We start from the raw sequence: 72,089 nt of genomic DNA, 5'->3' as shown, positions 1-72,089 counted from the left end.
TTGTCCGTCCAGAGCGGCGGCGCACACAGACACAGTTTTTTCGGAATCGTTCAATAGACGTATTTGCGTGGACATTGACCGGAGTCAATTGCCTGTCAAATGCTATGCGCGATTAGGCAACGGTGACCACAGCGAGGCTAATACGGGGAGCCCCCCATAGAGCCGGACAGAGGGCCTCTCGCTCACATACACGCTGCTTTCATCTCGGCGCACAGTTCAATGTTAACGTCCAGCGGTGTCCAGCCCGGCACAAGCCCCGCCCCCTTTTCTCACCCTCATCTCCTCTTGTGCTGTCCAGCTGGTTGTGACCCCTGACCTTTAGACCCTCACTCCTGACCCCTGCACCCGTTCCCACGCCACGCCCTTTTGTGTGGACCTCACCATGGCAACGCCTCGACCACTGCTGCCACGGTAACAGATGGACAGAGCCCTGGAAATAACTTCATTCAGCCGAGCCGCGGACAATCTGCCCCCCAGGACCCCCCTCAGTAACACTCACTCCAACTCACGCTCACTCGCGCTCATTCCAGAGCAGCCTGATAAAGTCATTACCATCACGCTCCCAAATTCACCTTGACATAGACATAACCATAAACCTGAATGCTGCAAAGGCAGGTTATAACCACACTGGGATGAATGTGTCACCAAAATCCACCTTCAGTGCTGTGGCTGTAGACAGATTTCTAAACTGAACAAGCACAAAATTCTGAGCAGATACTGTTTTCAAAATAAAGAATAAAATACAAAACACAAAAACATGTTTGTATCAGCCAACAGCTCCAAAATAGTATAATAAAAAACTTCTTAAATTGTAATAGAAGTTAATGGAACAAGATATTTCAAGTAATTTTTGGACCATGTCTGTTGGTCCATTTGTCATTAATTTTTTACACAGTGTAAAGGGTAACTGGAGGTCTCAAACTATGCAAAAGTGTAAAGACAAAAATGGAAATAAACGTTTTGCCGCAACAGCAAAAATATTCGTCACTGCCTTGCAGAGAATTTTGGATGAAAAATGTTCTCAATATTTAAATAAATAAATATATAAATAAATAAAAAGTATGAAAAAAAGTGCGTACACAAAAACATCAATACGTTCCGACAATCGCAGTTGTCGGAAGAAAACCTCATATCTCTAAAATGGTAACTTTACAAGAGAAGGAAAAATGTACTTTACTTTTAATGTAAGTCAATGGAACCAGACCTTTTTCCGAGTAATTTTGGGCTGTTTCTTTTGGTCAATTCATCAAGGAATTTAAATACAACGTAAAGGAAAACAGGCATTTTCAAATCATACCAAAAACTGAAAAACAACAAAAAATTTTGTTCCGACAGCAGCATATTTTTTAAATATTGTCTGGATCAAAATCTATATCAGGAGTAGAAATTTAATATATCTGTAATTACCTTGCAGAGAATTTTGGGCCTCATTCACCTACCGATCTTTAGAAGAAATTTTTCTTAAAACCCATTCACACAGTTTTGACGAAGACTCCATTCACCAGTGTTTTCTTATGTGGTTGTTCTTAGGTAAGAACAGAATCTACACACTCAAGAGCACAGAGGTGAGAACAGTTCTGTGATTTAAGAACACATCATGAATCTGACATAGACATTTCCTTAGAACCTTTCTCAAGAACACACTTAAGAACCTAGGAAGATATTGATAAACGAGGCCCAATTTTTAATATTTAAATAAATACATCCCAATGATTGAAAAGTTCTGTCTGTTTTGTCTATATAAAATTCAGCATCTGGAGATTTTGAGCAGGTCATGTCTTAAGTATGGAAAAAGAAATGATCTCTATATAAAAAAAATAATTTCCAGACCTGTTGTGTTAGTTTATATCAAAACCGGGCGCATCCCTAATTGACTTGCATGGAATTTTGCACACGTAATGTTTTTAAAATCATATTAAAAACACAAAAACTTTAAGAAACTGTTGATTACAGGTCATAAACCTGTTCCTATTGAAGTGAAACAGAGTGTCGGTGTAACTGAAGAGTAGAACAAACAGAGCTGATTGTTTCTTTATTGCTGACACTCAGAGTTTACGGCTGTGAGGAGGGTGAAGTAGAGACACTTCCTCTCCACAGAGAACCACTCTGGCCTCTGACCCTTACAGTGAATAAACATGTAAACACACACACGCTGTAACACAAACACTCTCTCTGTTTAGTCTGAGGCCTGGACTCTCTCTCTACTGTGTGTGTGTGTGTGTGTGTGTGTGTGTGTGTGTGTGTAGTACAACTCAGGCCAACCACTGAACTTCAGGCTCCTCTGAGAGCACCAGCACTGTTCTTAGTTTTTAACTGATTGTGCAGCATTAATTGATTTTTCCCTGTTGTTTACCTGTTTAGATCTGCATCACCAATTCAGTTCAGAGAAATGTTCAGATTGGGTTCCCACACATTTTCTGTAAGATATCCTGGAAGCTTATCATCGTTAGTGAGTATTTAAGTAAGTAAGTGAGTAAATAAGTAAATAAATATACACTGAAAACATCTGACACATTAATTCGAAGAATTAAACATGTCTGTCATTTTCACATGAACCGAAAAACAAAGTTTTGACTTTCAGTTTATTTACTTTTGGAAAAAACTGTGTTCATGTAATGCAGTTGATGTATACAAAAGTTTGGGCACCCCTGGTAAATTATATTAAAAAACGGATAGTTCCGGTTCTAAAATCTGATTGGCTGAGCCGCGTTTGAAGCTGTTGTAAAATTCACAATATAGTCACACCTATGACCACTTCACAACAACTGAACTCTGTATCACTGCTATTTAACTCTAATGCTGATTGCATGGAGTACTGAATGTACTGATGAAGTAAGAACCATTTTTTGTTTAAACTGAGAGGCTGACAGCTTATGTTCTTAACTAGAACCAGGCTGGTCAGCTAGCTAAAATGCTAAAAGATAGCAAACATTATAAAAACGACATCTTTAATGTCACAGGCTTGAATTAAAGAACTCAAGATATGATTCGCTGTAAAATGGTAATAAAGAGTGACACTTGAATGACTTACACACTTCAAATATTAGAATTGCTCCACTTTGCGTTGTGCCTAAGAACACCCTTCCTGTGAAAAAAGTGCAGTATTCACAACCTCGAGTGGCGTATTGCTTAATTATGGCATCCTGCCATTGGCCACACTGCCGTAGAAGCGCAGGAGCGCATAGTGCATTCAGTGTTAAAGTACAGAGAAATAAATACATCCATTGAAAGACGTGAAAGTATTTGTAACATCTTTGTGATTAAACATATTGAAAATCTCCATCACTGACCTGCAGGGGATTCAAACACATAATGTTTTCAATGTTTAAAATAAAAAAAAAACTTTAAAAGAATGTATAAATGCAAAAAATGTATAAATAAAAAAAACGAGTAATAGTTTTTATTAGTTTTGTTAGTTTTTTTATTTCCTTTTTTGTTTTGTTCTTTCACTACAGTTTAACCTTGATTTAAAGAGGCCATTAATAGTTTTAGTTTAATTTTACTCACTTTTAAATATAGTATTGATTCTTAGTATTATTGTACTTTGTCGTACTTTGCCAAAAACTGGGGTGTAATTCCAAATTGTGCAGTGTTGTTTCCTTATGATGAGTTTAGTCAAGCTAAATTAGCATAAGAGTAGACTGTTCTCAGCTAAGTTGCTCAGATACAACTGTATAGTTTAGTCATATTAACCCCTTAAAATCTCAGGCTTATTACATACTAAGGCTTATTATTCAGAAACTATAGAGACTTCAATGCAAACTGGATGAGCTATTCTTAGGTTAAAGAAGTGTATAACAAAACTTTGCCCAATTGAGGGGTCAATGCAGCACATTTTCCCAGTGCATTCTTGCTTCTTACACTTATACTTCGTATTGCCTTCATATATATACTGTACAGACTAAAGACTAAAAGATTTAAGGCTCACTTTCGCATTTATTTGGGTTCATTTGTGGCCTTTACAGAAACTTCTGCTGCTGTTACCACATGAAAATCACTACACGACAACAAAGCAAGCTCTCAGTATCATCCAGAATGGTTTTTGATGTGTTTACGTCCATCTTTAATGGTGCTACTAGATGTTTTAAGAGTTTTGACAGAGCTAGCGCTCACCGCCTGCTAACGCTAGCTTATTTTACTCAAATAAAGATTAGCATGACGTGTTTGAGTTTTGCGCACACTTTCTTGCAAAATCGGTCACAGTTTCTCTGATGATAGCGTCGCCGTGCTGATGACAATGTGTGATTGTGTGTGTAGAGTGTGTGTGTATTTGTGTTGTGTGTGTTTCTCTGTGAAAACGGGACCACTGAGCGCTAATCACTCAAACACTGCCACTCAGCCCGTCACTGAGCTTCTCAATCCCTCTATCCTACATCTGCATCCCTCGCTCTCCTTCTCTACCCCCTCCTTCCCTCGCTCTCTATCCCTCTCTCTTTCCCTCAGCCTCTCTCTCTCTCTCTCTCTCTCTCTCTCTCTCTCTCTCAGTGCATTGTGGTGCAGGAGATTTTCTCCATTGAGGTCCAGTCTCTTAGGAAACCCCAGTGCTGCATGAAATGAGGGAGAGAGAGAGAGAGAGAGATCAAGAGACAGAGAGAGAGAGAGAGAGAGAGAGAGAGAGAGAGGAGGGGGGAGAGAGAGAGGAGGGTAGGGGTGGGGGGAACAAGTGAAAAGAGGGGATACGAAACTGGGGGGACAGAAGGAGAAAGCGTCAGTTAAGCTCGGGCTCGGCCTGAGAGCGGACGCAAAACTGGCCCATCCCAAAGAATGAAGAGGAACGAGGGAAGGCCTGTGGAGGAGGACAAGAAAAAGAAGAGGAGGAAGAGGAAGTAAGAACAAGTGCTGAAGGAACTCAACAGTATTTTGTGATATTTTTGTGCTGTAACCTTCGTTTTACAGACCTTCAAACTACAACTTTTTCAAGGAGTTTTGGGATGCAGAGCGTAACAAAGCTCCTCTGGGGGCTCTACTGAAGGCAAACCCTCAAACACTTCCTGCTGTTGTTTCTGTAACACATTTTGTGTCATTATTCAATCTGTTTTATCATATTTTTGCTAAAAGTAACATCTTTAAATGTGCTTTATGGAACAGGGGTTAAAAATTATTATCTTGTCATTATGTAATGAATTTTAGCTAATTCATTTTTAACTACTAATTTTCCAGTATCTAAAAAATAACTACTTTAAATTACTCAATAACTACTAGAAACAACTGCTACTTAAATTTATGAATTAACTAATAAAAATTATTTACTAAATTACGAAATATTTACTGGAAATGATTCAGTGCTACTTACATTTAAACATTAACTAGTAAAAATCATTTAGTAAATACTTTAAATTACTGTAACTACTAGAAAATATTCAGTGCTACTTCCATTTATTCAACTAGTAAAATTTACATGCTAAATATTTTTAATTACTCAGTAACTACTAGAAATGATTCAGTACTACTTCAGTTTATTCATTAACTAATAAAAATTACACACTAAATAATTTAAATTACACATTAACTATGATCAAATATTCGGTAACTACTTAAAACAATTCAGTTACATTAAGTCATGTATTTTTTCTGAAGACTATTAATTACTTACTAAGTACTTAAAATTCTACTGTACTAATATTGAATAATAAATTAATAATAAATGTATGTTATTCACTACTAGAAACTGTTTCGTAACTACTAACTACTAAATTATTTAGTAACACCTATGAATATTTTAGTACTACTTAAAACTATTCAGTAACTATTGTTAATTTTTCTACAACTACTACAATTTATTCAGAAGCTACCATAAATTACTAACTACTTAAAATGACTTAGCAACATGCATTCTACTTAAGTACTACTTAAAATGATTCAGTACTGAGAACCTGATCTGTTCTGTAGTTGTGAGACTGAGGTACTGAAGCTACAGACTCTCAGAGTTTAAGGGGTTAAAAAGTTTTTATTGTTTTTTGGCCTCTTTTTTAATTGTAAACTCTTAAACCACAGTTTCTCAGATTTTTATTTTTCCAGATGTTTTTGTGGACATTGTCTGGGCTCTATTGTGAGTGATCGGTCAGTGAGGCCTGCAGGTCAGAGGCAGTTTGAGGCCAGGGAGTGGACAGAGGGTGGGGGGGCCTGAGGGGAGGGAGCTGGACCACTGAACAGGTGTAAGATAGCAGAGAAAAGAGCTCTCTCTCTCTCGCTCTCTCTCTCTTTAATAGACACCTGCACTCACTTGATTAGTAGGCGTGGCTTCCTGTATCTCAGCTGCCAACGTTTAACTGCAAAATATGAAATCCTGACCAGTGAAATCATCTTAAATGTAGTCAACATATCTGATATTCTCATTATGAGATTTTCATAGAATATTGTAAGATTATTTAACATATTTATATCTGTTTTTAGACATTTTTAGTCATTTAGTTTATTTCAGAATGAGCTGCAGACACTTTTCTCCACGTACAATGACTTGAAATGCATGTAAAATCTAGAAAAAAGTTGGATTATCTTATAATATTCTTACAGCAATCTTATAATGAGAGATTTAAGATGTATACACTAGACTTAAGTAGACTTGCCAACATCAATTTTTAAGGTAATCATTGTTTAACCGGTTAATAGTCTTAATAATGAACACTTCTTACTGACTAGCAGGGATTTGAACAGAGTTGTGTTTTAATTCTAATATCTGGAACAGAGATGCTATGGAAGTGTGTACTAAGTGTGTACTGAAGGTGATCTAAGAGGGTAAAAAATAATTTTATGATCTGACTCTAGCAAGTGGGTTCAGTTTTATGTAATTATGTAGCTTTTTTGAATGTCACAAATATCCAAAGTTCAGTGGAACATATGATGACAGTCAGGTCAAAGCCTGTCAGGTCAGCTGTGAGAACACTTCATGAAAACTGCACCAATAGAAACAGTCCAGAATGACTTGAATGTCTTAGATTTAAAATTAATCAATTTAAATTAAGTTCAGAACAGTTTTTTTTCTTCTAAAAACTGATCATATTGGAGATCATAACAGTCATATATACTGGAGAGATGATTCGTTCTTCTGTCCTCTGCTAACTGTTGTTTAAGTTTCAGTCTCTTGTCTTTCTTTCCTCAGTCTGTTCGGTTCTCAAATCAGCAGCTAAATCACTCGCGACTGGACGAAAACAAAAAGGTGGTTGTAAAGCAGCGCTTAACTATTTAGATCCTGGAGCTGGTGTGATGTATGTGAGGTCTATTGTATGTGAGCTGTATTAGTGGTGCTGTGTTTGATCTTTAAGGCCGTGTGGATCCTATTGTACTGACCCCTCACTGCTGCTGACCGCTGAGTGAGTTATAGAGCTCAGAGTAACTCACAATACAGCCCAGACTCCCTCTCACTGGCTTTACTCTGCTCTTTTCCTCTTCTCTTCTTGTTTTTTCTCTTTCCATCTCTCTTCTTCTCTTCTTCTCTCAACGCTTCTTCCTTTCTTTTTTCTTGTCTCCATCTTTCCCGTTCTCCCCTTCCTCTTTTCTCTTGTTTGTTCTCCTTTCTTTTCTCATCTCCCTTTGTTCTCCCCTTTGATTTCTCCTCTAGACTCATATAGTCTCTTCCCTTTTTTATGTCGTCCTCTCTTCTATGTCCTGTTTCTTCTCTTTTCGTCTTTTTTTGTTTGTTGGTCTCTTCTTCTCTCATCTCTTTATTTCTCCTCTTTAATTTCTCTTTTCTCATTTTGCTTCTTTTCTCTCCTATTTTCTTCCTCTCTTCTCTAATCTCTTCTCTTCTCCTTTCCTGTTTTCTTCTCTCCTGTCTTCTCTACTCTTCTCCACTCTCCTCATTTCTGTTCTCTCGTGTTCTTTTCTTTTCTCCTCATGTCTTCTGTCTCCTCTTTTCCTCTCCTCCTCATTTCTCCTCTCCTCTCCTGTGTTCTCTTCTCTTTGTCTCTTCTCTCATGTGTTCTTTTCTCCTCATGACTCCTGTCTTCTCTTCTCCTCTCCTCCTCATTTCTCCTTTCTTCTGTTCTGCTCTTCATCCCTGTGTCTGATGGTCTGGTGGTCCGGAGCTGATTGTCCAAACGCAATTCTTGTAGCTGTCTGATATCAGGAGTTGTGGATGGACATCATGCTCCTGACCGTCTGAGCACACCTGCACCTCCTCCAGATAAACGACAGACCCGTCTCCTTCATTCACTTGTCTCCGTCTTTCAGACGTTCAGATTCATCACATCACACTGTTTCAGCTATTCAGAGAGTGAGAGAGAGGGGAGACAGACAGAGAGAGAGAGAAAGAGACAGACAGAGAGAGAGAGAGAGATAGAGAGAGAGAGAGAGAAAACATAGGGCTGAGAAAGAAAAGAAAGTCAAAGAAGAAAGAAAGAGAGAAAGATGAAAAACTTGAAGGAAAGAAACAAAAAGATATAGAGAGAAGAGACAGAAAGAAGAAATGTAAAGGAAAGAAAAGGAAGACAGTGAGAAGAGAACGAGAGAAAGGAATAAAGAGAGAGAGACAGAGATCTGTCAGAGAGGAAGACAGATAAAGAGAAAGAGAATGAAAAAATAAAAGAAAGTCAAAGAAGAAGGAAAGAAAAAAAGAAAGAAAGAAAGAAAGATGAGAAATGCAAAGGAAAGAAAAAGGAAAGAGAGACATAGAGATATAAAGACAGAGAGAGAGAGAGAGGACAGACAGAGAGAAAGAAAGAGAGCGAGAAAGAAAAGAAAGAAGAGAAATGCAAAGGAAAGAAAACAGAAAAGAGAGAGATAGAGAGATAAAGACAGAGAGAGGACAAACAGAGAAAGAAAGAAAGAAAAAGAGAGAAAGAAAAGAAAGTCAAAAGAGAGAGGATGAGTGTGAAGAGAGAGAGGAGAAAGAGAAATTGATAAAGAGAAAGAGAGACAGAGAGAGAGGGTAGAGCTCTAGCAGAGAGAAAAAAGAGAGAAAAAGAAAAGAGTAAAAAAAGAAAGTCAAAAAAGAAAGAAAGCTGAGAAATGTGAAGGAAAGAAAAAGGAGAGAGAGAGAGAGAGAGAGAGAGAGAGGGGGAGAATAAAAGAGTATCTGAATTAGAACATGTTTGTTTTGGGGAGAAGGAAATCACAGCTGAGCCAAACGAAGAAAAGAGAAAAGAGGGAAAGAGAGAGAGAGAATACAAGAGGACGGAAGACAGAGAGAAAAACACAGAGAGAGCAGCAGAGAGAGGAGAGAGATAGGAAAGAGGAAGATAGAAAAGAGAGGATAAAAAAGAAGAAGCAGAGAGAGAGAGAGAGAGAGAGAGAGAGAGAGAGAGTATTAATATGCTAATGGTTGAGCTGAATGTTAAACAGGTTCACTGACCACACTAATCACTGCTCAACACACACACACACACACAGGGGGCTAATCCCCCTCAGTCTCTCTCTCTCTCTCACTCTGTTCTCTCTCTCTCTCTCTCTCTCTCTCTCTCTCTCTCTCTCTCTCTCTGGTATATTTACAGAAGAGATTGAAGACCATCTGCGAGTCTGAAAGGCTGAGAGACTCAGAGCTCTGCTGATCTGCTCTATCTGTATTAAATATATCAGATCAATAAAGTAATAAAGGTATTAATAAAGACGTTTATTGAGTCTCCAGTCATTTCTGCCCGCCTCTCTTCTGTGAATCAGTCTGATCTTTACAGTGACTTTACTGAGGAGCACCTACACGAGCGCTTCATCACAGCTGACACGCTCCTACAGAAACATTTACCACTCAATCTAATAAGCATCAAGTGTAATAAGACCTGCTGAGGTGAAATAACATCAATATGGACTAAATAAGCCTTTATGACTGTATAAAGTCATGCTGGAGTGAGTGTTTATGGATGTTTATGTAGCTGTATGAACGCTGCTCTTCAGTAAAGTGTTACTGGGTTTGTTCCTGTGTGCTGAAGTTCCTCATCTATGGACGGTTCTACAGAGTAAACACAGTGAAGGTACAACATCACTCAAAGTTGAAGGACTCAGTCTAAAGTCCAACTCAGTTATATGTTACATTATAGATGACTGTCATTTTTATTGGTGCCATGGTTTATCATCATTTTACTACTTTATCATTGCTATTATTGTCTATCATAATATATGAGCTATCAGTTTTATTTGTTTGTATTTCTTTGTTTAGTATTTACTTAATCTTATTTGTTTTCATGTTTCCTAATTTTTATTTCTTTTATATAACACATTTTGCTACACTTTTACTGTCATAAACATACCTCTGCTCTCAGAACGAAACCTTGTATCTCCATTTTGTCATTTTTTAGTGTAATTTGTCATTTTTTTAGCATACTTTGAAGATAAATAGATAAATAAATTGATGATAAATGGATCAATAGAAATGACCCAAAATGACTTGGAAAAAAGTCTAGTTCCATTGACTACATTAAAAGTGTTTTTTTGGACATAGAAGGTTTTCTTCCAATATATGTATGTATATATATATATATGTATATATATATATATATATATATATATATATATATATATATACATATATATATATATATATATATATATATATATATATATATATATATATATATATATATATATACACAAACACACACTGATCCTGATCCTGATCAGGCATAACATTATGACTCCTTGTTTCTACACTCCCTGTTCTTCAGTGGTCAGGACCCCCCATGGACCCTCACAGAGCAGGTACTATTTGGGTGGTGGATCATTCTCAGCACTGCAGTAACACTGACTTGGTGGTGGTGTGTTAGTGTGTGTTGTGCTGGTGTGAGTGGATCAGACACAGCAGTGCTGCTGGAGTTTTAACACTGTGTCCACTCACTGTCCACTCTGACACTCCTACCTTGTCAGTCCACCTTGTAGATGTAAAGTCAGAGACGATAGCTCATCTGCTGCTGCACAGTTTGTGTTTGTCATCCTCTAGTCCTTCATCAGTGGTCACAGATCACTGATCCACTCAGACCAGCACAACACACACTAACACACCACCACCACGTCAGTGTTACTGCAGTGCTGAGAATGATCCACCACCCAAATAGTACCTGCTCTGTGAGGGTCCATGAGGGTCCTGACCACTGAAGAACAGGGTAAAAGGGGGCTAACAAAGTATCAGAGAAACAGATGGACTACAGTCTGTAACTGTAGAACTACAAAGTGCTCCTATATAGTAAGTGGAGCTGATAAAATGGACAATGAGCGTAGAAACAAGGAGGTGGTCATAATGTTATACCTGATCAGTGTGTGTATATATATATATATATATATATATATAATATTCAGACCACTAAAACTCAATATTCATAGCTCCTCTAAGCAGCTGGCTGAACATCTCAACACTATAAAAGTAATCAAAGAGCTTCCAGCTCACACTTTCCACTGTGTTAACGTCATTAAGAAAGAAGGAAGTCAAAGCAAGATCTGGAAAACCAAGCAAACTCTCAGGTAGAACTGCTGGTTAGAAAGGCAAAGTATATAATTACTCTTACTTGTCTTAAAGTTTCCTATTTTGTATTTGTTGTGTGTGTTTTAATAACATATCTTTTGGTTTTATTTATTTTCTTTGCTATACTTTTACTGCCATAAATACATAATGTGTTGACTCTTCTCAGTCCCTTGTGTTGCTGTACAATGCTTGACTACACTGTAAATAAGCGTCACCCATAATGTCCATCCATCCATCCATCATCTAAACCGCTTATCCTTCTGGGTCGCGGTGGGGTGCTGGAGCCTATCCCAGCTGTCATCGGGCGGAAGGCAGGATACACCCTGGACAGGTCGCCAGTCCATTGCAGGGCAGACAAACAGACATATACATCCACACACACACTCACACCTAGGGGCAATTTAGCATGTCCAATCAGCCTGACTGCATGTTTTTGGACTGTGGGAGGAAACCGGAGCACCCAGAGGAAACCCACGCAGACACGGGGAGAACAGGCAAACTCCACACAGAAACGACCCTGGTCACCCGGCCGGGAATCGAACCCAGGCCATTCTTGCTGTGAGGCGACAGCGCTACCCACTGCGCCACCGTGCCGCCTTAACACCCATAATGTACAATGTTCAAATACAAGCTGATTGACTGATTGATTGAAGTACAAATGCCTTTTCAACTCTGACTCTAAACCCATTCAGTAAAATTATATTATAAAATTATATCTTACATTATTGCAAACAGTCAAAGAATAACACAGTGATTTGTATTAAAAACACTGTAAAAGCTGGACGTCTCTGAACTTTAGTCGGGTTATGCATCTACACACCCTACCAGTCAGAGGTTTGTATGTTTTTCAGTTTTCTTCACGACAGTTATCAGCCCAAAATTGGCCCATGAAGCCCACCAAAGTATTCCTAATCCCACCCGCTTATTACACTTTTACTACTATTTTCTTTATACAAATATATAACACTAGTCGTCCCTCTCAGCCCCCTTAGATTACAGTCAGAGAAATGTATCATTTAATGAAGAACAGAAATACAGACATTATATAAAACCACCTCAACAAACAGCTTATTTAAAACTAAGCTTATTTATTTGTTCTAGTTGGTAATAAAATTGTCTTTTTCATTCTTCTTTTTGTTTAAATGTTGACGAGTTTTCATGTTTTATTCTTATTTTTTGTCATTTGCTTTATAATCAATGTACTCATTTTTTCCTATGTTGCAATTACTTTTTTGAAACTATCATGTATTCTTATTATTTCAATTTCTGTAGCTTCTTCTTTGCATCAAAGGATCTATTTAATAAAAGATTATCTTCATTATTTCTTGTAAAAAGCGATAGATTACATTATTTCCCTTGAACTGTATATGGTAACATTACGTATTCTAAGCTATTTGATTTAAATGACCTATAAATGGTTTATTTTGTGTAATAATTACATATTACAGTGATTTCTCTATAGCGCTGCCTGCAGTACCGCCGCTGGCCGCCAGCAGCCGCTAATGTGCAGAACTCAGCCGAGCGCTACAGGAAGTCTGGGGAAGTCTGGAGGAGGTAACATCCGGAGAAACGGGGCAAGTTGCAACAAAAATATCAACAATAATCAGATTTGATCGATTTGAATGTTCTGGATTAAATTCACCGGAAACGCGGATCCAGCGGCGCTGCAGCGGGCTGGAGATGAAGCTCCGTGAGGAGAGGAAGGTGCAGTGAAGCTGCTGCGTTTCACAGAGGAAGAAGGAGAAGAAGAAGAAGAGGATCTCAGAGACCCCAAACAGAATCAGAGCTGAACTGAGAACTCTAACACCTCCAACACCTGGAAACACGGTAACCAGCAGAGTTACACACGGAATCAGACTGGAATCAGACCAACACACCACAACAACACAACAGAGCAGTCAGACAGCAGAGACACCAGCAGCAGAACTGGACTAGAACTGGACCTGACCTGCTGTTCTACTGCTGTTCTACTGTTACTGCGTCTGATTGATTTATTGTTCAAGGTGTTGTTGGTGTCATTAAGCCTGGCTGATGATTTATTGACGGTGTTGTTGGTGTCATTAAGCCTGGCTGATTGATTTATTGACGGTGTTGTTGGTGTCACTAAGCCTGGCTGATTGATTTATTGACGTGTTGTTGGTGTCACTAAGCCTGGCTGATTGATTTATTGACGGTGTTGTTGGTGTCACTAAGCCTGGCTGATTGAGTTATTGACGGTGTTGTTGGTGTCATTAAGCCTGGCTGATTGATTTATTGACGGTGTTGTTGGTGTCACTAAGCCTGGCTGATTGATTTATTGACGGTGTTGTTGGTGTCACTAAGCCTGGCTGATTGATTTATTGACGGTGTTGTTGGTGTCATTAAGCCTGGCTGATTGATTTATTGACGGTGTTGTTGGTGTCATTAAGCCTGGCTGATTGATTTATTGACGGTGTTGTTGGTGTCATTAAGCCTGGCTGATTGATTTATTGACGGTGTTGTTGGTGTCACTAAGCCTGGCTGATTGATTTATTGACGGTGTTGTTGGTGTCACTAAGCCTGGCTGATTGATTTATTGACGGTGTTGTTGGTGTCACTAAGCCTGGCTGATTGATTTATTGACGGTGTTGTTGGTGTCACTAAGCCTGGCTGATTGATTTATTGACGGTGTTGTTGGTGTCACTAAGCCTGGCTGATTGAGTTATTGACGGTGTTGTTGGTGTCACTAAGCCTGGCTGATTGAGTTATTGACGGTGTTGTTGGTGTCACTAAGCCTGGCTGATTGATTTATTGACGGTGTTGTTGGTGTCACTAAGCCTGGCTGATTGAGTTATTGACGGTGTTGTTGGTGTCACTAAGCCTGGCTGATTGATTTATTGACGGTGTTGTTGGTGTCACTAAGCCTGGCTGATTGATTTATTGACGGTGTTGTTGGTGTCACTAAGCCTGGCTGATTGAGTTATTGACGGTGTTGTTGGTGTCATTAAGCCTGGCTGATTGATTTATGACGGTGTTGTTGGTGTCACTAAGCCTGGCTGATTGAGTTATTGACGGTGTTGTTGGTGTCACTAAGCCTGGCTGATTGATTTATTGACGGTGTTGTTGGTGTCATTAAGCCTGGCTGATTGATTTATTGACGGTGTTGTTGGGGTCATTAAGCCTGGCTGATCGATTTATTGACAGTATTATTGTTGTCATTAAGCCTGGCTGACTGATTTAGATTGATAGTGATAGAAACTGTAAGAGTTTTAACCAGACTCTGCTCTGTGTTGTTTCAGGCTATGATGGCGAATCCGCTCAGTGTACAGATGCCCAGTAAGTCGTGGGAACTGAGTCTGTATGAGCTGCACCGAACTCCACAGGTACCACAGCTCCCCATGTACTCATACACCCCCCCCTCCCTCCCTTATACAGATATAAACTCTCTTATCCACATCCAAACCTCCTCGTACACATATAAATTCCATTGACTTACATTAAGAGTAAAGTAGTTTTTTTTCCTTCTCCTGTAAAGTTACCATTTTGGAGGTTTTCTTCCGACAGCAGCGATATGCAAACTCCTCTTATACGCATATAAACCCCCCTTATACCCATGACCGCAATTTCACAATTTCAGTATATCAGCAGTGTCACAACAAAACCTCATATCTCTGAAAAGGCAACACGATTTTTGTGCCTAATAATTCTTAACCATATCTATTGATCCATTCATCATTACATTTGATTAATTTATTAAAATTGAGTTCAAATGAGTAAAAAATGACAAAATGGAGACATGAGGTTGAAGTGCAACAACAACTATATAATTAATAAAGCCTAATAAGCCCCTTAAGTCTCAGCTTAGTATGCCTTGTCCTGCCCCAGAGATGGAAATTCCACCAAATTTTCAAGAAATGCAACATAATCAAATAGTTGAGATGTAAACAGAGCGGTTCAGAGTGGTTCAGAGCGGTTCAGAGTGGTTCAGAGCGGTTCAGAGTTGTTCAGAGTGGTTTGGTGTGAAACGCTCTGTTCTAGAGACACTTACAGAGTCAGAACTGTTCACAGTGGTGGTGATAGGAACCAGACGTCCACCTCTAAAAGCTCCCTCATTACATGAAATTATGACTGATACCAGCACAGTGCCACATTAAAATTGAATTCATAATGTTTGTTTTTAATAATAATAATATTAAATATTATATTATTAATATTAATATTATTATTATTATTAGTAGTAGTAGTAGTAGTATTTTTAATAATAATTATTATTATTAATAATTAGTAATAGTTATTACTATTAATAATAGTACTAATAATAATAATTCTTATTGTTGTTTTGTTGTTGTTGTTGTTATTATCGTTATTATTATTATTATTATTATTATTATAGTGGTAATCCTCGAACAATATGAAATAAAAAAGAATTCCATAAAATAATAAAAAGCACATTTTCCACCATAAGATAATCTGTGGCGACGATATTTCAATAAGTGTTAATAGTGAGTCTGTGCTGCAGTAACAGCATCTACTCTTCTGGGCAGGCTTTAGACTAGATGTTGAACATTGTTGTGAGGATTTGATTGAGCATTAGTGAGGTCAGGTACTGATGTTGGATGGTCAGTTCTGGATCAATGATCATCCCAAAGGTATTGGATGGAGCTCCATCACTCTAGAGAACACAGTTCCACTGCTCCACAGCCCAATGCTGGGGGGCTTTATACCCCTCTAGTCCACACTTGGCATTGGACATGGTTGACCTTAGGCTCCCATTCTACTGGTCAGTGCTTTTCTATGAGGATTATACAAGCTGTGAGTACTAAACAGACACTTAATAGACCCACATTTAAGCGCTAGAATGTAACTGCTGCTCAATTTAAGATGAAACAGAACATTTTTTGGCACAGGTCCTTACTAAGAATGTAAAGAATGTAGTAATGTAATGAATTCTTTATTTAGAAGAACTTGGATCATTTTGGATGTATATGAATTAAATAAGAGTTGGTGTTGTTGTTCCCGGGTCTGCAGGAGGCGATTGTGGACAGCACAGAGATTGCCGTGTCTCCCAGGAGCCTCCACAGTGAGCTGATGTGTCCCATCTGCCTGGACATGCTGAAGAACACTATGACCACCAAAGAGTGCCTCCACCGCTTCTGCTCTGAGTGCATCATCACTGCGCTCAGATCAGGGTGAGCATTAAACAAACACACCCTCACGTACACTTACAGTTGAATACAAAGGTTTGGGCGCCCCTGGTCAACTTACATCTTTATTGACTTTCTCACTGAAAATAAGTTAACACATCCTCTACAGCAGTGGTTCTCAGATCGGTCCTCAGGGACCCCCAGACCCTCCAGTAGAGGGACAGGGCAAAAATGTGGACTATCTGGCAGGCCTCTGAGGACGGGTTTGAGATCAACTGCTCAACAGGAAAAAAAACATAATATTTCTGCTAATTTTGGGGTAATATTGGGAATAACATAGAAAGTTGGGCTAATATATTTGGGAAAAATTAAAACACAAGATATAAAATGTGCCGTAACTTTTGCACTGGCCACAATTTTTGATTTTTTCCAATATGTTAAATTTACATTACCTATCAACTAAACAGTAATTGTGTGTAAATGTAAAAGTGTGTAAATGTACCTACACTTCGGCAAACATCATTAAAACAGTGTGGTTTAACACATTGCTGCCACCTTCAACTAGCTGGTGTGCCACCTACAGTCCACAGTGAGAGTGCATTAAAATCATAGGCTGCGTTTGGCCTGGGAAGTGGACTTTGGACACCCCTGACTTACACTTTGGCCCTTATTTAAATCTGTGTACAGTCAAATCTCATTTCATCATCTATAATACCAACAATAAGGATTTAAATAGAAAATAACAATAATACTAATAATCTGTGCACAGGGCCATCCAGCATAAAGGTGGATCTACTTATTTTACATGCATATTAATATAAACAAATGCTGCAAATATTCCATGTTCCATTTAAAGACATATTACACTGTGCTTTTGTTTTATACTACTGACTCTGCCCACATAATAAACAACACAAAATACGGCTGGTGCAGAAGCATTTCATACACTACAATAATACAGTGTTTAAATCTGTCATTTTAAGAATATAATCACATGACACCGCCACATCATTCTACTGTCTTAAATAGTGTAGGACGTTTGTGTATTTCACATTTTATTCTTTCCAGCGGTTGTAATAAAGTTTGGTCCGTAGGGGGAGCAGTGCATTCACTGCTTGACCTCAAACTCCGCCTACAAGCTCTGCCATTGGCTCACGAGCCACTGAATGTTGTCATTTTATTGGCTCTTTACCAAAACATCTGCATGAATTATGGTGTGCTTCATGTAAATGATATGTAAATGAAATGCTTGTAGGCTGGCACTTGATTTCACGCACTGAAGTTGATTCATCATTTGAGCTCAAATCTCCGTTCATTTCTACATGGTATGAAAGTTTCATGAATTGGACGCATACATCAATAAAAGAGATCAAATCTGCTCTGTTTTACGCAACTTTGATGAATAAACATCACTGTGTGTGGAACACAAACATGAACTAACTGTATATGGTTTATGATATAATATCTGGACACTAAGGCCTGACTGATGTGTGTGGGTGTTGATATTGGTCAATTTGTTGGAATCAGGATATTAAGATTTGTTGGCATCAGTGTAAAAAATCTCACTGATAAAGTCATAATAATGTATTTTTAAAAGTTATAAGGAGCATCCTACTGAATCAATTCAAACTGGGGTCCCATAAAAAAGTATTCAGATCAAAGATATTTATAAGGATTGTTATGATCTATTTAAGCCATTAATAGATATAGTTATAAGCTAAATATATAAAAAACCATCGTTTACAGGGTACATTCTATTGTGCAGTGTCTGTCCCAAACCCTAACCTCAAAATTTACACTTGAAAATAACATTTTTTTTTGCTAAATGTCTATGTTCTAAAGTGAAGTTGGAAGATTTAGATTTACTATGAGTTTATTTTTTTAAATAAAAAGGCTTGCTCTTCCATGTTTTATGACCCTACTAAAACAGAGAGTTTTAATCTGTGGGCGGAGCCTTATTTTAGCCACGCCCTTGCATTTTAGAGCAGGAAGTGAGGCTGCATCCCTGTCCCTCATGGCCACATGGTGAGCAGTTAGATCCCATTGTTTTGAAGTAAATGTGTCCCAAAGTCTGAAAATCAGCAAATATTAACACACATTTTATGCAATTAAATAAACTTTTCAGTGCTTTAATAAAAATATCCTCTCCTCCTTTTTCCTCTCCTCTCCTCCCTCTCTCCTCTGTGCCGCAGTAATAAAGAGTGCCCCACCTGTAGGAAGAAGCTGGTCTCTAAGCGCTCTCTGCGGAGAGACCCAAACTTCGACGCTCTGATTTCCAAGATTTATCCGAGTCGGGACGAGTACGAGGCTCATCAGGACCGCGTTCTGGAGCAGCTGAGCCGACTGCACAACAAAACCGCGCTGAGCTCCAGCATCGAGGAGGGGCTCCGCATGCAGGCCTTACACAAGTACACACACTCACCACAACACAAGCACTAATACACCATAGTGAACACTACACCTGCTGATATTCGCTAATGAGGTACAGTGTGATATTTTTCACTCCAGATACCCTGATCGTGTGGAAATCTAACAGAGGAAGCGGTTAACTGCTGTCGTAAAGTGTCGAGTTCACTGTAGTTTCATTGGTTTTGTAAATCTCAAACTAATTCTGCATTTATGACAGCTCGGAGTTTTCCCACCCAAAGTCTTCTACTTCCCATCTCAAAGCGTTGCTGCAACTTTAGCTCTTTGAGGTTGGAAAAAAAGGATGCTCACAGTAAGCTAGTGCTTGTTTGGCTGCTGTATGCCTGTAAAAAGTTCTTACAGTTGAATTAAAGAGCAGTTTGCATAGTTCTTTATTTATTTTAAATGTTGATTTAGCTCAGCGGTCGGCAACATGCAGCTCTTTTACTGTCCTGTTGTGGCTCCACAGCTGAATCAGATTTGTAGGTAAAAATAAAATAATCCTCCTTTACAGTAAAATAAAGCTCTGCTGATCGTTCAACACAGTTTAACAATAAATGGTCTTAAACTCTGGAGTTAATGTAGAACTGCTGATTCACCCTTTAACCCTGAAGATCAGCGCAGACTGCTGGTCACCATAGCAACACAGGCAACAGTCTCGCCCAGCTAGTAGTTAACAAAACGGCAAAGAGAGAGATTTAAGATGAACATCGATAATTTGGAGACGAATGGACTTATTAGCGTTTATAATCACTCCAGCTGGTTTCCTGATACTGACAAACACTAAAAAGTCATGAAGCTAAAGTTGCTTCTCATTCACCAGCTTCGCATTCAAATTCTCTCATTCCACCTTAAATGGTGTTTGAGGCGCCATAATGTTACTGCTGCACCATTTGAGGTGGAACAGGAAAATTCAAACAAGAAGCTGCAAAACGAGAAGCAACTTCAGCCTCGTAAAAACTTGAGCGTTGAGAGATATTTTACTAGAAACTGTTCCACATATGAGGAAAAGTTTCCTGCTGGAGATGTGAGAAAAGGGGCTACAGCTGAGCTAAAGCTTAAAGCAGAGCAAAGTAAGTCTGCATTTTTGTTTATATTTTTTTATCCTGTACATCAGCACATACTGAGACACATTTACAGTCAAGATGGTGAAATGGACATAGTGTTGTGGCTCCCAAGGTGGTTTGATTTTTGTTGAAAGGACAAAATGGCTCCTAACATTTGGGTTGTGATCCCTGATCTAGGCTATTGTATTTCACCAACAGTATTGTTTCAAAAAATGACACAACTTAAGGAACTTAAGGAATTACTGATTCACAGGACTTTCACATGAATTTTTCCTACTTGGAACTTCCCGGTTCCCACTTGATCATAAACGCAGCATCAGTTTAAGTTCATTATGCATTGTGAGAACCCTAATGTTGCTGTTGTTGGTGTCTTCAGGCCTCAGCGTGTGCGGAAACCTCAGCAGGAGAGCGATAACACCACCTTCAGCGGCGGAGAGGACAACGCTGACTCTCGCTCGCACGTCTCACATGACTCCGCCCCTTCTCACATGAACTCCGCCCCCTCCAGCCACGCCCCAGAGGCCGGGCCCAGTCGCAGTAAGAGGCAGCGAGGGTCCGACGACTCGGAGGCTGAAGGGGAGAGCCGTAGACCCCCAGGCCAGAGCCCCACCTCCGAGATAGAGCTAGTGTTCCACCCACACCCCTTACTGGCCAACACGCAGCACTACAGCCAGACCAGGTCAGAGCAACCTGAGCAGGGTGCGATTGAATGACTGACTCTTTATAATATGTGTGGGCCGGTGTCTCCACTTTTAATAGACAATAAAAGGAAATAAATAAGATGACTTTCTTTGGTTTTACTTTTGTAAAACATTTCTTAAACTAGAAGGACCTAATTTATGAAGGGCTTAGAGAATTTTGAAGTTATAATTAATTATCATCAATTACAATAACATTAAATGTTTACAATGTTATTTGCTAAAATAAAATATGCAGAAAATGTGTTGAAGTGTTAAAACCCAAAATACAAAGTTTTTTTTGTTCTCTAAATTCCACTACAGTGTTAATACTACTTCAGTTACATTTTCATTTGCTGTATTTTTATAAATAATTCTGCATTACAATTACAGAATCAACTGAACTGAATCAAATTCAGATTTCATAGAGCACCGAATGATCTCCTGAAAAACTCAAATCAAAAATCACATAAAAAAATTGTGATATTTGAGATTTTATGATGTATGAATTGTTTACTGAAGAAGTGAATTAAATCTTTATGAAATCTGAGTTTTCACGATTTACTTGTTTTCCAAAGAACTGAGTTAAATCAAACCTCTGTTAAATGTAAGTTTTCATTAATTACTAAATTATTTCCTAAAGCACTGAATTGACAGAATCTTTTGTCAAATTTAAGATTTCATGATTCATTGAATCATTTCCTAAGGAACTGAATTGACTCAATTTATTATTAAATTTGAGATTTCCTGATTTACTGAATAGTCCTAAATAACTGAATTTAATCAAATCTGAGATTTATTTTATTTTTATTTTTATTCAAATCTGAGAAATTTCATGATTTACTGAATCATTTCCACAAGAACCGTTTCAAATTTAAAGTTTGAGAAATTTGAGATTTCACAAGACTTCATGGTCATTTAGAACCTAAAGAACCGAACCGAGTCAAATATTTGTGAAATTATGGTTTTCACTGAATCACTGAATGAGCTCTTTTCTGCTCTGCCTGCTCCTCAGGTATGTGAAGACCACAGCCAACGCTACAGTGGACCATCTGTCCAAGTACCTGGCTCTGCGAATCGCTCTGGAGGAGCAGCAGAGGGACACGCACTCGAATACACAGCGGCCTGCAGAGGGAGAAACAGGAACGAGGGAGGAGGGAGGAGGGAGCAGCCTGCAGAACGTCAGTGAGAAACAGTACACCATCTACATCACTACAGCCGGAGGACAGTTCTCCGTAAGTACGCAGTCTAGCTCTGTTAGAGCGTCTTCCCACTGCACAAAGTACCAGAACATTTAGAACCAGAAAACTGGCCAGCACGGAAGGTTCCAGTTTTCTGTTTTTGGTATGTGGTCAATATTGGTACCAACAGGATCTGTTCAGACAATTCTTTACTCTTCCAGATGAAAACAAAGTCACCAGTTCTTACTTTGAGAGGAGTTTGCTTGAATTTGAGAACCATGAACACTCAAAGAAACCCTTTGCATGATTAAAGGGTTCTTTGCATTATATATATATATATATATATATATATATATATATATATATATAATCTGTGCTAAAGAACCCTTGAAGAACCATCTTTTTAAGAGTATAGTTAGAAAGCTAACATCGTTAGCGTTTGTGCTAGCCTCCACTGAGTGCTTTTGCTGATATTTTCACACCCGACAGAAAAAATTTAAAAATTGGCTTTGACCCCTTGATTTTACACACGTAGACATTTGTGTCTGTTTTTCACACCAGCCAACATGCTAACTAAAGCTAGCAAACAGTTGCTAATTAGCCAATTTAAATGCTTTAGAGTGGCATAAAATGACCAAAATAATAACAATAGCAGTTCTGGGTCAGTTCTTGTTTTGAATGTACCGTGGAAAAACGCCCTCAGATGAGTTCTTCTGCCATCCAGTTATTAATAAAGGCTAAATACTATCATGTATCTTTTACCCTTCAGAGGCTAAAGTTATTACTGACATTTTTCCCATGCAATTATTTAAATTACACTTTGTTTCATAATGAATTACATATGCCTACATAATAAAATTCCACTGGGTTAATTTGGTATTAAATATTAGAAAATTTCTCATTGTTGCTGACTCACTTCAGTTTTTGGGCCATTGTCTTCTTTTATTAAAAACCATACTTTTATGACATCAAACAAATTGCTCTGATACCAAAGAATATTGAAAAATACCAGATTTCAATACCTGAGTACTCTGCTGTCAGCGTTACTACACTGAACTGACTCTGTCTAAAATACTGAACTTACAATTGTGAAATTTTAAAATATATTGTTTAGGAATCAATTTGTATCAAGTATCCTTGGGTTTTTGAAAGGTGCCATATAACACATCACTATCATTGTTGTTGTTGTTATTATTATTATTGATGTTGTTATCATTGGTATCGAAGTCAAGCTGTCAGTATCCACGTATTTTGACTGGTACCCGGTCCTGTTTATGACTGTTTGTCCTTTATGCTTCTTCTCCTGTCTGACAGACGTTGAACGGCTCTCTGACGCTGGAGCTGGTGAATGAGAAGTACTGGAAGGTGAGCAAACCTCTGGAGCTTTACTACGCTCCCACCAAAGAACAGCAGCAGCAGCCACAGAAAACACCGCCGACCGGACCCTCACAGCCATGAAGGACGATAAAACTCCAATCACTGCAGATTCAGTTCACTTCTTGTGTGACTGTGTTGGGCCTGTAGGCTCTAAACCACACCTGTGTCAGACTCCAGTCCTCGCAGGCCAAAGCTCTGCAGACTTCATCACACTGTCTCATTAAACACACCTGATTCAGAGCGTTAGATGAGGGTAAACGCTGATCTCCACAGCACTCTGGCCCAGAAGGTCCCCGGTTTGACATGCCAGGTCTAAAGGAAGGTCGGAGGTTATTCCACAAGGCAGGGTTTTATACGCACACTAATAACTCCAGTGTATGTACTCCTGTTTTTTTATAAAATCTAATAACGTTTTACAGCTTTTTAAAGATTCACATAGTAGAAAACAGTCATTTAAAGGAGTTTTACAGATGTAGAGAAAATATATGCTGAAAGTTTTTTAACAGATCATGGGTTTGTTCATCTGTGAGCACAAAATCAGAGGAAAACAATTGGGCACAATTTGGTTAGTCAGATCATTTAAACCCAAAACTCAGGCCTGTCCAATAAGAGCCGATCTAATAGTGTTTTTTATTTGATAATCCTCACTTTGAAACCCTGCTCTGTGAAACACCTCCCAGATGCGTAAATAACACACACGAGAATTTTATATACAGCGTACGAGAACCTCTGCAGCCACTTCAGATTTCAGATGAAATTTATTGATATCCTGTTTATAAATCACACCTCATGAGAGATTGCTTGGACACAGAACTTTGCATCACTCTTTACTTCTTATTAGATGCACCAGAAAATCACAAAACGAATATGATTCATATGTGGAGTCATAACATATTGTCACCAAAATGATGGTGTTATTATTAAAATAGATTAAAAATGTTTATAAAACACTAAAAAACACAAATCCTTTCATCACAGGTGTTATATTAATAGGAACTTTACTGATAACAAGTCAACTTTAAAAAGTCAACACTCTGTCATTATTTGCACTGATGAGCAACTTAGAAAACCCATGTTTTGTAACCCACCCTGTGTTGTTCTTGTGCTGGTTGATCTATTAAGTCCCATCATCACTTTTTAAAGACGGTAGTCCTACATGGTTTCCATAATCCTTAAAATCTGAAATGATTCGGTTCTCACTGGGTTTTATACCACTGTTCACCATTAAAACCAGCGAACGTCCCATCCTTACTATGAGTAGGTTAGTTCTCCTCACCTTCGTAGGTCAAACTGGTCGTCCGACTGTAAACACCTGCTGTTTGTGCCCCTCTGTTCACTCCTGCCTTGTTTAATACGGCACTTCTGTCCTGTTGCTATTGTACAAATTTTGTAGCATTTAGTACAGATTCTTAATGACCACATATTTATATATGATATTGCTTTGGCAGTTTATGCAGACGATTGATTCAGATTTATATATGTATATGCAAAAAATAAGGTTTAAGATGAATTATGAATTGAGTTTTCTTTGTTTTGAATTAAAAGATCTACCACAAGAACGTTTCCTTCTTCAGCAGTATTTTGTATTCTGTGAAAGTAGTAAAAGTGGGGAAGATACACAGGGCTTCATAATCATCAGCTGGAACTGTGCAGTGTTGTGGGTCAGCAGGAGCAGGACTGTGAGACTCTGGTATAGGTGCTACAACACATTGTGTTGGGTTGAAAAAACTGAAAAAAAGAGACCAGTGTCTACAATCTGAATTACACCGAAAACCCTTCATACTGGCCAACATCCAGAGAAAGTCCCAGGTTAATTAGGTCATTCCTGAAGCCATTACTACCCCAGCTTCTGTATGAAAGGCTGTAACAGGTGAAAAGTTTCTCCATAACTGTGTTTGAGCTGTAATCAGAGTGATTCAGAGTGGTTTGGTGTGAAATGGTTCAGATGTCTTTACAGTGGTGCTGATAGGAACCAGGGGTCACCATGACTACAACACAAATATAGACATTTTATTTACTATCTAGAACCACCAGTGAACCTACACGAGTCTTCTGAGTTTATATGAATGTTGATGATGGAAAATAGTGGAAAATCTGAAATAAGTTTTCTTTGGGGACTATTTTGCCTCACAACGCCCTGCATGTATCCCTCCACCATGAATACATGTGTGTATTTATTTTAGACCAAAATCTTATCAAAACTACCATAACACAGTGTTTCAGTCATCAGGCAGTGAATTCATAACCATTTCATGTAGGAACTTTCTGTGAGGGAGCTTTTAGAGGTGGACGTCTGGTTCCTATCACCACCACTGTGAACAGTTCTGACTCAGTAAGTTTCTCTAGAACAGAGCGTTTCACACCAAACCACCCTGAATGACTGTTTACATCTGAACCACTGGACAGAATTCATGTAGATGGTTCAACAGATGGAGTTTCACCACCAGTCTGCGTATGTAGTAATCAATTCTATGTGTTTGTGAAACAGGCAGTACTGTCAAATTAAGGACATCAGTACCTTAGTATTGAACTGTACTGAACAAATTCGCCACATTATTTTCCAGATATACCTCAGTGAAGTTAATCATTAATGAATTCTGCTGCTTTATACTGAAAGAACGTCTGACGTAGCTTGTTTTGTTCACTGTTATTCCTTCACTTGAAATGACGCCAAAGTGAACCTTACACAATAACGTAGAACTGAACCACACAGAGCATGCATTTCCAGATAAAGCTACTGTTTACTTCTGCATTTCAGTGTAAAGCTAGCAGTGCGTCACACCTAGTAGAACATTTTTAGGCTTTTAAATCCCATTCAGTTCAGCTACAGACATTTAAGAGACCTGTAGATACCCTGAAGAGGCTTCGAGCCAAAGAGCACAAACAAGGACAAAGAGGGGCTTTTTTTTTATGAACAGTGTGATTTTATTGATACCAGGGGAGCAGGGAGGGCGATCACTTCTTCTTGGACACACCGACGGTACGTCCACGACGGCCAGTGGTCTTAGTGTGCTGACCACGCACACGCAGACTAGAAGAGAGAGAAAAAACGTGAATTCAATTAGTCAAGATGCTCACAGTACAAAACACTGTGTTTGGTTAGAGAATCACTGCATTCAGTGTGCAATCAGTACTGCAGGAGCCAATAATGCATTAATTTCAGTGTCTTAGTGTAGTCAGTCAAGAAGCCAAAGGGTTTTAGAGCAGAGAGAACACAAAACAACTGACTACTGAAAAAGAGGAAGTCCATAAAAGCTCATTTTGAATAGTTGTATGTACAGAAACTGGAGCACTAACTGTCTAAAGGGGCCAGTGTCCGAAAACTAAAATCCCTGTTCGGTTGTTTGAACTTTCATTGCAGGAAAACAGATTAAAAATAAATAAAAATGCAAAAATTTGGGCTTGTTAATAAAATGCCATTCTCTGTTACTCCAAAACATGAGTGTGCACAACTGATAGTAGATTTAGTTAATATATTTCTCTGGCAAAAGAACATTCTGGCACATCGTCTACTGAAGAGAAAAAAAGCACAGCTGTAGAAAAGCCAAGTCCTCATCAGCATAGTGATACCCACTAGCTGCAGTTTTAGCTCACCTGAAGTATTCTCTGCTATGACGCTACCTTACCCATTTCCCTCAGCTATGAGAGATGCCAACACCAGTGCCATGACCTGAATCCCCCCCAGTTTAGTCATATCCAATTTCACCTTCTAGTTAGGACTCCCCCAATCACACAATACCACCAGCATCAGGAGGGTGAAGGCAAACACAGGCTTCCTCCGAGACCTGTGAAGCTCCACCACATCTTTTTGAACTGCTGCTCACGCAAAGTCACTGGACAGCCGAATGCGCTCAGAGGAAAACGCCAACCGGCAGATCTAACAGACGCCTGCGCTGACTAGCATCACGCTGAGTGATGGGGGGCCATCCTGCCCACCCAGAGAGTAAGGACAACCGTGCTCTCTTGGACTCCCGGACACGGACGGCTGTAACATCACCTGAGATCTAACGATCTCCTGATGACAGGGCCAAAGCTTAGACGGTTGCGCCACTCAAGAGCCCATCTTTACTGTCTTTTTACATAAATCCGTAAAACTGTGTATGTTTATGTGGGCAAACTCGGACGCAGTGGACCTCACCCAAATTACCGACACCTACAGCACATTTACAAATCAGACGCTGTATTTCTCCCCAGAGTTACGAGAACAACGGATCACAACATGAAACTTTCCATGAGCTGAAATAAAAGATCCTGAATGACTGATAAAGTGAGCTGCTCACCCCCAGAAGTGCCTGAGACCACGGTGGGCCCTGATCTTCTTCAGCCTCTCCAAGTCTTCTCTCAGTTTGTTATCCAGACCGTTGGCCAGGACCTACAACAACACACACCATGAGCACAGGACAGAGCGAGCATGGCTATTTTCAGCTGCGGCTACACATACAGATATTGAACCACATTGAGTTTTGCGAGTCGTTACACCCTTAACCTGCAACTAACCACCGAAAAAGGTGGCGCACTGTGGTAGCTGAAGGTATTAACTCCAGAGCAGTGGTCACCAGCTCTGGTCCTGGAGCTCCACCTTCCTGCAGAGTCCTGTTCCAATTACACTGACACAACTGCTGCGGCTAAATAAACGCAGAAGTCCCTGATTGGCTCCATCAGATTCATCAGTGTTTGATAAGGAGGAGGCAGCATTTTAGATGGAGTCTGGATCTAAACTCTGCAGGAAGAAGCTCTCCCGAAGAAGAGCTGGTTGGTGACCATAGCTCTAGAACAAGGCATGTCCAATCTTATCCACAAAGGGCTGGTGTGGCAGCAGGTGTTCATTCCCAAAAAGCAGGAGATCACCCGATCAGCAGTTTGAAGACTGAAACCAACTGATTAAACATGTGGAATCAGGTAAGCTCCAACTTGTTTTGAGGGAAAACCTGCAGCCACACCAGCCCTTTATGGACTGGACACCTCCCATTTTACTCCCATTTCAGAGTAAAAACCTTTAGCCTGAAAAGCCTGGGATGGTCGTACCTGGCTGTATTTGCCATCCTTAATGTCCTTCTGCCTGTTCAGGAACCAGTCAGGGATTTTGTACTGGCGAGGATTCTGCATAATTGTCACAACCCTCTCAACCTGGAGGAAAAGGAAAAAGAAAGAAAGCATTAAACACCAGTTTTACACAAATTGCCTGACAATGTTTTCCATAACACTGAAAAAAGAAGAGAGGAAGTCGAATACAACCAAACAAATTCCTATGATCACAACTCAACAGTATTAAGTGCATTAAAAAGCTTAATAGGATAAAAAAATGGTTTTTTTGGACAGCAGTACAGGAGTCTTGTGCAACGTGAAAGCAGTTAGCACAATATCCAACACCCCTCCAAATAAATGGTATATAATAACATGCAAGTGTTTATAATGCTGTTACACAGTAATACCAATAACTCAGCCTCCTGTTCAATACTTTAATCACTAGCAAATATGCTCAGGAAAGCCTTGTAGTTTCAGGACAAGTCTGCAGTTTGGTGCCCTTGTTTTTCTGCCTAGCATGAAAACTTAATCTGCCTCCATCACCTTTAAAATGAACCTTTGTTAAATTAGGACACTGATCCAATATGGAACCCTACACCATCCTTCAGATTAACAGAGTATAAGCAAATTCACCAATTTATTAGTGTGGCCACCACCAAAAGGTACAACCTGACCATCTCCTCGGTTTGATACCCTTAATATAAAAAGGATGGTCTAACTACATCCTTAAGGTCTAGAACAGCTTCAATCTTTACATGAAAACACGACACTGATCAGGAAAAAGGTTCCATCTACACCCTGGTAGAAGCATTAACCATATACGGTTAATATGACAGTCTGATTTACTGATGCAGTTCAGCTTAAGTAGTTAAATCCTACTGATCAAACAAAGCTATCAGTGACGTACCTCATCTTCAGTGAGCTCTCCAGCCCTCTTGTTGAGGTCGATGTCTGCCTTCCTCAGGACGACGTGGGCATATCGTCTACCAACACCCTGAACAGGACACACTCAGTCAACAACAAATACAGCTCAAGTAGACACTGACCAAATCAGACATCGTTTCTTCTCTAAATCAAAAACAAGTTTACAGAACTGATCTTTCAGCAGTGACGTCCAGCTCTGGTCCTGGAGAACCACAATCCGGTGCTTTTTCCTGACCAAACACGCCTAATTTAGACTAACTGTTGAGTTATCAGGTTTAGCAGGCGCATCAGAGAAGGCCTCCATCCCTCCAGGACCAGAAGAGGACACCCCGGCTTTAGAAGGACATGCTTTTGTCTGGTGAACGCTCTTCACTCCAGCTCACCTTGATAGCAGTGATGGCGAAGGCGATCTTCCTCCTACCATCGATGTTCGTGTTGAGAACACGAAGAATGTGCTGGAACTTCTCTGGGATCACGAGAGACTGTGAGAAGAAACACAAAAGTGGAAACATCCACAGAGGTGGTTAAACGTCTGCAGCTTCAGGTGAAATTAGACCTCCATCACCCAACATCTGCATCAGACGTACAGTTTTGCCAAATACAATTAGCCAAAACCTGCTCCGCGTCTGAGACCTTTGCATGTCTAGCTTTAGTGAGCGGTGTATCCCTATTTTATCCTTATGGTGATAACTTACATCATGCATCACTTATCTGAGCATCCTGAGAGATCAGCATGTAAAAAACACTGAACTGCATGCTTTAATACCAGATCTTGAGTGCAGCTTGGCCAAACTTAAATAAATCACTGTAATCATAGCATGTAGGAGTTAAAAAACATTGAAAACTATCTTAAACCTCAAATAATGGAGTCTTAAGTTATATTATTGCCATGCTGTCCACTCCTACATGATGCCAACACATGACTTTAGATGACCACCAGGCATCTACATTAGCCCCACAGCTCCAGTGCAAAACTGAAGAGGCGAACTTCACCCAACCAACATGCCTTAGCTACGCTTTAAATAAAGATGAAACCTGTAAATTTTATTTTTGGGTGGACTACTCCTTCAGACAGAGGCTAACGCTAAAGACTTTCAGCTCAGTAACTGTTTAACTGCAGGCTGTGTAGACGTTATGAATACCAGATTAAATTTGACGAAGCTTAAATTCTGATTCTAATTTTCCCGTTCCACCTTAAATGCTGCAGCAGTTACTACAAAGTCTGTGCCAGAGTGCATCTGGTGCCTCATTTAAGGTGGAACGGAAAATTCGAATATGCAGTTGAGTTCAGCGCCGTCCATCTCAGCTACACTGACTCTAAGAGTCACGTACGTGTCTTTTAAAGACTTTATCGCAAACTATCACGATTATTTATCACAGATTTCGCCCGAACAGGTGAAGAAAAGCGCGTTTATCTCTCGGGAACTTGGTGCAGTTCAGCTAAACAGCGACTCACTCAACTAGCACTCGGCTACTTTTACCCTCCTATCTCATTATATCGTGTTTGTTGACTCAAAATACACATCGGTACTACTTTTACAAGATGTCTCCACAACAACAGAGCAGTCAGAGGCGCTGTATGAAGCCCGATGAAGGCGATGTTTGAGGATTTTTGATGTTTATTGTCAGAGTCGCTCTCACACTCACCATCTCGGCGCTGGGTCCGCGGAAAAAGGACAGGACGCAGATCTCGCGAGAACTACGGCGTAATTTGTGCAGGAAGCGATTTCGTCGCCTGTAAATAAAAGTCCTCTAGCTATTACTACATTAATAGTAATCCATGCTAATATGAAAATAAATAATAATTACATCAAAAATTATATTAATATGTATTAAATGTTAATGAAAGTGCTGCAATCAATACGAAAATATCCCTGTTGTCGGTAATTAATTTCTATTAATATTAAAATATCACTTTTATCACATCACTATTGTCTGTGATCTCCTTGACATCCTCTTAATATCACAGTTAAACATCAGTATTAACTGTAATTATTTTTGTAATGATCTTTCTGTGTTGTTTGTATTTTTTATGCTGTTTGTTATGCTGTCTGTGCAAGAAACTAAAAAAATGTAATGTTGATCTAGCAAGTTAATATTTGATGGAAGTTAATAACTTTAAAAATCATGCGAATTACGATGCGTTTCTAGGTTGATAAAGTAGTGTTTTCGCTTCGTTTGTTTAAAATCATACACAAAATATCTCATACATAATTAAAGTGTCTTTTAGATTTAAAACGTGTTATACATAAACATAAACATGGTTTAGTTTAAATGTGCTATATATATATATATATATATATATATATATATATATATATATATATATATATATATATATATATAAATCAACATGATGAAGACACGAAACGTCTCATATGTGTTGTAACCGGGACTGCGGTCTTGGTTTCTCGTCGGACAAGAAATCGTGACGGACTTGTGTGTTGTAGTTTTGATGGTCATTGTAGTTTTTTAGTATCTGTTCGTCGTAATGGCGGAGGATCTGCTCCCCGGCGAGGCCGCTGCTGATATAAACACAGCTGGGGGCTCCGCGACCACCGCTATGGCTTATTTACAGGACGAGGTACATTTTAGAGGCTATTTTTATTTAAAAATGAGGATTTCTGACCGCAGCCGTTCGCTGAGCTGTTAGCAGCTCGGTGCCAAATCAGCTGATCATTTAGTCACAGCCGAGCTTTAATTTAACGTCCTGGCTGAGTGAGACAGCGCATTAATGATGATCTGCAGCTTTATTTCAGCTGAAATCCTGGCTGTGTAACTCTAACAACCATTACAAGACCTGAAGATCTCATTTAGCTAACTTAGCCTGCTGTCTTCTGTTGCCATATCAACACACTAACGGTTAAAATCCCCAGATTAGTAAATAAATCGAAGCACAAATACTTAAAAATGGAAAATGAAGTACAGTAGAGAACGATTTCTGCTTTATTTCTCTCCAGTCCTGATGAAGACCTTCCTCTGTAGTTAAATTAGAGTTGATGGCCTCTTATTTTCCAGCTTCTTGTTCGAATTTTCCCGTTCCACCTTAAATGGTGCAGCGGTTACACTGGGAATGTAACATAGCTACAGAATGTAACTGCTGCACCATTTAAGGTGGAACGGACAAATTCGAACAAGAGGCTGGAGAATCCCAGCTGTGTTGTACAGCGGTACATTAGGGGTGTAACGATACACGTCTTCAGGTTCAATATGGTTTTTGAAGGTAAAGATTCGGTTCAGTTTTTCGATACTTTATATGTTAAAGCTCTCCTCCTTCTTCAGAGCTCTGATTATTAGGTAACGTAAGAGCACGGTATTCCATACACCTGCGGCTTTTCCTGTTTACGTAATAGAAACACTTTCTTGTCACTTATCAACGACACATCTGAGACATGGTCATATGTCCATGAATGGCCACACGGAAGTGGTGGGTGGGGAAACACAGGGATGCGAATGTGAATGGTGTGGGGAAACTTTCACAGCCAGTGAAAATGCATTTTAGCACGTTTTAACGTCATTTTTAGTAATATTAAACAGTGGATCGGCACCATGAAGCACAGTATGTTTAATATCGAGTTGTTAACTTAAGTTCACACCGTCAGCTGAGTTACATTACACCACTGCCTCACTTTACTAGGCTTTTTTCCATGTTCACCTCATTTATTGCACATATTGTTTATATTAATCATTTTTTAAAAAACGTATGATCAGTTAACGTCCATCTTTGCCCAATCAGATTTAATGAAACATAAAACTAAATGCAGGAAAACACTGTATGGAAAACTGCTCTTTCTGTGGAAACCGACGACACAGATGAAGTTTTTCTCTTATTTTTTTAAAAGTACTGACCCAAATATGACCAATCAGAATGCATTTTGGTTGCTATGCAGATTTTGCATTTTGAGTCGAACCAATCATGACGTCCTACGCGACTTCAGATATTTCCGCAAGCGCGAAATGTGCCGGAGTACTGTGCTCTGACGTTATATCGGTTCTCCAGTTGGACGTTTTCAGTTCTGCGCCTGCTGTTCCAAAGCCCAATTATTTGAATGTGGGTGTATCCATGTCATAAGCCCCGCCCCCTGCGTGCCCACTTTGCTCTGATTGGCTGCACCCAGAAGCCCAGTATAGATCAATAACAGTGAGTTCTACTATAGATAGACGCTCTGTAGAGACTGATAACAGTATCGGCCTCTCAGATTTACACTGTTCGTTTGATACTTACTGTCTGTATGTTTGTTGTACAACACTATTGATTATACTGATTCAGTGGATCTGACGGAAAACCTGGATCACATTCCGTCACACAGTGTAGTGACGTCCCCGTTCCCCTGCAGGTCGTGTGTGTTTGACAGGAAAGTGTGACTGTTTTGAAAGAAAAGTTCAAAACACATTAAAACTAAACACAGATTGAGTTCCTGTAAAAGTGCTTTCTGCCTCGTTAACTGACGTCACCATCCTTTCTTCATTCATTGGTCAGAAGCCCGACGCTGACATCGTCCCCGCGCTGAATCTGGGGGATCTGGACATAACCACAGACGAGTTCATACTGGACGAGGTGGACAGTAAGTGCTCTCGTGCTCCGCTCTGTGTGTATTCAGATACATAGATCACTCTATTAATCCCAGAGGGAGATTCTGTTCGACTAGATCTTCAATGAATAAAACAATGCCAGTAACTACACTCTTAAAAAAGATGGTTCTTTTAAGGGTTCTTTAGTAAATAAAATGGTTCCATGAACATTTATAGAACCGTTTGCATGATTAAATAGTTCTTCGGCTGGGTGGAAAATGTGCACAAAAGGGTTCTATACAGCACCAAAAAGGGTTCTTCTATTGTCAAGCTTGTAACTGTAGAAGAACCCTTTTTGGTACGATATAGAACCATATACAGCACATTCTCCATCAATCTATAGAACCATTTCCTCATGAATGAAATAAAAGCATAGGATTTGGACCCTTTAAGCTTACGCTAAGATCCTAATCGTACCAAGACCAGCGAGCTGTGCTGTTTATGTAATCTCATAATATCAGACTAGCAGTTTTAGTCAGACTGATATTTAAAGGGCGTAAACTTTAATCTGTCTATGTTTGTCTCTCTTCAGTCCACATTCAGGCCAACCTGGAGGACGAGCTGGTCAAGGAGGCCCTTAAAACGGTGAGATTTTGGATTATTTTAATATTATTTAGTTTATTAATGGGTCATTTTGGTTGTAGAATATCCGGTTTGGTAGAATATCCAGTTTGAATATCTTTGTCACTTTTATAGGGTGTTGATCTGCGACAGTACTCAAAGCAAGTGGAGGCGGAGCTTCAGCGCATTGAACAGGCGTCAATCAAAGACTGTATCCTTTTCTATGTGTAGATCACAGTATGTCATACAGTGTCCAGCAGGCATGTCAGTCATGCAGTTAGCGCCTTGCTAATTGGTGGGGTATAAGCTTCCACTGCATAGCTACATCAGCCTGTAGCTCCAGGATAAAAACTAAAAAAGCAAACTTCAAACGTGTCTTAGATGATCACCTGCTTTTGGAGTAAGAGTGGAGAAATGGGTGAGTTTGACTTTCTGCTAGACTATCGCTTTAATACGTTTCATAAAGAGGCCTAAAGCAATGATCAGTCACCGTCCCTCCTCGTGATCTAGCCTATCAGTGCTTGAGTAGAGTTGTGATACAGTGAAACTGTGATGCAGTAATGATGTGAGACAGTGCAACCAACTGATACAGTGAAAATGTACCCCAGTGATATGACACAGTGAAACTGTGACACTGTGAAAATATGATACAGTAAAATTGTGATATAGTGAATATATAACAGTGATAATATGATTTAGTATAATTGTGATACAGTGAATATATAACAGTGATAATATGATTTAGTATAATTGTGATACAGTGAATATATAACAGTGATAATATGATACAGTAGAATTGTGATACAGTGAATATATAACAGTGATAATATGATACAGTAGAATTGTGATACAGTGAATATATGACATTGATAATATGACACAGTATATTTATGATACAGTGAACACATGATACAGTATAATTGTGATACAGTGATTACATGATACGGTGAAAATATGAGTGATACAGTGAAATTGTGATACAGTGATTATACAATACAGTGAAAATATGACCTAGTGAAACTGTAATACAATGAAAATTTTATACAGTGGAACTGTAAATGTGATACAGTGATTTTCCAAAGTCCTTGACCAAAACCGGCACAGATATCAAAGAGAGCCAGAACATCGCATCACTGCACAACCAGATCACCGCCTGTGATTCAATACTGGAGGTGAGCTCACACAGTTCAAAACCAGAGACTTCAAAACATCCATAACCTGAACTTCTGACTCTTCTATGCTGTAAAGCTAAAAGAAACATGATTCATATTTTATCAAATGAACAGTTTTAATCACATAACAGTTGATTTTATCGTACTTACCTGCCTTATTACCCCACTTATCTGACAGTCACCTCACTGATCTGACTGTTACCTCACTAACCTGCCTTATTATCCCACTGATCTGACTGTTACCCCACTGATCTGACAGTCACCTCACTTACCTGCCTTGTTACCCCACTTACCTGACTGTTACCTCACTTACCTGCCTTATTACCCCACTGATCTGACTGTTACTCACTTACCCGCCTTATTACCCCACTGATCTGACTGTTACCTCACTTACCTGCCTTATTACCCCACTGATCTGACTGTTACTCACTTACCTGCCTTATTACCCCACTGATCTGACTGTTACTCACTTACCCGCCTTATTACCACACTTATCTGACTGTTACCTCACTTACCTGCCTTATTACCCCACTGATCTGACTGTTACTCACTTACCTGCCTTATTACCCCACTGATCTGACTGTTACTCACTTACCTGCCTTATTACCCCACTGATCTGACTGTTACCTCACTTACCTGCCTTATTACCCCACTTACCCGCCTTATTACCCCACTGATCTGACTGTTACTCACTTACCTGCCTTATTACCCCACTTACCTGCCTTATTACTCCACTTACCCGCCTTATTACCCCACTCAACCGACTGTTACCTCACTTACCTGACTGTTACCTCACTGATCCCTTTTTTTGCCACTATACACCCTTTAACTGCTGCTGTGTGTGTGTGTGTGTGTGTGTGTGTGTGTGTGTGTGTGTGTGTGTGTGTGTGTGCATGAGTGAGTGATGGTAGGAATGCATGTTTTATTTATTTTATTCTTATTTTTATTTGTATTTATTTTTTTATTCACCACATCTAAATGTTTGTCAGATACTGTGCACTGTGAGCTCCTGTAACCAAAGCCGAATTCCTTGTATGTGTAAACAAACCTGGCCAATAATGCTTGATTCTGATTTCATCAAGTCTAATAATTATGTATCACTCAGATTTTGAACTGAGCAGTAAATGATGTTTCATTAGCGCTGAATGTTTCCCTCTCTCTGCTCTTCGTTCGTGTAGCGTATGGAGGAGATGCTGAGCAGTTTCCAGAGTGACCTGTCCTCCATCAGCAGCGAGATCCAGACTCTGCAGCAGCAGTCCGTCAGTATGAGCGTCCGGCTGAAGAACAGACAGGCCGTGCGCAGCCAGCTCAGTCAGCTGGTGGACGAGCTGGTGGTGCCCAGCACCATGATCTCGTAAGATCTGTCTTTAGAGAGAAAGTCTGAGAGTCGCACCCCACACTGCGCTAAAACACCAGTAGCTCACATGTACACAGTTCACCTCAAGTGTAGTCAAACAGACAAGACAGGCTGAGATTTGTGTGGACGCTGTCGGACACGCCGGCCTCTTCTGAGGGGCAGAGCGGTTTTGAGCACAGGGAGGAACCGTTCCAGTGGCAGTCTGGCGCAGAACACTTACAAACCATGCTCAGCACAATTAGCTACCTGTGCTCTTGGCCACAGAACCATTTATGTTGTTATTGCATCACCTCAACAGTGCCTGATTTTAATATATCATTCATAAATGTCAAACCATCAATCTAAATGTTAACCTGAGCTGCTAACAAAGAGAGATGAGCTGGTTAGCATTAGCTTAGCATGCTAATAGGTTTGATTCTAGCAGTTAGCTTATCTAGTGGTCTGCATATCCAAACAGAGTCACACACCACAGTACAGGTTTTATTCTGACTAACTGCTGCTCTGCTGAAGTGTGGGTGATAAAAGCTAATGTCTAAGAGTGCAGAGTGGATTGAAAGGTGTTTCGAGATGCTGGGCTAAGCTAACGCTAGTATACTTAGCAGGCCACAGGTGCCATCCACCACAGTACAGGCTCAGTTCCGGCTAACCGAGGCTTTAATAACATCAGTTTAGAGGATAAAGACTCATCTGAGAGCACACAGTTGACTGGTGTTTGAATGATGGCTGTACATGTTCTGCGGTGTTTATAGTTATTAGCCTGTTAGCTTTCCTGTGTGGATTTTTCTTCAGTATTTCCTGACTCTGATTTACCAGCACAGCAGAAAGCAACAGAAACGTAACCCTCGAGCGCTGGATGGCACAGTGCAGCTGTAGGAGCCAAATGGCTGTACAGAGGAAAAGAGCCCACAGACAGACAGATACTTTATTGATCCTGAAGGAAATTTAGCAGCCAATAGCAGTCACACATCACAGTACAGTAATAATAATAAGGTTGAAACAATATAAATAGAAGAATATTAACAAAAAACCATCTACAGGCATATATACAACTACAAATATGCAATAAGATCTATCCTGAGATGAAAAAGGCAGTGCAATAACAGCACATAATGACAATACTGAATAAATATGTGCAGATATTGGTACTGAAATAAAGTGTCCAGATGTGCGAGACGCGTGGTAGGAGTTACAGAAAGTGCAATATGTACAGTAAGGTGTCAGTTATCGCATCTACAAAAGCACAAACATTTACAAAAGTACAGACAGAACTCAGTATTCAAAATCGGTGCTGCTGCTGTTTTTAGCTAAAGCACAGTGCTAACTGCTGGGGTATAAAGCTGCGTTCGACTGAAGCTCCTAACTCAGAATTTCCCACCTTCAAATAGACAAAATTTAAGGAAACGCCCCTCAATGGGAATCCCACCATGGCACAGTGTTCAAGTCTGAGCTCAACGTATGATGTCATGCCAACACGGCTGCTCCCCCCCAACAGCAATGAAGCACCACTGCTCTACTTTTAAATGAGAGTTGCTTAAAATCAGTTAAAGTAGTGGGTAAAATTTGTAACACTGACCAGGGAGTTCACTGTTTTGAGAAGTTAAATACATCATACACATTAAAGTTATCACTCATATTACTAATGTTGGCTGGCTAGCTTGTAGGAAAGTCTGTCCACACAGTGCCCAGGCTTCTATCTCAAGCTTTCCATTTCATGTGTCAACCTGTGACCGTTCTCCTCCTTTATAATGCCTCTGACGCAGTATAAGCTTCATTATTGGGAAAGTCATGTTCAGAGAAGCTTTGCAGTACAGTGGCCTCTAGTGGCTGAAGTTGGAACTTCATGTGTTAGTGCTTTAGTGTGACTGACTGACTCTTTGTCTATCTGTCTGTTCGTGTCTCTGTCTGTATGTAGAGTAATTCTGGACAGTCCAGTGACGGAGCAGGAGTTTCTGGAGCAGCTGCACGAGCTCAATAATAAGATCAACTTTGCTAAAGAGCTGAGCTTTAGAGAGACTCTGGCCTGCGCAGACATCCAGGACATCGTGGACCGCCTCAAAATAAAGGTGACCAGAATTCACACTCAAATAGTAACAGATATTATTTCAATTTCATAAATTAAAGGGCCCCTACATTTTTGTGTGGTTTTATTTACTAAAATCAGTCATAATTTATTTCTACATGGCTGTTTTCCAACCTTTCTTTATCCCTAACAATTAAACAGGCTGTTTTTGTTGCTGTGCCTTTAAGATATATGTAAATGAGCTCTGTTCTGATTGGCTGTGTCAAAAAACAGTCCAGGCTTAAACACTCCTTATAACTTCAGTTATAGGTGGGTGGAGCTGAACTGCTGTAGACTGATAAGGTGGATATAAATGTAAATGTGATTTTGTGACATCACAAAAATAATGAATGCAAAGCAGGCTGTTTGACAGTTATTTTGAAAAGTAAGAAATTCAGTTTTACATGAAATGAGTCCTTAAAGTAAAAACTTCTAAAAGGTGTAAATAAAAGAAGGAGAAATAAATGAAACATTTGGTTTATTTAGTTTATTGTCCTTTAATGTAGGAGGAAAATCCATTATGATACCTGCCATGTGCCATCAAAATTAAGCGTCACCAGATTTACCACATCACAGTGACTTTAATTGTCCATCATCCATGATAGTGTTGTTATTAATTTGTACTTGCGTCGTCATAGATGAGATAATCTGTGTCTGCTGTACGTTTGATCCACAGGCGGTCAGTAAGATCCGTGAGTTTATCCTGCAGAAGATCTATTCCTTCAGGAAGCCCATGACCAACTACCAAATCCCCCAGAACACACTGCTCAAGTACAGGTATGAACAGACACATCAGCCTCTCATCACTCTGTTAACCTCTTCAGCCTGCAGTGAATTTATAATAAAACCTCCAGCAAACGTTCTTCTCAAGGATTTTCCACAATGCTGCATAGAACAGTTGTGCATATCTGTCATTCACTCTCAGAAATAAAGGTACTAAACTGTCTCTGGGTCAGTGCCCCTCTTCTCACTGGGGTGGAACCCTCTGTGGTCCATCTCAGTGTCTTTAGTCAGGGAACATAACTGAACCATAATCCACTGAAATGATATGTTCTAAGCTGTACTGACTCCACACACCCCGTCTCGTCTCCAGGCTTTTATTTTACTGTTCTGTTTAAAACATTCGGTTATGAAAAGGTACAAATACGAACTTTTCACCTGGAGAAACTTATTTAAGGTTCACAATCAGACCTTAGAACCACTGTTGGAGCTTTGAGGGAACATTTACACTGTTTGTACCTTGATGAAGGAAAACAAATTGAACAAATTGCTCAGTGTTATTCCTTTGTCACCTGCAGGTTCTTCTACCAGTTCCTCTTGGCCAATGAACGGACGGTAGCTAAAGAAATCAGGGACGAGTACGTGGACACCATGAGTAAGATCTACTACAGCTACTTCAAATCCTACAGCAGCCGACTGCTCAAAGTGCAGGTGAGAGACTTTGAGGGCAGTGAGGGGACTTAATATTTGTGTTTATTATTTGCTTATTTACAATTTGTTTTACATATGCTGGATATTAAGGGCTTGAAACAAAAATGAGCCCTTAATATCCGGCATATGTAAAACATAGAATGTTCCCACAATGTTAATGTAATAGCTGTTCTAAAAATAACATTGCACTGTTATTTAAAGCTGCTTTTCCACTGTGTGGTACGGCTCGGCTCGGCCCGACTCGACTCGACTCAGCTTGGCTTGACTCGACCCAACTCGGCTTGACTCAACTCGCTTTTGGTACCAGCCACTCCGTTTTTCTCTGCAGTTATAGCGCCCCCTCAGTGTAGCTGGTCATCATAGTGACGCCAAATGACACTATTGAGATGTGAAGGAGACAAATTGAGTTCAGAAAAGGCTGAAGGCAGCGAGACAAAAGACTGCTGAATAAAACAAGAGAGTTCGGGAAAAACTACATCAGAGTTCAGACGACGAGACGACCTGGTAGCTAACGTAAGCATATCTGTTTAGTGATTGTCTCCAACCAGTCAGCATTCGGTAGTGTTTTTATGTCACCTTTTGCTATCCGCTCACCTCACTTGGAACCTCAACGGAGATGGTTCCAAAAAAGTACCGGGTACCAACTTTTGCCTAATGGAAAATCAGAAAGTCGAGGCGAGTCGAGCCAGTAGTGGAAAATCTCAGACATTTGTTCATGCAAAGCTTTTTGTGCCTCAGCTTTTTAAACACAGTGTTTAAACTTTTGCACAGATCACATTTATGTTTTATTTCTCTTCACTAGTTAAACTCAGTAAATAAGCAGTAATTGTGTATTAAAATGAAAGGAAATGTGTCTCTGTGGAGGACGTGTTCACTTAGTTACACTTAGAACATCAACAACACATGGAATTTCAGCAGAGGTGCAGACTTTTGCATAGGACTCTTTCTTAATGTGTGAATGTGCCTTTTTCAGTATGAAGATGTAGCCGACAAAGATGATCTGATGGGAGTTGAAGACACAGCCAAGAAAGATATCCTTTACTGCTTCTGTGTATTATTTACAGTAGGAGACTTTTCTGGACATGACTTTGTGGTGTACACAGTAAAACATCTTTTTACACTGTAAAAATCCCTGTAAAATCTATGCACTGCTGTGCCACATTTAAAGTCTGCTATTAAAACTATAAATATAATGATTTTACTGAACACTTCAAATACTGAGCTCCACTAGACCCAGTTAAACAGGACTAATTATGCTCTCTTTATAATGAAATGTGCAGATGTTCAGTGTTTTTCAAGTACAGACGATCAACATAACATACATGTCATATGACTAGAGGCACCCAAACATTTGCATATGACTAAAAATGTGACAACGGCAGTGAGAAACTGAGATGAAAAGAGAAGAGCAGAAGTAGCTGTTTTATGTACGCTTTAAACAGTTAACATAACATTGCACTGCTATTTAAACAGACCAGACTAGAATAACAAGCTGTTATTTAAAACACTGAACCGCTTTAGAACTCGTGGGTCTTGTTCAGACAGGCAGCTCATATCTGATTTTTCGGCATGTCTGATTTGAGTAGGACAGGTTTTCTGGAGTCTGAACAGCTAAAAGCCACATGAAATCAGACTTTTTCCCAACTGGATTCGTACCACATTTGTAAGTCGTTTTATGTCTGATTCAAATAGTTTTTTTAATATTCAGGAAAAGTACAATCAGATCTCGTGTGGTCACACGGGGACGCATTCCAAAGGGTAAATGGAATCCAGCCAAAGTTTATCCAGATACGATCCAGGCACCAAACACATGTTAATGCATATTGAAAACAGGCTTTTTACATACAAACATAGATATATGACACATATATATTTCAATGTTGTCGTTGACATAATTTGAAAATGCCTGTTTTTCTTTACATCGTATGTTAATTTCATGATGAATGGAACAAAAGAAACGGCCCAAAATTACTCGGAAAAAAGTCTGGTTCCATTGACTTACATTAAAAGTAAAGAATGTTTTTTCCTTCTTCTGTAAAGTTACTATTTTGGATATAAGTTTTTCTTCTGACAGCAGTTTAAACACAGAGACTATAAGCTTTTAACAGACTATTAGGTAACACTGTTTTTACTCTATGTTGCAGTTTACAGTGACTGCTTCATTCCAGAATCTGATCTGGAAGCCTGAATATCACTGCTGTGGCCTATAGTTTCTTAGCAGTCTGTTGACCAGGTCGACCTGCACTAAGTTCCTGCTCTGTTCATGCTGTAGTTAATAAACAAGATCATTATATGAGCTAGCGATCCTTGTTAGATTTGCTAGGTTTTAAACCAACCTAGTGAGCTTGTGCGCCATTACTAAGGAAACCGTTGTGGATATGCAAACAAATGCGACTGCAGTCTGACCACACAGATCAGATTCTGGTCTCTTTAAACAGAGCTGAAAATTGAACAGTCGATCTAAAAAGTCAGATATAAGAAAGTTTCCTGCAGTGTAAACAGTCTTACCGATCCTTAACCTCAGAGCAGGTTTCTTCTCTAAGCCCTCTCTGAAGAGCAGGAACACTATCTTCACTCTTGGCCAGCGGGGGGCGGTGCTGAGCCCGGCCGAGCTGGAGGGACCCATCCTCATCCCACATGCTGCTCAGAGAGGAGACTGCAGGGTGAGTAGCGAAGATCACAGCTTCATAGATACTTTACAGCTTTGTCAGCACACTGCACTCCAAACCATGGCTAGAGCTTTAAATCTTACTCGCCATGAGCACAAGTCACAATATCACCATATGGCAAAAATCTATTGCATTAAAAACATACCTGTATTATTGTGAAGATATTATTTCACCTACCCTACACCTCAGCACTCGCAGTTCATTTATTTTAATGTATTTGACGCATAAAAAACAGCTTACAAGGAAAGTTATACAGTTAACTAGTAAGAATCATAGCATAGTCTGTCCATGTGGATTCTGCACGCAGTTATGGGGAGGTTTTTTTTTGTTTGTTTGTTTTAAAATGGTTTGTTCATGGTTGTTTATTTCTCTCTCTCTCTCTCTCTCTCTCTCAGTATCCCTATGAGACTCTGTTCCGCAGTCAGCATTACGCTCTGTTGGATAACGGTTGCCGTGAATACCTCTTCCTGTCTGATTTCTTCATGGTGGCCGGGAATTCAGCGCTGGATCTGTTCAACAGTGTGATGGGCAAAACCCTCAGCATGTTCTTGGTACGATAACTCGCCCCCATCAACAACTACCAACATTTCACTTCACATTTAATTCACAGTAATGTTCATTTAAATCCTCAGAGAACCTCAGTAGGTTAATCCTGCACGTGGGCTCACAATGTACATCTATAAACTATGTGCTGTGAATGACTTTACAATGTTAACTAAATGACCGATGTGTTTAGCTAATATTCTCCTCTCTTGATGTAAACATAATACATGTACGTAACACATGTATGTAAGTAATATCCTCACAAATCACAGGGCCACTCTGAGTTGTCCTGCCAAACAACAAAGCTGTGTTCCCCAGCTGTCTCCGGTTCTGTGTTCAAGGCAGAGAAAATTACCATGAAAAAAACTAACCACCAAGCGAAAGCTAACCTAGCACCTGTCCTAGGGTTTCAGTCACGTGATGTTTCTGTTGTGGCCGCCATATTTGGGACCAAATTTCTGGCTTCGCTGCTCCACACAAATGTAACTAGAGGTGAAAGATGGCTAAAATTACTCTCCTTCCAAAACGTTCCTCAACAGAGTCGATAAAATAGTCTGAGATCCTTACACAGTTTCCCCTGAACTCCTGGTCCCACTTAAACTGGCGGAAACCTACCAAATTTGTGTTTTCCTGACATTTATATTTATCTCATACTCAGCCCCTCTCCCTATTCTGAGAGTCTCTCACAGCATTTAAAGCACAGAAGCCCACCGGCTCTTCACCTGCGGGTGGGTAAAGGACCCCATGGTGTTCATAAAGAGGAGAAAACTCTGATCATATCAGGGTAACGACATCAGCTAATTAACACAGATGTGATCAATGCTGGCCTTTAGATAACTTTAGCTGATGTTATCAGCCGAGAGATGAACAGTCGCCCCCTAACGGAGCTGCAGACAGCCGGTATAACTTCACTCTCTGTTTCTGATTTAAATGAGGTTTGAATGGAGAAACATAAACGTTAAATATCAGACTGAATGTCGTGGGTCGGAAAACGACGTCGTGTTTCGACAGACGTGATTCTGTAAGTTTGCTAGTGCAGTTAGTTCAGAGTTCAGCTCCAGTCCTGAAACCCCTGCACTGCATAACTGTGGTTTCCTGGTTAAAATACCTGATATTGTTAGCTAATTAATCCCTTCTTGAGCTGAACGAGGTGTGAACAGCAGAGAAACACTGAACTGTACAGTGCAGGGGCGAGATCTACACCACCACCTGTATGTAGAGCCAGTTTCACTCATTTCTCTGCTTCACTCATGCTGGTGTTTAGTTCTGATCCAGTGCTGGAGCAGTCTGAGAGCGCTTATCAGAATGTTACCACCGTCACTCACTTTATTAGAAACCCCTCTCTTGTAGCTCCACCCACAATCTTGTGGTGTTTAGACAGTGCAGTGTGGTTATCTGTGGTCATGTATTTAGTTGGCTTGGCTGCTAAGTGGCCCGTACTGTTCCTGAGTACCTCTGCTGAATTTGGTTGCCATTCTTGTTGGAGCCTGCCAACGTATGGGCAGAGCTAGAAATGGTGCAAACCTCTGATTGATCAAACACAGTCATCACAGAATCATCACGCAGTGTTGCTGGAGTCAGATGACCGTTAAAAACACACTAATTAGCCAGACACACTGTCTGTGACTCTCACGGAAAACCACACTCAGAGTAAAAGATAAATCAGAACGTGACGCTCCTCTGTTGTTGATAATGTTTGCGTTCACTGTAAAGTCTAGATTTCTGTAAGAAATCATGTGACCACACAAGCTAAAGACACTCTGGCTACTTTCACTGTACTGTACTGTAATGTAATGCGAACTGGACACAGGTACTTGTCCATGGTATTAATAGATCTGAGTTCAGGTTTATAACCGTACCATATCTGGACAACAGCTGCCCTGTAGTTTGAAACTGAGCAGTGATGAATGGAGTAGAGAAGGCTGATAAACTGTGCAGCAACAGATGGACTGCAGTCTGTAACTGTACACCTACCCAGTGGAGATATGAGAGAGGTGAAGCACATAAAGTAGAATGAAATGTACTTGTTTCTAATAAAGTGGCCAGTTAGTGGAAGTACAAAGGAGTTGTTTCTAATAAAGTGGCCAGTGAGCGGAAGCACGAGTTAGGTGTTTCTAATAAAGTGGCCATTTAGTGGAAGCACAATGTAGGTGTTTCTAATAAAGCGGCCAGTTAGTGGAAGCACAATGTAGGTGTTTCTAATAAAGTGGCCAGTGAGTGGAAGCATGAGTTAGGTGTTTCTAATAAAGTGGCCAGTTAGTGGAAGCACAATGTAGGTGTTTCTAATAAAGTGGCCAGTTAGTGGAAGCACAATGTAGGTGTTTCTAATAAAGTGGCCAGTGAGTGGAAGCATGAGTTAGGTGTTTCTAATAAAGTGGCCAGTTAGTGGAAGCACAATGTAGGTGTTTCTAATAAAGTGGCCAGTTAGTGGAAGCACAATGTAGGTGTTTCTAATAAAGTGGCCAGTGAGTGGAAGCATGAGTTAGGTGTTTCTAATAAAGTGGCCAGTTAGTGGAAGCACAATGTAGGTGTTTCTGATAAAGTGGCCAGTGGGTGTAAAAGTGACCAGTTGTATTTTTTTTCTGTGTATAAACTGACCAGCAGGTGGCACAATTTAACCAAAAATAAATGTAGCTTCCAAAGACTTTCAAATGTGTTTCGTGCAACTGATGAACTGAAGTTTTGTAGTTTTATAAGATTACTCTGTTTAAGGTATTATGAACAGCATAATAGTTGGTACTGTATGTAATCTCTCTCTCTCTCTCTCTCTCTCTCTCTCTCTCTCTCTCTCTCTCTCTCTCTGTAGAAGAACATGTCGACCTATGTATCTGACTGCTATGACAGCATTGCTATTTTTCTGTGTATCCACATCATCCTTCGCTTCAAAGCCATTACAGCCAAGAGGAACATCCCCGCTCTCGACAAGTGTGTAACACACACACACACACACACACACACAAAATGTGTAGTCATACATGTCTTATATGTATTATATAACCTTAAGATAGTGTATTTCACACATACATGAACACCTATATGCCCATTCACGTTACATGTGTAATACGTTTAATATTAGTATGGCTAGTATGCATTTTATATATATATATATATATATATATATATATATTACACATGTAACGTGAATGGGCATATAGGTGTTCATGTATGTGTGAAATATATATATATATATAGTGTGTGTGTGTGTGCATATGTAATAGTTTATCCCATTTGCATTATGTATACATATACACACACATACACACACAAAATATGTTCCATATGTATTACATACCAAACTACCCATGTGTAATAATATACCCCATATATATTGCATATGCAAAAAGAACTTGTATGTAATAACAATATGTTCCTTATGTATTATTTGCATGGTGATTGGTTCTCCAGATTGATGGAGAATGTGTTGTATATGGTTCTGTCCACAACCTTTTCAAAACTATACAGCCCCAAAAAGGGCTCTTCGATTGTTACACAATTGGATGTGTTTTTTCTTGTGAAGTTACAATTTCAGAGTCCACGTTTTCTGATACGCAGACCTCTGTATTTGTAGGTACTGGGAGGCCGTACTGGAGATGCTGTGGCCGAGGTTTGAGCTCATCCTGGAGATGAACATCCAGAGCATCCGCAACACTGACCCTCAGAAACTGGGAGTGCTGGACACCAGACCACATTACGTATGAATATACACACAGACTTGTAGAAATTATTTTTTTAATTTCAGTTTTTAAACAATGAAAAATGTCCAATGCTGTGCAACAATCAAAGACCATCCTTCATTTACTTGATGTCCTTCAAAAGTGCCATTAGGTTCAAGCTCAACCACTAAATATAGTATCAGTATTTTTCCAGTATTTACTGTGTCCACTGTTTACCTTTATTACAGCTTCCATTATTTACAGAGACTCGCTTTCAGTTTCTCACAGAAATCCTCAGGGATATTTTCCACACTCCAGTTCCAGTTAACACATCCTCAATTATCCACATGCAAAAATTATTTACTGAGTTTAACATATCGAAAAACAGTAAAACATAAAATATAAAAAGTGACGTAACACAGGCCACATTTATGTTAAATTCAGCAAATAAACAGTTTGTTCTCTGTAGAGGATGTGTTAACCAGGGGTGCCCAAACTTTTGCATATGACTTAAGGGTGCAACGATGGGCAAATTAGATACGTAAGATACGTATTGCCGTTTTTGCATCACGATACGTTACATTTTCAATACAGGATTAGAGAAGAATGCTAACATAACTTTTAAATATTGTTTATTTATTTTTTATTTATTTCTTGGTCATTTTAAAAATACTTTTTCCCCTCCAAAAAGGCAAGAGTGCTTGTTGAAGGGATAACTGGCACAAGTCAATTTCTTATAAGACATAAATAAATAAATAAATAAATAAACTATGTGTATATTTGGAATGTGGAACGTGTATATTTGATGAGAAAGTAATGAATAGGAGAGTTTAGGAGCGCTGCATTCCAGACAATGTAATGTAAAGCCATACAAGCCTCAGACTCTCAGACAGAAACCCACCCAAACCAGTGTTGACAGTTTAAGTGGCTGTAGTGAATCATTATCTGTGTTTTGTCTCTGTAGATCACACGGCGTTACGCTGAATTCTCCTCTGCTATAGTCAGTATAAACCAAACCTTCCCCAACGAGAGAACCAACGCACTGCTGGGACAGCTACAGGTAACCTGACTTACACCTGCACCTGCTTCAGTGAACTAATCATCACTAAAAATCATTGAAACCATATATTTAATTGAAAATAGAACAAAGACAACATATAAATGTTGAAACTAAGAAATTTTATGGTTTATTGAAAAATATTTGCTCATTTTGAATTTGATGCCAACAACACATTCCAAAAAAGTTGAGACAGGAGAAACAAAAGCCTGGTAAAGTTGTGTAATGCTAAAAAAACACCTGGTGGTTGATTGGCAACAGATCAGTAACATGATTGGGTATTAAAAAGCATCCCAGCGTGTGATATTCCTGAAATAGTGTAATTTTGGACAGTATCTTTCTTAGAAAGATAAGATACGTTTGCATAGTTTGCAGAGAACTGTTTGCAGTCGCTTGCTCCTCTGTTCCGATTCCTTTAACAATTTCAGAGAACCTGCGTTGCTAAATAGAAAATGTTCCAGCTCATAAAATGAAGTAAAAGTAGCTTTTAACATTAGCGTTAGCTCACTAGCACAGCTATCTCAACAAGACGAATCTTCATAGTGAGCCGACAAGTTTCCTCTTCAGATGCTCCAACATGGAGGATGTGCTCCCATAGCCAGCACAACTAACAACCTTGTTTCTGAGTTAAGCGTGAAAGACTCCCCCACTTTTTGTTCCTGAGGCTGCCATCGCGCTTTTATTGACTCTCCAGTAAGCAGTAATGTCAAAACATTCCTAGTTAGCATGAGAAACATGTGTGATGACATCACCAACTGATCGACTATTAAATTAGTTGCCAACTAATTTGTATTACTTTACTTCACTCAGTAACTAATCACTGTTCCACAAATTGTAACTAATGACTGTACTTCACCCTGACTAATCAGTACAATACTGTCTAATTAATCACTATACTATATTCTGTACCTAATTACCATAATATGCTCAGTAACTAATCACTGTTCCACAGATAGTAACTAATACTACACCCTGACTAATCAGTACAGTATATTCTGTAGGTAATTACTACACTACACTCAGTATTTGATAAGTGTACCACGTTCAGTAAAATGATGTGTCTGTACTAATGAATCAGTGTTCAATTCAGTTCAGTTCACTTCAAAGATTTATGGTCATTGTCACAAAGCAGCTTTACAAAAAATCTGGGTCCAAGCCTGAACGAGTAAGCCAGTATCTTGTATGCTCCGCTCAGCAACCACTTCTAATTTTAGAGTGAACTGCTTTAGACGGAGATACAGTCCAGTGCAGCGCATTGAAACGGAGCTCATTTACATACATCAGTCACAGTGATAAAACAGCCTGTTTAATAACTGTTTAAAGGGATAAAGAGGATTTAGAAATGTTCATGTAAACTTATGTGACTTATGCTTTTTGTTTTGTATCTAAAGCCACATAAATGTCCTCCTACTCAGTGCAGTGGTGCATGAACTGGTGAAGTGGTGCCTCTGACTGTGGGTATTTTGTCTGTGTGTGTTTCAGATTGAGGTAGAGAACTTTGTGCTGAAGATGGCTGCTGAGTTCCCCTCTAGAAAAGACCAGCTCATCTTCCTCATCAACAACTATGATATGATGCTGGGTGTGCTGATGGTGAGATTGTCCACTTTGAGCAAATATGAATATATATAACACACATACAGTTGTATGCAAAATTGTTTCCCCTGTTCAGATTCCACGTTTCAGTGATTTTCTAAGTGAAGATAAGCACATGAGTGTGTCTGTGTGCACATGTGTGTGTGTGTGTGTGTGTGTGTATAGAGCATTCAACCGAATTAGTTAAAACTGCAGCCCCACAGTGAAAAGACCTTAGATATTTACAAGAATTATGTTATGATCTGTTTAAACCCAGGACATTTTTGTGTTCATATTTTCACAGTTGTTTTTTACGGATCTTTTAGATTTCTTTTAAAGTGAAACTAAAAGGTTTAGATTTATCCTGAGTTTAATTTTTAAATAAAATAACTATTCAAGAAATGCTTTCCCACTTTTTCATTTCACTACCAAAACAAAGCATTTTAATCCATAGGCAGAGCCTTATTTTGCGTCTTATATTTACATGTATGGCATTTGGCTGACGCTCTTATCCAGAGTGACTTACAGTTTGGTCATTTTACACAGGTAGGTGAAGGCAGTGTTAGGAGTCTTGCCCAAGGACTCTTATTGGTGCAGTGTAGGGTGTTTACCAAAGTGGGGATTGAACCCCAGTCTACAGTGTAGAGGGCAGAGTAGAGCACAATACCAACAAACTATATTTTATGTTCTTTATATCGTGACATTTTCTGCACACGCGTATTTCTGCATGTGAATGATTTGTAATATTGTTCTCTGTTGTAGGAGAGAGCAGCTGATGACAGTAAAGAGGTGGAAGGATTTCAGCAGCTCCTTCGGGCCAGAACACAGGTAAACATTCAAGCAGGAATTATGGGAGATTAAGTCCTATGGTTTATACTAGAAAAGCACCAAAGTTTCAGCCACCAAAACATTCATGCGAAAGTTTCGCTTTTGTTTTCCGGCTGAGTGAAGACAAAATAAGTCTACAACAAACATGTCAAAATATGACACTGACTAAATCATTTCAATAGTAATAAAAATGAGAAATAATGATTAAAACCACTGTTTCTTTTCTTTGCTCTCATGCACCATTCAGCATAGAAATGTTCAAACACTTCAAACAGCAGGAGATCGACAGTGAAAATATCAGCCGTGTGGCGTGTTTAACTGTTCGATATCACTGTTATATCACTGTTCATGCCAAATGTCATGATAGGAACGTCTCCACCCAAGAACAGCTTCTCTACAGGTTTGATAGGTGTTAAAAACACATTGATGCACAGAATACAGCAGAACAAGACGTTTCTGGTGCCAGCAGACCAACATCAACTGTACACTCACTTTACGAAATGAAAACACTCACAAACCACAGACGAAGAGCAAAGAACATAACAGAATTCATAGTTGTAGGTGACCAACTGTTCACTGTTATTGAGGAAGTTGGATTTCGTGACACATACCATAATAAGTTAGTGAGTTTATTTTATACAAACATTTATTGTTGGCTCAGTTTTAGAGATTTTGCCAACAAGGCTAAGTCCTTACTAAATAGTACATGGACTGTGTTAATTTAATAACATTAAAATATATATATATATATATATATATATATATATATATATATATATATATATATATATATGATTGGTTGGTTTTGGTTTTCAGCCACATGTGTTGTGACTTCAGATGAGAGTTTCATGATCGTAGTTTTTTTACCTAGAATTCAGAAACAAACCCTGAAACCACCTTCATTACAGGTTTCACTTTCCTGTACCCTTGACTCACTGGGGTTCACCTGAAACATCTGTCCCTGCGTGCAGAGGTCAAATGACATGTGTTGGTGTTCTGAGTGTAAATAAGTCAACACATCCTATTCAAAGAACACACTTCTGCACATTCTAATACACTGTCAGTGTAAATTTACTGAATTTACCATATTGGAGAAACAGAAATCATAAAATGTGGCCTTTATGAGGCAGATTTTATGTTTTATTTTTTCCAATATGTTACATTCAGTAAATAAATAGAACTAGTTCACTACAATTAGCAGAAAAATGCCATATTTCAGTGTGTTCTCTGTTACCGTGTAATTTGTGGTGTTAAAAATTTGTGTATGTGTGTTTCAGGAGTTCATTGAGGAAATCTTGGCGCCCCCGTTTGGAGGGATGATCACATTTGTGAAGGAGAGCGAGGCTCTGATGGAGAAGGGTCAGCTGGACAAACTTAAGAACGATGAGGGTAAGAGGTCAAGCTGGATACGTTTATACTGCTACTCTCTGAAAGGCGGATTTTATAGATTTTTAAAACTCCCTGCATAATTAGATGGTTAAGATGTAAACAGAGTCATTCAGAGTGGTTTGGTGTGAAACACTCTGTTCTAGATAAACTTACCAACTGTTCACAGTGGTGGTGATAGGAACCAGACGTCCACCTCTAAAAGCTCCCTCACAGAAAGTTACTACATGAAATGGTTATGAATTCACAGCCTGATGACTGAGACACTGTTTTATGATAGTTTTGAGAAGATTTTGGCCTTAAAATACATTTTCAGTGTGTTAAAACACATTCACAGGTTCATGCAGGATGTTGTGAGGAAAAACAGTTCTTGAAGAAAACTTATTTTTTCAGATTTCCAGCTTCACTGGTAAATAAATAAGTAAATAAAGTAATAGTAAATAAAATGTCTATATTTGTGTTGTAGTCATGGCGACCACTGGTTCCTATCACCACCACTGTAAAGACATCTGAACCATTTCACACTAAACCCCTCTGAATCACTCTGACAAACCCAATGACTTTGTTTACATCTCAACCACCGAATGATCTGGAAATTTAAATTGCTAAAGTTCCTCTTTAGTAGGTCTGAGGTTTGTTTGGCTCTTTTTTCTGTTGAATTTTCCCCAAAAAATCACCCAGTTTAGTTGGAAACAGTTTGTTTTTGTTCATTGAAACCTCATATAGTGCCACTTCAGCTGTTATTTGTGTAAACGGGTAAAAGCCCATTGAATAGCTAAAAAACAGCAGCAGCAGGAATCTCAAAACCCGAACTGTGTCCGTACTTTAGTCCGTGTTTATAGATAAGTGTGTCACACAGTGTCAGAAAAAAACAGAAGTGATTGTGTTACAGATACTGAACAGCCTGACGTCAGTGATATTTATGACAGTGCAATAACACCATAATGGTAAAGCCCCAGTAAAGAGCAGGACTTCACCAGCAACCACTATCCTTCAGACATCAGTAAATATTTATGATTTAGATAGACAGGATTTTTCTGTTGTTCGTCTTGGATCAAGTTTGATGTAAATATTGGTTTGTGGGGAGTTTTGTGTGACGTCTGCTGGTTAAATACTATTAGATAATATAAAAATTTTAAAGGGTATGTGTTTCTCTCTGTCCTCTCTATGACTCTCTCAGTCCGGATCACTCAGCTGGTGAGGGGATTCTCCAGCACCTGGAAGCAGTCAGTGGAGGCTCTGAGTCAGGACGTCATGCGCTCTTTCACCAACTTCAAAAACGGCACAAGCATCATACAGGTACTCTGAATCAATGAAAACTCAAATTCTCCAGGGTAGATTTTGGTTTGTCCATCTGAATGTACGTGACCAAATCGTAAGACAAATTATTCAGTAACTGCATGAAATAAATGCACATTTTTATTGTCAAATTAACAGAGCATGTTTTATGATACACATATTGCTATTTGCTTACAATTTACTGCTGAAAGCCAAAAATCTTAGACGCTCTTTGTATTATTTTATAAAAATGTTTACAGAGCAGATCACTGAAGAGCCCAGATTTGTGGAAAAATGGGTCGACTTTCAGTAGATAAAAATACTTCAAGTTCAGCTTCTTTTATTATAAGGGTTTAAAATGACATCACCCATCTATTTGACTGGAAAGAAGACAGTTAGAGCTCTCATACGACCCCCACCTTTAGAATGTAGCTTATGAAATATGAAAGTTATGAAGAATATCACAAGGTGCGTTTTGGAATCACTGGTGGTTCCAAGGAGTTGAAGAGGTCAACTCTCATCTGATTTTCTTTTTATTCCCGGCTCATTCTTTCTCTTTCACTTTGTGATTTTCTTTCACTTTCTTCTTCTAATTCTGTCTCTCTTTTCTTTCATTTTCGTTTGGTACTGTCCATCTCTTTCTCTCATTTACCCGACGACACTGTAGATCATGATCAAATTTAGATCAGAATTTCCATAATTCTGACAACAGAATTTGTACAATTTGTATGTATGTATGTATGTATAATAATAATAATAATAATTGTAATAACATTAATCATCACTGTTTCTTAAAAGGCCTATAAAGTTAATAAATGAACCAAAATTGCTTAGTATCATCACAAAAGGAGACCTGTATATGTATAATATTCCAAATGAGCCAAAACATTATGACCACCTATGTCTCTAATCTGATTTTGGTTCTCCGCATGCCACCAAAACATCTCCGACCCACCTACACAGGAACTCTACAAGACCCCTGAAGGTGCCTTGTGGTGTTTGGCACCAAGACGTTAGTAGCAGGTCCTTTAAGGCCTGTTAGTCGTGAGGTGGAACCGCTGTGGATTGGAAATCTGGGGAATGTGGAGGACAGGGCAGCACCTCGAACTCTTTATCATGTTCCTCAGACCAGTCCCTAACAGTATGCGCAGAGTGGCATCCTGCTGAAAGGGGCCACTGCCATCAGGGAACACCATCACCATGAAGAGGTGTTCCTGGTCAGCCTGGACCCAGGATTTCCCAGCAGAACATTCGCAGAGCATCACGTTCCTTTCACCTGTTTGTCTTCTGCCCACAGTACAACCCGGTGCCATCACTTACCAGGTAAATGGCTCACATGTACCTGCCGTCCACATGATGTAAAAGAGAAGAGGACTCAGTGGACCAAGTGACCTTCTTCCATCAATAACCATCCAATAACCATCATTAAAAATGTCTGTGACTTCCACTCCAGTAGCCCTTTTGTTGGTTCGGACCAGACGGGACAGCCTTCGTCACCCTTGTGCATTGATGAGCCGCAGATGCCCAACACCCTGTTGCCAGTGGTTTGTCCCTCCTTGGTTCACTGTCCGTAGGTGCTCACCACTGCTGACCGGGAGCCCCACACAAGCCTTGCTGTTTTGGAGTTGCTCTGACTCGTCCGACCAAAACGATTTGGATCATCAGAGTCGCTCAGGTCTTCACGCCTGACCGTTTCTCCCACATCCAACACGTCAACTACAAGAACTCACTGTTCTTACCGTCTAATATACCCCAGACCTTAACATGTACCATTATCATGAGATAATCAGCGTTAATCGCTTCATCTGAGTGGAGATAACGTTTCGGCTCATCTGTGTATATTTATTACTATACTAAGTGTTGCACATGCAGGGTTTTCAGGTGATGAGTGCTGCTGATGTTTCTACCAAAGTTCATTCATCTAACTTGCACATTCGTGTTTGTTTAGTCACTGTTTTCGGAATCTGTCCGTCAGTGTTCTGTCCCAAAACCTTTACCTCATCGCTCATCCTCAGTTCGGTTTTGCACTTTGCAGGTGATCTTTAAAGTAATATTCGAGTTTATTGTAGCTAATTCCACGTTAGCTTGGTTTAGCGCTCTGTAAAGAACATAGTTCAACCTTAACTGCCCCTGTTTTGTTCCAAAAAAAAATAAAAGGAATCATTTTCCCAACCTCAGTGTCATCATCTGTAGCAACGCTGTGAATAGTGAAGATGTTTCAAATGTGGGCTTTACTTTTAATTTTTAAAAGTTACTGAAGCTGTTTAAGTTGTTGGCAGGTTTCCGGTTCATTATTTTTGGGATTATCACAGTATATACATAATACGGTAAAATCTTTGTGATGGACGAAAGACATACTGTTTTTCACTTACTGTATCTCTCCAAACACTTACAGCAAAAAATACCTTTTCTGTATGTGTTTCCTTTTGTCCACTAGGGGGCGCTGACCCAGCTAATCCAGTACTACCACGGTTTCCATAAAGTCCTCTCTCAGCCCACGTTCCGCAGCCTGGCTGTCCGTTCTGAACTCATCAACCTGCACCACCTCATGGTGGAGGTGAAGAAACACAAACCCAACTTCTAACTAAATTAAATAAAGACCTGTGGAAGTGAAGAGCAGTTAAAGAGCGAGCTGGGAAAAGGAGAGCAAGACGAAATCCGAGGAAACGAATACTGTAATGGAGTCTCTGGGAATGGCTGAACGGCTCTGTGTGCAGTTTTTTTGCCGTGACATCCATGTTCTTTTCATTCTGCTCTCCGAGGAACGTTAGAATACAACCATGGCTCTTTGGAGGAGAACGTTGACCATAAACTCTGCGTATTAATGTTACACAAACGGTAAAATTGAGACGGGACCAAGGTGTGAATATTCAGCTCGTTGTTGCTTTTAGTGTTGGCTTACAATGTCTGTCTGCTGCCTTGGTGGAAAGCTAAGAATTCCTTTGAAATGAATCATGTACAGGTATCCAGTGATTGCGTGAGCTGTGAGGAGAACAGATCTCAGTGGTTTACCGCTGATGGATTGGCTCATCTGTTCTGAATGAAGTATGTAGTCCTGGTGTGTCCCAGTAACACCATCCTGGCTGAATCGGACCAAAAGCTGAAGGAACTCTGGAGAACGCTGACGCTGTTTGCGCTTGCTCACCATACTGGTTGCAAATGCGTCCAGCACTTTGGGTGGTAGGGTGGTGGGGGGCAATGAGGGAGTATGAGGGTCTGAATTTAAGTTCCATAGCATATGAAGATGTTCACGCCCACAAATACGTCAGTTTGTAGCTGCTGGTGCGCAGGTTGGACAGGCTTTACAGACTACTGGAAAAAAGTCCTTTAAACCCAATGAGAAAATAGATTTGATCAGAATACATAATTTCACATTGGACTGCTACCTAAAGTTGAGCTGTAGCTGATTGATATTAGGCGGATTAAAATGGCAATAGGAATTCGCCACCACGCTAGCATTAGCTCGATTACCCACACCTGACCTGTCCTACTATTGATATCTTACACATGTACGATACATTTTAAAATTAATAAAACTCTAAATTCAGGTATTTAAACAAAACCTGTGCTACAGTTTCTCATTAGTTTGAATAGGATTTTAACAGTGTTCTGTAAAGCTTCTCCAGCCTCGCAAGAGGAGCTACGAAAGGACGTCTGCTGTGTACAGTTACTGTGGAATCAGACACTATTAAACAACTGAATGATCTACTGAAGTTCAGTGGGTTGTAGAAATTATTTCAGTTGTCTTTGTCAGAAATGTGAGTGTATATATTAAAACAAAGGTTGTATAGTGATTATTTATATATATATATATATATATATATATATATATATATATATATATATATATACAATCACTGTTGTTGGAACAAAACCTCCTAAAGGAAAACAAAACAGGAGAAGGAAAAAAACAATTAGTGTAAGTCAGTGGAACCAGACATTTTTCCATGTAATTTTGGGTCATTTCTTTTGGTCCATTCATCATGAAGTTTACACACAATGTAAAGAGCAAAAACTAAACAAGTACAAAAATGCAGATGAGGTTTTGTTCCAATAGCAGTTCCAATAGCAGCGATGTGCATATGTGTATATACATATGTGTATATATATATATATATATATATTCGAGAAGATTTTGGCCTAAAATGCATTTGTTATAATCCATTCATGGTGGAGGGATACATGCAGGGTGCTGTGAGGCAAAATAGTCCCCAAGAAAACTTATTATTTCAGATTTTCTACTATTTTCCCATCATCAACATTCCATATAAACTCAGAAGACTCGTGTAGGTTCACTGGTGGTTCTAGATAGTAAATAAAATGTCTGTATTTGTGTTGTAGTCATGGCGACCCCTGGTTCCTATCACCGCCACTGTAAAGACATCTCTACAATCAACCATTTCACACCAAACCACTCTGAATTACTTTTTCTCAACCAGTTCCCCATTTAATAATCTATTTGACCTGTAGAGGGCGCACACACACAGATAACCGATATGCTGCTAAAGGCTCCTACACAGAAAAGAAACCACAGAGTACCATTTTAATGTAAATCTATTTATTTGTGGACTACAAATATTAAATAAGTTATCCTGCCACCTGCTGTTGTCATGAAAACTGCAGGGGCACCACTATGTGGAAGCAGCTTTCCCTCTCCAAACCTGTCCTGAGTACTGGTCTTAAGATGCCCTTGCTGACAGCATGGTTTGGTAACGAAAGCTACAAAATAAAGGTTTGTTCTTGACATTCTGTTCAATACTTATATATAATCACCATGTGTAACTATATAACTGTGTAACTCTGGATGACAAAACAAAAATGCTACACATAGTAAATGTGTAAAGGAAAGAAGCAAAAAACTTGAAAGCTATTAACTGCTAAGACACACTATTACCTGTTATTCCTGAAGAGACTTGAGACTCGACTCGGACTCTCACCTCAGAGACATGAGACTCGACTCGGACTCTCACCTCAGAGACATGAGACTCGACTCGGACTCTCACCTCAGAGACTTGAGACTCGACTCGGACTCTCACCTCAGAGACATGAGACTCGACTCGGACTCTCACCTATTTTCATTTTGTCCAGCTTACCATCACATGGTTAACAGAGCAGTTTGATTGGTTTCAGCTGCCCAGTGTGACCCAGAAACCACCAGAATGATGGCAGGTCGAGAGCAATCAGATAAGATCCTACTGACAACATGGGAAATGACCGCAGTCTGCCCCCTTATGTCAGTACACAGGTCAGCAGCTAACATGACCTGCTGATTCACTGATTAGTGAACAGTAGCTCTTTCTCATTGCCCACTGGACTGAATATTACTGTTACACACAATGAGCTCCAGCACTGGTTCCTGAATGAAGACTGAGCTCTAAAGGTTCATTTAGTTTGACTTTTTTACCCTCTATCTTCTCTCTAAGCTACATCTGTTTGGCTGCAAGTAAAGATGTAAATCATGTGGCAGTAACATGATCTAATTCTGGCTTGTTCCTAAGATCAAATCTCTCACCAAGATAATCTGCCTGTACCTGTTAAAAGTTTAGGCTTCAAGTTTGTTGGAATGACCTGCTTCCTGCTGCTTCTGGATCTCAGATAATCTCCCTGCATATGTAACTGGACAGCCTGACTACACGCAGAGAGAAAGTGACGCTGTAGCTCCATCCTGCTGTCGAGTGAAACGGGAATGTGGATTATTCATGTTTGTAAATGTGTAAATTTCCAGATAATGACAGCTTTGTCCACCTCAGTGTTGTGGACCTCACTCAGTTCCTTATTGCATCAGCTTAAAAATGTCCTGCTTGTAAATTTTTACAATAGCTTTCGAGAAATGTAGCCTGCTGAGCTTCATTTGGCCATCTGACCTTCCAAGGAAACATTGCACAAAGATTACTGAATGTTTTTTAATGGAATCGCTTCATTCATTATGTAATAACTAAGCACTCATTTTTGATACAGTAGCAGCAGCAATGCAGCTTCCATTCAGTCACCTCCCCCCAGTGAAACAGGAAGTGATTTGGTGTCACTGTGTATGCTAAGGCCACAGTCCCATTTCTTCTTTTTACCCCTACCCCTTGTTTTTGAGTGTCACTCTAACCCCTTGGAACTGAGTTACAGGGTAGTGGTTGAAGTCTTCCCTCTGAAATGGGACCCTCAAATAAAAAGAGCATCACTTCATTAACAGCTACCAGCGCTGCTCTGTAGGAGACCCTGCCAGTCTGCAGTGACAGCAGAGGAGGGTAAAGTTCAGCTCCTCACTGCTGGGCTTTAGTTACATTTAGGACATCATATGCCTTCAAAGAGGGGGGCAATTATTTATTATCACCCACCCCTAATTCTTCAGTGATATGAAGCTGAAGTCAGATATTCACCAGCTTCTTGCTCGAATTGTCCCGTTCCACATTAAATGGTGCAGCAGTTACATTCTGATGCTTCAGGTGTCAGAACTGCTGGACTATTTAAGGTGGAACGGGAAAGTTAGCTAGCTAACTACCGAGACATTAGCAAATTAGAAAAAGACCAAAATAGACAAACAACATTAAACTAAGATAATACGATAGTTATTGTAATTTTTAACAGAGAAAATTCTCACATTTGTGGGTTTCTTTGGTCTCTTGTTCTCCATCTTGCTGGTTTTTCTTTTTTTCTCATAACTCTCTGTTTGGAGTCTCTGAAAACCTCTGTTTGGAGGGTCATGTAGCCCCAACACTTAACCCTCCCCCTCTATCGCAACAAGAATCAGGACACCCTACCCCTAGACGTGAATGAGCAAAACAGGGCTAAGGCTGAGTGGTAGGGGTGAGGGGTGAAATGGCATTGGGCCTAAGAGTTGCTTTTAAATGCTAAAGCTCTTTTAATGAAAGGCCAGCGTTCCTGAAATGCCTGAGACAGCAGTCAGGTCACTTCTGGCCATATAATCTCTGCTCATGGTAGTAGACAGACCCACACTAACTACCCTACAGCCCAACAGCACAAAGCACAATAAACACATACACACACTCCAGACTAACAGCAGCTCCTCACGAGATCTTCCCACAGCCAGCAGCAGGTAAACTACAGTACTAATTAAATCAGAATATATCCACTACTCCACGACCTACATTCAGGACTTTAGCTGGATAAAGGAGTAGGTTTGAGGAGTTTAGTGGACTCTGAGTAATGTATCTCCTAGAAATATAAGAAATAGAACTACCCTTTATATAGAAATAAATAGAACTACCCTTTATATAGAAATAAATAGAACTACCCTAAATATGAATAAAACTAGGCTTTCTTTGTTCAAATTCAAGTTCAAGAGGCTTTATTGTTGTTCCAGCTCTATACAAGTACAGTTAAACGAAACAACATTCCTCCAGAACCAACACAGGAACACAAGAGCAAAACAAAAACATTAAACACAGTGCAGACAATACCGTACAATAAATACATACAAAAACTAAAAACTTTAAATACAGAACAGAACACAGACCCAGTACCACCCCTGGACTCATTATGTGACCTCACAGAGTGATCTCACACTAGTTTACTTTCTGTTTCCTTCAAAGTAAACAAGTCTGAGGACACTCTGTTCTGAGTACACTCTGTTCTCAGAAGTCACGTGATCTTGGCTGCACTCTGTGAACCGCAGATGTCTGTGTTTTGCAAGTGTGTTTCTTGGTCTTGTTTTCAGTCGTGCAAAATGCACGTATAGCACATTAGAGCAATACTAAACTGTGCAGCCTGTCTTCCAGTCCTCCTGGCTGGTGTAGGAAACACTGTGCACTGGAAATAATCGCTGAGACTTGTCTAAAGACACCGTATTAGAACAGCCTACAATTAGCTGAAACCTTCCTCCTCATAACTTATAATGACAGTGTGGACAAAACATGACCTGAGCTTCATAACACAGCCTCCTGATAGATCTCTGACAGTCTTCCTGAGTAGCTACCTGGACAGCCTGACCACCTGCAGTAAAGAGAGTGATGTGTAGCTCCATTCTGCAGTGAAATGAAGCAGAAAGGTGGTTTACCCATGTGGGCAAATGTGTAAGTTTCCAGATAGTGACAGCTTTGTCCACCTCAGTGTTGTGGACCTCACTCAGTTCCTTATTGTATCAGCTTCAAAAATATCCTGCTTGTAGATTTTTACAGTAGCTTTCGAGAAATGCAGCCTGCTGAGCTTCATCTGGCCATCTGACCTTCCAAGGAAACATTGCACAAAGATTACTGAAGGTTTACTGTAGGTTTATTAATGGAATCGCTTCATTCATTATGTAATAACTAAATACCCATTTTTGATACAGTAGCAGCAGCAATGCAGCTTCCATTCAGTCACCTCCCCCCAGTGAAACAGGAAGTGATTTGGTGTCACTGTGTATGCTAAGGCCACAGTCCCATTTCTTCTTTTTACCCCTACCCCTTGTTTTCGAGTGTCATCCTAACCCTTTGGAACTGAGTTACAGGGTAGTGGTTGAAGTCTTCCCTCTGAAATGGGACCCCCGAATCAAAAAGAGCATTACTTCATTAACAGCTACCAGCGCTGCTCTGTAGGCGACCCTGCCAGTCTGCAGTGACAGCAGAGGAGGGTAAAGTTCAGCTCCTCACTGCTGGGCTTTAGTTACATTTAGGGCATCATATGCCTTCAAAGAGGGGGGCAATTATTTATTATCACCCACCCCTAATTCTTCAGTGATATGAAGCTGAAGTCAGATATTCACCAGCTTCTTGCTCGAATTGTCCCGTTCCACATTAAATGGTGCAGCAGTTACATTCTGATGCTTCAGGTGTCAGAACTGCTGGACTATTTAAGGTGGAACGGGAAAGTTAGCTAGCTAGCTAACGAGACATTAGCAAATTAGAAAAAGACCAAAATAGACAAACAACATTAAACTAAGATAATACGATAGTTATTGTAATTTTTAACAGAGAAAATTCTCACATTTGTGGGTTTCTTTGGTCTCTTGTTCTCCATCTTGCTGGTTTTTCTTTTTTTCTCATAACTCTCTGTTTGGAGTCTCTGAAAACCTCTGTTTGGAGGGTCATGTAGCCCCAACACTTAACCCTCCCCCTCTATCGCAACAAGAATCAGGACACCCTACCCCTAGACGTGAATGAGCAAAACAGGGCTAAGGCTGAGTGGTAGGGGTGAGGGGTGAAATGGCATTGGGCCTAAGAGTTGCTTTTAAATGCTAAAGCTCTTTTAATGAAAGGCCAGCGTTCCTGAAATGCCTGAGACAGCAGTCAGGTCACTTCTGGCCATATAATCTCTGCTCATGGTAGTAGACAGACCCACACTAACTACCCTACAGCCCAACAGCACAAAGCACAATAAACACATACACACACTCCAGACTAACAGCAGCTCCTCACGAGATCTTCCCACAGCCAGCAGCAGGTAAACTACAGTACTAATTAAATCAGAATATATCCACTACTCCACGACCTACATTCAGGACTTTAGCTGGATAAAGGAGTAGGTTTGAGGAGTTTAGTGGACTCTGAGTAATGTATCTCCTAGAAATATAAGAAATAGAACTACCCTTTATATAGAAATAAATAGAACTACCCTAAATATGAATAAAACTAGCCTTTCCTTGTTCAAATTCAAGTTCAAGAGGCTTTATTGTTGTTCCAGCTCTATACAAGTACAGTTAAACGAAACAACATTCCTCCAGAACCAACACAGGAACACAAGAGCAAAACAAAAACAATAAACACAGTGCAGACAATACCGTACAATAAATACATACAAAAACTAAAAACTTTAAATAAATACAAAACAGAACACAGACCCAGTACCACCCTGGGCTACGTGACTAGTTTACTTTCTGTTTCCTTCAAAGTAAACAAGTCTGAGGACACTCTGTTCTGAGTACACTCCGTTCTCAGAAGTCACGTGATCTTGGCTTTGCTGCAGGCTGTCAATCACAGATGTCTGTGTTTTGCAAGTGTGTTTCTTGGTCTTGTTTTCAGTCGTGCAAAATGCACGTATAGCACATTAGAGCAATACTAAACTGTGCAGCCTGTCTTCCAGTCCTCCTGGCTGGTGTAGGAAACACTGTGCACTGGAAATAATCGCTGAGACTTGTCTAAAGACACCGTATTAGAACAGCCTACAATTAGCTGAAACCTTCCTCCTCATAATTTATAATGACAGTGTGGACAAAACATGACCTGAGCTTCATAACACAGCCTCCTGATAGATCTCTGACAGTCTTCCTGAGTAGCTACCTGGACAGCCTGACCACCTGCAGTAAAGAGAGTGATGTGTAGCTCCATTCTGCAGTAAAATGAAGCAGGAAGCTGGTTTATCCATGTTTCCAAATGTGTAAGTTTCCAGATAGTGACAGCTTTGTCCACCTCAGTGTTGTGGACCTCACTCAGTTCCTTCTTGGTATCAGCTTCAAAAATGTCCTGCTCACACATTTTTACAGCAGCTTATAAGAAACATAACAGCTGTTGAGCTTCATCTGGTTTCAGTTTGTAACCTCAGAGCTGCTGTTCTACCTCATAGGTTTGCTCTCTGTAGGCTAAATAAACCAGAACCTGATATCTAACGACTCCACCAGTGGAAAGAAATGGCTCAAAGCTACATGTTCACCTCTCTATAGAATCAGTGTGTGGAGGATTTACCATTAATGAGAAACACTGAACAGTTCAGTCTCTTTGTTGGGGTTAACATTTCAACACCTTCATAATCCACAGACAGTGAGGGTCACAAATTAGGGTTTCTTTTCAAATTACTCAGCTTATTTATTAAAGAAATGATCCTTTAAGGAAAGTACTGTTAAAAGGAGTCTACTTTTCCACTGCATGGTACAGCTCAACTCACCTCGCCTCGACTCGTTTTTGGTACCAGCTACTTTGTTTTCCGCTGCAGAGCTCTCTGGTTGTTGGAGTGACGCCACATGAAACTGCTGTGAAGTGAAGGAGGCAAATTTTGAAGACTGCTAAAAAAATGAGTTTGAGAGTTCAGACAGGACGGTTCTAGGTGCTCAAAGGCGACACAAGAGGATACATTAACCTGGTAGGTAACCTTAGCATGTGTGTTTTGTGGTTCTCACGCTCTGGTATCACCTCAGCTTGCTTGGACCCTCAACTGAGGTGGTACCAAAAATAGGATCTAAAAGCTGTTGATTTAATTTGACTGAATAAGTTCTCCTGGATCTGCAGGCAGGTTGGTCAAAGTGAAGTTACCCTGTACTCCAATATCTTTGTCCATCTTGAGAGAACATCTTCTGATTCAGGTCAGACTGTCTGAACTGCATGAACACAACTGCCTACAGTGCAGTGAACAAGATCAGAGACCATGATGGACTAAAAAGCATAGAAAAGAACAAAGCATGAGGGCAGATATGGAGAATTTCCTTTATTTCCTTATAAAAATCATGCTGAAACACAATGGCACATCAGATATTTACATGAGCAGTTAAAACTGAACTCCAATAGTCATTATATATCACAATCATAAATCACTTACATACAGTTAACACAAACATCATTTAAAATGCAGTAAGTTAGTCATGTATTTGGTTTACATGGACCTGTTATCTCAAATTGTCCTGTGGTGTGACTGTCTCAAACATGGTTCAAAAAGTTATAACTTTTAATAACTTTTTATAACTTTAAGTAAATAAAAAAGCATAAAATACTGATAAATACTCCAGGCATCATTTTATATCTGTCTTTTTTAGTAAAAGGAAATCAATTAGGCATTATTTTTTTTCAGCCATATATTTCTAAAAGCATAGGAACTCAGGACAGTTAGTCACTGTAAAACGTGTCCTCCAGTGTGACATCATATCCTGATTTTAAATCTGCCAATTCTATGGACAACTTTATTCAGTTGAAAGACTTTATTGAAGGTCGTGTTACTGAAGCCCCCTGTGAAGCCCATGACAGGCACAGGTTACAGTTTTGTTCAAAGATTGAACTTTTTTTCTGACCACTGAAAGTGTTCAGTTTTGTTGTCCTTTAGTGTGACACTTCTCAATTATATACATATTTTTTTTTACTGAAACTGGTTGTTGAAATACGTTTTTATGGAAAACTACTCAAATGTGTCTTGCTAACTGCTAATGACAGGTTAGCAGGGAATGATTTTGTCATTAACTGACACAAAAGACTGAAACACAAAATGTCACTGGTGTGACATCACAGGTGTCACACAAGAGGACAAGGTCTCTTTGAGAAGCTTTTTAAATAATTAAATTAGATTAGTTTTTTCCTTTTTTATTCTTTTTTGGACATTTGAGTACTGCAGTGGAGATGCAGCTTAAATTGATCATTTTAACAGTTTTGAAAGGATGACAACTAAGTTTGACATATTTATCAAAAAAGTCCAACAAGTCACAGGGGAAAAATAGTTATTAATAATTCATATTAAATAAATTTTTTGTATTTTGTGTATGTAAGATTTTTTCCGTTTTTTATGTCACACTGTAGGACACATTTATGGTGCAATTGAGCAAAAATGTTAAAAAAAATAATAAATGACCTGACAAATTTCAGATTTCTAAAAAACATTATATAGAAATTATTAATATATCAATATTAAATTTATGTAACAATTCAAAATTGTTTTCCAAAAAATAAGCCATTTCAGCAATAAAGTTCCAGTTTTCCAAAAAATGTTTTTATATGCCTGTATTTACATAAATATAGAATCAGAAATGCAGTTGACTTTCATTATAGGGAGGCTGATTCACACGTAGGGACCTTCACTCACCTTCACCATGTAACCCAGGGCTCTGACCACAACCATCGTCCATGTGCTTTGCTATTGAAGAATTTTCTGGACCACTCTTAGTCTGGATCCTCCCCCTCGACCTTCCTGTCATGAGTGACTCTACCAGGAGTTTGAGCTCCAGACAGTTTAGCTTGTGGGTTCTTAGGATCGCGCAAGCCTCTCTACCACGACAAGGTGGTGATCCACAGAGAGGGTCTTCAAAGCTCTACACAAAACCTTCTTCGTTAGGTTGCAACCCTGGGTAGTTTTCTGTGTTCCCCAACAATATTCTCTGCCCCAGCCTACCAGAAGTATCAGCCTGCATTTCTGAAGGAGGTCCATGCTTTGTGTTTCTTCAGATGGAATGAAATAACATGTTTGTGAGGAGGATAAACGCTGTGATCTGAGAGGGAGTCTGGATCGTTCCAGCATTGCTTTCTTGCATACCTGTAGAGACAGAGAGAGAAATGATCAATGATTCTGAATCATTTGAGGAAGCTAGGCAGAGGTGTGGACTTGAATCATGTGACTTGGACTCAAGTCCAACTCAAGTCACAATTTGATGACTTGAGACTCAACTTGAGAAAATTGAGAAAGACTTGCGACTCGACTTTAACACCATTGACTCGGACTTCAGACTTAAGACTCAGAAAGACTTGAGAAAGTGTAAGAAGCATGGAGGGAGTCAGACTTAAGACTCTGAAAGACTCGAGAAAGTGTAAGAACATGGAGGGAGTCAGACTTAAGACTCTGAAAGACTCGAGAAAGTGTAAGAACATGGAGGGAGTCAGACTGCAGATGCCACACAGTCGGTTACTATTCATGTAAATGGATTCGTTTCCTACTGTAAACTGAATAAACAGCAGCGTCGTCAGACGTCTGTCACTGTTCTTCTACTCAGAAGACGAGCGAAGCCTTTAGAGCTCAAGTTCACCTCAATACGCTGGAGACAAGTGAAGCATCAACAGCATCAATGCACCCTCAGCACTTACAGTCTTACTGGAGAAAATGACCAGGCAAACTGACCATTTTCCTCATTTCCTCAAAAGAAACACAGCTTTCTCTACTGGACCGTTTTTAACAGCTTCTGCAGGTAAAACAAGCACAGCATTCACCACGAGGCTGAAGCTGACTTCTTCACCAGCTTTGTGTTGGAATTGGTCATCCCACCTTAAATGGTGCTGGCGTAAAAAGTCAAATCCAGCTTCGTACATTTACCGTCATTTTACTGTCTTTTCTGTGAACTCTGTTCAGCTCAGTCGTTTTGGTTTCTGTTGCCATTTGAATTCAATTCAAACTAGCCTGAACTAGTTTTGGTGCTAAGCTAGTTGTTATTTTAATCCTATGTGCCCAATGTTCCCAAAATTCATCTTCAAATATAATTTTCTAGGTTCAGTAGTTCTTCACAGGTTCTTTAGTATAGAAAATGGTTCTAAAAAGAACCCTGAGCACTCATATAACCCTTTGCATTATTAAAGGGTTCTTTGCATCATGAAATGGTTCTTCAGATTGATGGAGAACCTTTTTGAAAAGGGTTCTATAGAGCACCCAAAAGTGTTCTCCTATTGTTACAAGCTTGACATCGCAACAGTAGAAGAACCATTTTGGGTGCTCTATAGAACCCTTTTCAAAAAGGTTCTATACAGAACCATCTACAGAACATTCTCCATTCATCTGAAGAACCATTTCATGATGCAAAGAACCCTTTAATAATGCAAAGGGTTATATGAGTGTTCATGGTTCTTTTTAGAACCATTTCTTTACAAAAAAACTCTGAAGAACCATCCAAAAATTCTTAATTGTGTATTAATATCCAGCCATACGCTGCTAACGTGCTCATTAAAAGGCTACAGTACTGTTACCTTTATTCAGTGTTTTGGGCTTAAATTAGCTGAAGAACACAGACTGACTTGTTTAGGACTCAAAGATCAGGACTACTGACTTGACTCGACTTGAGACTCGCCTGTACTGACTCGGGACTTGAATCAAGACTCGACTATCTTGACACAGGACTTGAGTGTGAAGACTTGAGACTTACTTGTTACTTGAACTAGATTTATATGCTGGATAGATCCGTAATACACCATCAACCTTCTTACTCTCTTTAGCACGAGTCAGACTTCAGAGCACTAAAATACTTTAAAATGCTTAATATTTCTAAAACATTCGCTTAACTATGACTGATCTTTTGGTACCAAACTACTCCATCTGTTATACAGCACTGCTGACACAGCTTCATTACTTCAGTACTGGTTAGCAAGCTAAACATGGCTAACAAAGGAGTTTCACCATTATTCACACACAGTTTACACACAATTATTCACAAAGTAGTGCATCATAAAATATCTGCATTACGACGTCTGCATGGCTGATTAGCTCACTGAATGCTCACAGCTGAGGTCCGACCTAGTCACCTACAACAAAACATTCCTGTGTTCAACCCTGCTAAAAAAGGACCATTAGAAACCATTAGGATTAAAACCCAATGGTTTTGCTCTCTAATGGGAATTGGCCTAATGGTTTCCAATAGAAACCATTCATTTCTTGTAGAACACCTTTAGATCCTATTAGGAAACGGTCAAATGCATATAGAATCAGCTGAAGAATCAGGCCACATGGTCACATGTTAAACCATCAGGATCCTTTACACTGTGATATCACCCCATTAAAAAAGCCAAATCATTACAAAACCATCGGGAACCAATAGACACAATGGTTTCTATGTTTTTTTTTCAGCTGGGAAAACACTTCGTAGTGCAGAAGTTCCACTGCTCCATGCCAATGTGTCCATAGCTGCATGCTGCTTTGGGCTGTATTATCAGTGAGTGTGTTTACATGCACTCAATAATCTGATCATAATCAGATTTCTGCAGTTATCTGATTATCCAAATGGTCGTGTAAACAGCAATTTTTTAGATTGAAGTAAGGTCTACAAATCTGATTGACCCTTGTGTGGTGTTCATATATTTATCAGTCAGCCAATGTTTGTGGGCCTGGTGGACCCACCACGTTTTTTTTTATTTATTTATTTTTTTATTTTTAAATCTATACAGCCAGAACCATTTATGTGAAAATACCAGATGTTTACTTTATCCCAATAACAGGCAATAAAGACAGCATATGATATTTACCATTTACCATTAATATTTACCATTTACCTCTGTTGGTTCATATCTATAAACAATAGTGCTGTCCATTTTTGTGATAAAATAACATCAATATCAACATGTGGGTGGAAAAACGTTTATTTTGAGGAAATCTAAATGAAGCAATGCTGAGAAAATAAACACATTTATATTAGTCTGAAAAGCCTCAGCACCATTGAACAGATACAGAATCCACATCAGTCTACATAAGACACCAGCCCTACTGAACACAGTCTACTCACGCCAGCCTATACAAGACATGAGGGGCAGAGTTTTACTGTGTTTTTACTGTTTTACTGTGTGTTGCAAATGTGTTTCTTGCACATGATGCATGTACGCTGTGTCCTTCTGTCCATCTTGGGTCCAAACACAGCACAGCACTGTTTGTTGCTACTGGCTGCAACCTAGAATGATGAAAATATTAGATCAGGAATTTTTCTCACACCTTTCCGTCTCTTTGTCTCTCTCTTTCTCTGTCTGTCTCTCACTCTCTCTCTCTCTCTCTCTCTCTCACATATACACACACACATTATAGTTGTTCAAAGTAAGAAAGTCAGACATAACATATGCAACAGCATTTCACACTCACTTGAGCTTCTGCAGATGGTTGTTCTGTGGGTCTGTGGGCTGAAGGGACACCAGCCTCCTCCTCCTGAGGCTGGCTCAGGATGGCTGCAGGAGCTGGGCTTCTTGGGATGTGTTATCTTCTCTGGATTTGAGGTCTCACCAGCAGGCCAAATAGGAGGTGGACATTGGGAAGGGACACAGCACCTTCACATTTTTATTACCTGCGGGTCCAGTGGAGGGGGGGTGTGTGTGTGTGGGGGGGGTGTGGGTGTACAGTGTGTGGGTGTACAGTGTGAAGGCACTGATATTGTATTCCTTTATATGTTCTTCACAGAAAATGGGCAAAGGCCAAGAAATCTGAGTTTGAAATAATAATAAATCGCATAATTTTTCTTCTGGTAAACATTGAAACGGGTCCCACAGACCCCAACACCACACAAGGGTTAAGAAATCTGATAAAGAGTTTGGATTTTAGCTCAGCAATCAGATTTCTCAGTATATGTAAACTCTTACTCTGATTTCATTCGGATTTCTCAGTCTGTGCATGTGTGAAAACAGACAGCGGTATCAGAAATAAGTGAGCAGCGTTGCTGCGAGATGCAGCAAAATGCTTTTGGAGCAACACTGAAACCAAATACATGCTTGACGAAATGAAGGGTTTAAATAATCTTCATCTGATAGATTATGAATGTTCATATTTTCAGGTAAAGTGACTCGAGGTTTTAAAAAAAACTGCAGCATGAAGTTTAAGTTTTACGTTACGTTTACGCCACGTCTTCTTTGTGAGTTTATTGGCTGGTTGTAAAGCAGAAATCTGATTACTGTCTGACTCATGTAGACCTGGAGTTTCCCATTATCTGATTACCCAAGTGCATGTAAACATGTTGATCAGATTACTGATAAAATCTGATTTTCTGCAGTTATCGGATTATTAAGTGCATATAAACGTGTTGATTGGATTACTGATAAAATCTGATTTTTTGCAGTTATCGGATTATTAAGTGCATATAAACGTGTTGATTGGATTACTGATAAAATCTGATTTTTTGCAGTTATCGGATTATTAAGTGCATATAAACGTGTTGATCAGATTACTGATAAAATCTGATTTTCTGCAGTTATCGGATCATTAAGCGCATATAAACGTGTTGATTGGATTACTGATAAAATCTGATTTTCTGCAGTTATCGGATTATTAAGTGCATATAAACGTGTTGATCGGATTACTGATAAAATCTGATTTTCTGCAGTTATCGGATTATTAAGTGCATGTAAACACACTCAGCGTTTCCCTGGTCGGTCTCTGCCTCGTTCTCTTACTGCCCCAGTCTAGTTTGGGTTTCTGTCTCCACTCTGTCTCCATCATATCTTCTCACTTCAGCCTGTGTATTTATTCCCCTGTGGCTGTTCGGAGTCTTATCCTGCGTCGCCTATGTGTCCGAATATTTCTGCCATTTGAACCTCTAGTTTATATTCAGCCCTTTGTAGGTTTGTCTTTCTCTGTGTCGGTCCTTGTTTAACTCTTGGTTTCCCTTCTTCTTTTGTTTATCTGTCCTTTCTGTGGCTCTTCAGCTGATCAGTTCCTGAAAGGTTAAATATGATCAATGTGCAAATCCTCACTGCCTACGATGGTCCAGTACTATAAGCAAGGTTTTCTACTGCCAACATGTAAATACAGCATTATTAAGTCTTCAGGCTTCTGATTGGCTGTTTCCTGATTCCTGATTCTGACTGTGTCCACCCATCTTGCAGCTGGTCCTCCTCTTTTACCTTCAACTGTTCTAAGCATTACTGTCTTTTCCAGTGAGTTGGTTCTTCTCAGAACGTGTCCAAAAGAAGAGTTTCAGTTCGGTTGTCTGGGTTTCCAGTGAGAGGTTGTTTTGGTCGAGGATCCATTCGTTAGGCTGCTCTACATTAAATGTTTAGGAATTTAAAAAGCTACCGTGGACCCATGTGTCTGTGCTGCCTAATGGTTTGTAAAAGACATTCACTCACGTGCTGCTGCTTTACTTTCACTGTGACTCTCCTCTGGAACATCTGTGTGGAAATAAGAAAAAACATATCGTTTATAAAAAGACCCCAATTAAAGGTTTGGTTCATCTTAACCTGAATTACAATATCAAATTCCATGAAGGCACAAATGATTCACTGTATAACTCTGACTGTAGTTAATCTCCTTACCTTCTACTGAGAGCTCCACACTCTGGACTAGAACCCTTTTAGAACTCAGAGATCTCTCATTTCTCTCACAACAAGGAAGCTTTCATAGATTCCTGCATCCTCAGGTCTGATATTCTTCAACTCCAGTGAACAGTCCCCCTTCAGCAGGTGATCTTCAGGAACGTCCACACGGTCTTCATACCCCTCACCCTGATATTGATCCCCACCCCT

At 39.6% G+C, this 72,089-nt stretch overlaps 3 protein-coding genes and 1 long non-coding RNA gene across 4 annotated transcripts; 2 read left to right on the top strand and 2 right to left on the bottom strand.

Moving 5' to 3' along the window:
• The first annotated feature begins 12,926 nt into the window (after nucleotides 1-12,926).
• On the top strand, nucleotides 12,927-24,752 carry LOC118800984 (E3 ubiquitin-protein ligase RING2-A-like). Its single transcript, XM_036561160.1, has 7 exons — nucleotides 12,927-13,210; nucleotides 14,641-14,724; nucleotides 16,370-16,530; nucleotides 18,678-18,893; nucleotides 20,335-20,637; nucleotides 21,651-21,870; nucleotides 23,131-24,752. Exons 2-7 carry the CDS (start codon nucleotides 14,644-14,646, stop codon nucleotides 23,272-23,274), a joined length of 1,125 nt encoding a protein of 374 aa, XP_036417053.1. The 5' UTR covers nucleotides 12,927-13,210; nucleotides 14,641-14,643; the 3' UTR covers nucleotides 23,275-24,752.
• Nucleotides 24,753-25,840: 1,088 nt separating this feature from the next.
• On the bottom strand, nucleotides 25,841-30,865 carry LOC118800983 (40S ribosomal protein S18). The gene is made up of 6 exons (XM_036561159.1): nucleotides 30,790-30,865; nucleotides 29,526-29,624; nucleotides 29,126-29,212; nucleotides 28,219-28,320; nucleotides 27,474-27,565; nucleotides 25,841-26,224 (listed from the first exon to the last, which is right to left on the bottom strand). Exons 1-6 carry the CDS (start codon nucleotides 30,790-30,792, stop codon nucleotides 26,149-26,151), a joined length of 459 nt encoding a protein of 152 aa, XP_036417052.1. The 5' UTR covers nucleotides 30,793-30,865; the 3' UTR covers nucleotides 25,841-26,148.
• Nucleotides 30,866-31,618: 753 nt separating this feature from the next.
• On the top strand, nucleotides 31,619-56,993 carry LOC118800982 (vacuolar protein sorting-associated protein 52 homolog). The gene is made up of 20 exons (XM_036561158.1): nucleotides 31,619-31,726; nucleotides 33,623-33,707; nucleotides 34,247-34,299; nucleotides 34,411-34,486; nucleotides 35,380-35,447; nucleotides 36,626-36,801; nucleotides 38,717-38,867; nucleotides 39,540-39,640; nucleotides 40,162-40,294; nucleotides 41,268-41,325; nucleotides 42,824-42,957; nucleotides 43,359-43,514; nucleotides 46,313-46,431; nucleotides 47,075-47,198; nucleotides 48,124-48,219; nucleotides 49,699-49,806; nucleotides 50,551-50,616; nucleotides 51,894-52,005; nucleotides 53,183-53,301; nucleotides 55,718-56,993. The coding sequence occupies exons 1-20, from the start codon at nucleotides 31,634-31,636 to the stop codon at nucleotides 55,862-55,864; spliced, it is 2,175 nt and encodes a 724-aa protein (XP_036417051.1). The 5' UTR covers nucleotides 31,619-31,633; the 3' UTR covers nucleotides 55,865-56,993.
• A 12,219-nt stretch (nucleotides 56,994-69,212) lies between these two features.
• On the bottom strand, nucleotides 69,213-70,582 carry LOC118800977. The gene is made up of 2 exons (XR_005006414.1): nucleotides 69,721-70,582; nucleotides 69,213-69,535 (listed from the first exon to the last, which is right to left on the bottom strand). It is a non-coding gene; the product is annotated as an uncharacterized LOC118800977 (long non-coding RNA).
• Nucleotides 70,583-72,089: the final 1,507 nt, after the last annotated feature.

The sequence above is a fragment of the Colossoma macropomum genome, unplaced genomic scaffold, assembly GCF_904425465.1.
Source record: "Colossoma macropomum unplaced genomic scaffold, Colossoma_macropomum, whole genome shotgun sequence".
Lineage (NCBI taxonomy): Eukaryota > Metazoa > Chordata > Actinopteri > Characiformes > Serrasalmidae > Colossoma > Colossoma macropomum.
This window is presented reverse-complemented; position numbering and strand designations above follow the sequence as displayed.

Excerpts from the sequence above, each read along its gene's own strand:
- LOC118800984 (XM_036561160.1), top strand. The coding sequence starts at position 14,644 with ATGATGGCGAATCCGCTCAGTGTACAGATGCCCAGTAAGTCGTGGGAA. Across the intron at positions 14,725-16,369 it reads AGCTGCACCGAACTCCACAG|GAGGCGATTGTGGACAGCAC; the intron begins GTACCACAGCTC and ends CCGGGTCTGCAG. Across the intron at positions 16,531-18,677 it reads ATCACTGCGCTCAGATCAGG|TAATAAAGAGTGCCCCACCT; the intron begins GTGAGCATTAAA and ends TCTGTGCCGCAG.
- LOC118800982 (XM_036561158.1), top strand. The coding sequence starts at position 31,634 with ATGGCGGAGGATCTGCTCCCCGGCGAGGCCGCTGCTGATATAAACACA. Across the intron at positions 34,487-35,379 it reads ACAGGCGTCAATCAAAGACT|ATATCAAAGAGAGCCAGAAC; the intron begins GTATCCTTTTCT and ends AAACCGGCACAG. Across the intron at positions 43,515-46,312 it reads AAACCCTCAGCATGTTCTTG|AAGAACATGTCGACCTATGT; the intron begins GTACGATAACTC and ends CTCTCTCTGTAG.
- LOC118800983 (XM_036561159.1), bottom strand. Across the intron at positions 29,213-29,525 it reads TCGCCATCACTGCTATCAAG|GGTGTTGGTAGACGATATGC; the intron begins GTGAGCTGGAGT and ends TGTCCTGTTCAG. Across the intron at positions 26,225-27,473 it reads GGTCTCAGGCACTTCTGGGG|TCTGCGTGTGCGTGGTCAGC; the intron begins GTGAGCAGCTCA and ends TCTCTCTTCTAG.